The sequence below is a fragment of the Rattus norvegicus genome, chromosome 4, assembly GCF_021556685.1.
Source record: "Rattus norvegicus strain SHRSP/BbbUtx chromosome 4, alternate assembly SHRSP_T2T, whole genome shotgun sequence".
Classification (NCBI taxonomy): domain Eukaryota; kingdom Metazoa; phylum Chordata; class Mammalia; order Rodentia; family Muridae; genus Rattus; species Rattus norvegicus.
The window spans coordinates 151694498-151766586 of record NC_141537.1 but is presented as its reverse complement, the minus strand read 5'-3'; the positions used below and the strand labels follow the sequence as shown (position 1 = coordinate 151766586).

General features: G+C 42.0%; 3 protein-coding genes and 1 pseudogene across 4 annotated transcripts; all 4 read right to left on the bottom strand.

Moving 5' to 3' along the window:
* Window positions 1–3543: 3543 nt before the first annotated feature.
* On the bottom strand, window positions 3544–5880 carry Hsp90aa1-ps14 (heat shock protein 90 alpha family class A member 1, pseudogene 14; annotated as a pseudogene).
* A 17773-nt stretch (window positions 5881–23653) lies between these two features.
* Or6d12b (olfactory receptor family 6 subfamily D member 12B) lies at window positions 23654–28045 on the bottom strand. 2 transcript variants are annotated; one of them, XM_087658400.1, is made up of 2 exons: window positions 27723–28045; window positions 23654–25013 (listed from the first exon to the last, which is right to left on the bottom strand). In XM_087658400.1, exon 2 carries the CDS (start codon window positions 24942–24944, stop codon window positions 23961–23963), a length of 984 nt encoding a protein of 327 aa, XP_087514526.1. In that variant the 5' UTR covers window positions 24945–25013; window positions 27723–28045; the 3' UTR covers window positions 23654–23960.
* Window positions 28046–44633: 16588 nt separating this feature from the next.
* Or6d13 (olfactory receptor family 6 subfamily D member 13) lies at window positions 44634–45617 on the bottom strand. Its single transcript, NM_001000903.1, is given in 1 exon segment — window positions 44634–45617. A coding segment is annotated over 1 exon segment (984 nt).
* Window positions 45618–68286: 22669 nt separating this feature from the next.
* On the bottom strand, window positions 68287–69270 carry Or6d13b (olfactory receptor family 6 subfamily D member 13B). The gene is given in 1 exon segment (NM_001000904.1): window positions 68287–69270. A coding segment is annotated over 1 exon segment (984 nt).
* Window positions 69271–72089: the final 2819 nt, after the last annotated feature.

Genomic DNA, 72089 nt, shown 5'->3' with positions numbered 1-72089 from the left:
AGTTTCAGAGGATCCTTTTCTTTTTTGTCGCCTCTGAGGGCACGAGGCATGCAGGTTGTTCACATACACACAGGCAACCAAAATACTCAATACACATAAAATAAGAAATCTGTAAAAGAGTTGAAGTCCGAAGCCATTCATCCCACAAAATATATTCCATCATCATACCTTAGCATTTTTCCATGGTTCATCACATTTTTATTAGGAAAAAAGCAAAAATCCTGTACTTCTGTAGTCTTCTTTGCAGACCTACGAACTGAACAAGATTAGAAGACCCACAGAGTCAACTCTAGCTCGGTGGTTAAAGGCTCAGGTCTAGTTGTTTTCATTTAGAGCCCCAGCGCAACAGCGAAAATTCAGACTCCCTACACCATGTAAAAATCCATGAGTGGTGAATTGCAGCTGTAAGTCCAGTATTAGACAAGGCAAAGACAGGCAGGTACCAGGAGCCCACAGGATACTCTAGCCAGTCTACTTGAAACAATGAGCCCCACATTCAGTAAGAAATTGTAATTCACAAATTAGTGATGAGTAGGGTTATCCAAAAATCAACCTCTGGCTACTAAAGGAACATCTCCAGTTAAATACTCTTTCCCTGTAAATGGATAAAGTCCTTGTATGTGAGACTTTGTCATTCTGGTCCACTAGCGTCAATCTCCTGTTTAAGACCTAACTATCTGACTTGGAACAAGTTATCAGAACTGTAGTGAAACCAGGTTGAAAAAAAAGCACCATTTACAGCAAACAAATGGCAAGACGTTCTCTTAACACTGAAGGCCACAGCCTTGTAACAAGCAGCTCACAGCAACCAGAACCCTGCCCTCTCTTTTCACTCTAAGGGAAAAACTCACCACATTGGTCCTGACAGCTGAAGCGTAAGGAAATCCACACCTCCATTGTAATGCTCATAAATTCTCCAGAGGTAAATCCAACATCTGCCCGATATCCTTCTCCAATCAGCTAACAGACTAAGAACTGCATTAAACCAACTATATCTCAGTGGAAATCTTGAGTGGTAACTATAGAAAAACCACTACACAGGGTTGGGGATTTAGCTCAGTGGTAGAGCGCTTGCCTAGCAAACACAAGGCCCTGGGTTCGTCCCCAGCTTGGAAAAAAAGAAAAGAAAAAAAGAAAAGAAAGAAAAACCACTACACACATTTCCTCATTGTTCTCTGAAAAATTGGTAAGGGAATTCATCTGGAATTAAAAGAAAGGCTTAGTGAGTCTCCAGGATCCCAAACCTCATCCTGCTACCTTTCATATGCCAGCATCAAAAAGAAACCCCACTGTCAGGAACATAATACAGTCAGGGTAGAATGTAGGAGACTCTTCACTCAATATGACATACCTAAATATTTTCAACATTGATACTATTTCTTTAAAGTGCTTTCCAAGGCACTGAATTTCTCATTTTTGCCAACACCAAAACCAAAGCATGCATGATCAACTGATATTTCATTTACAACACTGTTAAATTACCAACTCTGTTAAATTATCCTTATCCAGAATGATAAGGATAATTATACCACCAGGAGCAGATATAAAAGGAACCTGAATTTGTTCCAACATATGTTTAGTAGTGGACTGTCTCTTGATACTAATCAGGGACTACCAGGTCCAGTAGGTAGCACCAAGAGACACTAAGTATCATTAATGGGTGAAGCAAAACCCTTACAGACCTGTGTCACCCTAGGATCCCTCATGATTGACAATTTAACAGTGTTGTGAATGAAATATCTCTTGATCTATGATAACAATAGTAAGCTTGTATGAAGTATTATATCTGATAACACATAATGATTAGTAATTATAATTTTTACATCATGAACATATTTTAAACTGGAATACATACAATCCCCCAAAGTTTCATAAATTTCTAAATTGCATAATTCTGGGGTTTTAAAAGCATTTTTGTTCACATTTCAAATGATATCCCCTTCCCTGTTGCCCCTCCACAACCTCCATTTTATCCTACTTCTCCCCTCTTCATGTACCTCTATGTGGGTGCCCCTCCACACACTCATCCACTCTAGCCTCACCACTCTAGCACCACCCTACAATGGGAGATCGACCCTCCACAGGACCAGGGCCTCCCCAGCCATCGCTATCCCATAAGGCCATCCTCTCCTACATATGTGTCTGGAGGCAGGAGCCCCTCCGTGTAGACTCTTTGATAATGGTTTACTCTCTGGATCTCTGGGTTGTCTGGTTAGTGGATATTGTTCTTCCCATGGGGTTGCAATCCTTTTCAGCTCCTTCAGTCCTTCCCCCAGCTCTTCCCTTGGGGTCCCTGCCACTCACTGCATGCAATGGTTGGCTGTGAGGACCTGCATCTGTATTGGTCAGGTGCTGGTAGGAACACCCAGGAGAGAACACTGTTCTCAGGGAGCAGCCATACTGGCCGCCTCTCAGGAAGTGCTTCCTGTCATCAGCAATAGTGTTGGGGTTTGCTGTGTGCAGATGGGATGACCCCTCGGTGGGGATGTCTCTGGGTGGCCTTTCCTTCAGTCTCTGTTCCATTTTTGTCTCTGTCTTTCCTTTAAACAGAAACATTTCTGGGTTTAAAATTTTGAGATGGGAGGGTGACCATATCCCTCAACTGGGGGACTTGTCTACTTGATGTGGGCTTCATAGGTTCTATCTCCCCTTTGCTGGTTATTTCAGCTAATATCATCTTTCCATTTTCATGAGGTCCCATTTATCAGTTCTTGTTCTTAGAGCTTGATCCATTGGAGTTCTGTTTAGGAAATTTCCTCCTTGACAATGAGTTCAAGGCTTCCACTTCCTCTTCTGTTAGATTCAGTCTATCTGGTTTTACATTGAGGTCCTTGATCCACTTGGACTTGAGTTTTATGCTTGGTGAGCAGGACCATTTATTGAAGATGCTGACATTTTTCCATTCTATATTTTTAACTTCTGTGTCAAAGTTCAAGTGTGCATAAATGTGTGGTTTTATTTCTGGGTCTTCAATTCTATTCCATTGATCAGTCTGACTGTCTGTGTACCAATACCATGCAGTTTTTATCCCTATTACTCTGTAGTAGAGCTTTTTTTAAAATCTCATCTGTATTTACCTTTTTAAAGCAGAATGTGATTGGGCACTGTTATTTTCACATTCACAAACCTTGCTGAGTTACAAGACCTAGGGGAACTTAGAGTTTTGTTCTCCGTACTTTGGAAAACAAGCCACTTGGGGAATTCCTCTGTCAAGTCGTTTTAGCTTGTGTTTACTTCTAAGACTAGTACATGCAGAATTAACTACAGAGAATGAAAAATTTTTAAGATGGAACTTAAATCATCTTAATTTGGTCAACTAAGGAATCCAGCTCAACAGCTAAACACTTCAGACCATATAGTTAACATTAACAGTAGGTTACATTACATCTTACAACAAGCGTTCTATCAACCTCTTGAGTCAAAGCTATAGTGTCACAGTATCACATGTGGAAATTTTTATCTTCCCCTTAGTTTTCATGCCATACAGATGTTTTAAATGTCAACAAAAATAAACAAAAATCATGGAAAATACATTATCAGAAGGAATGAAGGTAAGCATCAGACACATAGTTCTGGTGAAGCCTAGTCTACTTCTTCCATGAGTGACGTGTCGTCATCTCCTTCCAGGGGTAGCATTTCTTCAGTTACAGCAGCACTGGTATCATCCACAGTAGGATCATCCTCATCAATACCTAGACCAAGCTTGATCATCCTGTAGATCCTGTTAGCGTGGGTCTGGGGATCTTCCAGACTGAAGCCGGAAGACAGGAGTGCTGTTTCGTACAGTAAGATGACCAGATCTTTCACAGACTTGTCATTCTTGTCAGCCTCTGCCTTTTGCCTTAAGGTTTCAATAATGGAGTGATCAGGGTTTATCTCCAGGTGTTTCTTTGCTGCCATGTAGCCCATTGTTGAGTTGTCTCTGAGGGCTTGAGCTTTCATGATTCTCTCCATGTTTGCTGTCCAGTCATATGTGCTTGTGACAATACAGCATGGGGATGTCACCAATCGGTTTGACACAATCACCTTTTCAACCTTTTTCTCCAAGATATCTTTCACAATTTTGCAGAGGTTCTCGAATTTTGTCTTTTTCTCTTCCTGTTTCTTCTTTTCCTCTTCATCTTCTGGAAGTTCCAGTCCTTCTTTGGTAACTGACACCAAGGTCTTGCCCTCAAATTCCTTCAGCTGTTGCACACAATACTCATCAATGGGCTCAATCATATAGATTACTTCTAAGCCATGCTTTTGGAGACATTCCCCAAAGGCTGAGTTAGCAACCTGGTCCTTGGTCTCACCTGTGATAAAATAGATGCGCTTCTGATTTTCCTTCAGTCTGGTGCAACAGTCCTTCAGAGAAACCATCTCATCCCCAGAAGCAGATGTGTAGTATCTCAACAGCTCTGAAAGCTTCTTCCGATTTTGAGAGTCTCCATGAATTCCAAGCTTTATATTTTTTGAGAGGGTTGGGGATTTAGCTCAGCGGTAGAGCGCTTGCCTAGCAAGTGCAAGGCCCTGGGTTCAGTCCCCAGCTCCGAAAAAAAGAAAAAAAAAAGAAAAAAATATTTTTTGAGAACTACTCATAAAACTTTTTGTAGTTCTCTTTATCTTCAGCAAGTTCAGTAAATAGTTCTAGGCATTTCTTGACCAAATTCTTCCTGATAACTTTCAGAATTTTGCTTTGTTGCAGCATTTCATGGGAAATATTTAGAGGGAGATCCTCAGAATCCACCACCCCTCTCATGAAATTCAGATACTCGGCGATTAACTCCTCACAGTTATCCATGATAAAAACTCTGTGAACATACAACTTGATGTTGTTCCTTTTCTTTCTGTTTTCAAATAGATCAAAAGGAGCGCGTCTTGGGACAAAAAGAAGAGCCCGGAATTCTAACTGTCCTTCAACAGAAAAATGCTTTACTGCCAAATGTTCTTCCCAATCGTTGGTTAAGCTCTTGTAGAACTCTCCGTATTCTTTATTCGTAATGGCATCAGTATATCTGGTCCAAATCGGCTTTGTTTTGTTGAGTTCTTCTTGATCAATGTACTTTTCCTTTATCTTCTTTTTCTTCTTGTCACCATACTTCTTCTCTTCTTCTTCTTCATCAGAACCAACATCTTCTATTTCAGGCTTGTCATCAGACTCCTTTTCTTCTTTTTCTTTCTCTTCCTTTTCTTCAGCCTCATCATCACTGACTTCCTTGTCATGTTCCTTCTCCACAAAGAGAGTAATGGGATAGCCAATAAACTGAGAATGTTTCTTCACAATTTCTTTTATTCTCCTTTCCTCCAAATATTCAGTTTGGTCTTCTTTCAGATGCAAGATAACCTTTGTTCCATGACCCATTGGTTCACCTGTGTCAGTCCTCACAGTGAAGGATCCCCCAGCTCAGGACTCCCAGGCGTACTGCTCATCATCATTATGCTTCATGATGACAGTTACTTTCTCAGCAACCAAATATGCGGAGTAAAAACCAACACCAAACTGGCCAATCATAGAGATATCTGCACCAGCCTGCAGGGCCTCCATGAAGGCTTTGGTGCATGACTTGGAAATAGTGCCAAGGTTATTGATCAAGTCAGCCTTGGTCATTCCAATGCCGTATCCACAATAGTAAGGGTTCAGTCTTGCTTGTTGGGAATGAGATTAATGTGCAACTCCTTCCCCAAGTCCAGTTTATTAGGATCTGTCAAGCTTTCATATCTGATCTTATCCAGAGCATCTGAGGAGTTGGAAATGAGCTCCCTCAGAAAGATCTCTTTTTTCGAGTATAAAGTGTTGATGATCAAGGACATTAACTGGATAATTTCTGCCTGAAAGGCAAAGGTCTCGACCTCCTCCTCCTCCATTGGTCAGTCTTGGGTCTGGGTTTCCTCAGGCATCTTGGCTGAATGAGCACACATGAAACGTGACTAACCGCACCAGGACACTGAAGCAAATATAATAGAACTTGAGGTCAGGAATGGTGATTCCCCCAGCCGTTTACAATTTGCAAATTCATTTGGAATAACAAAAAACCCAGGATAGCAAGAACTATACTCAACAATAAAAGAACTTCTGTGGGAATCACCATCCTTGACTTCAAGCAGTATTACAGAGCAATAGTCATAAAAAATGTATGGTATTGGTACTGAGACAGGCAGATAGATCAGTGGAACAGAATTGAAGACTCAGAAATGAACCCGCACACCTATGGTCACTTGATCTTTGACAATGGAGCTAAAAACCATTCAATGGAAGAAAGATAGCATTTCCAACAAATGGTGTTGGTTCAACTGGAGGTCAGCATGTAGAAGAATGCAAATCAATCCATTCTTATCACCATGTACTAAGGTTAAGTCCAAGTGGATCAAGGAACTCCACATCAAACCAGATACACTCAAACTAATAGAAGAAAAGTGGGGAAGAATCTCAAACACATGGGCACTGGGGAAAATTTCCTGAACAAAACGCCAATGGCTCATGCTCTAAGATCAAGAATCAACAAATGAGATCTCATAAAACTGCAAAGCTTTTGTAAAGCAAAAGATACTGTCATTAGGACAAAAGGATTGGGAAAAGATCTTTACCAATCCTACAACTGATAGAGGGCTAATATCCAAAATATACAAAGAACTCAAGAAGTTAGAATCCATAGAGCCAAATAACCCTATTAAAAATGGAGTACAGAGCTAAACATTCATTCTTAGCTGAGGATTATTGAATGGCCAAAAAGCACCTAAAGAAATGTTCGATATCCTTAGTCATCAGGGAAATGCAAATCAAAACAACCCTGAGATTTCATCTCACACCAGTGAGAATGGCAAAGATAAAAAACTCAGGTGACAGCAGATGCTGGCAAGGATGTGGAGAAAGAGGAACACTCCTCCATTGTTGGTTGGATTGCAGACTGGTACAACCATTCTGGAAATCAGTCTGGAGGTTCCTCAGAAAATTGGACATTGAACTACCTGAGGACCCAGCTATACCTCTCTTGGGCATATACCCAAAAGATACCCCAATGTATAAAAAAGACACATGCTCCACTATGTTCATAGCAGCCTTATTTATAATAGCCAGAAGCTGGAAAGAACCCAGATGCCCTTCAACAGAGGAATGGATTAAAAAATGCAGTATATCTACACAATGGTTACTACTCAGCTATCAAGCCTTCATGAAATTCATAGGCAAATGGAATGAACTAGAAATATCATCCTGAGTGAGGTTACTCAATCACAGAAAAACACACTTGGTATGCACTCACTGATAAATGGATATTAGCCAAAAAGCTCGAATTACTCAAGATGCAATCCACAGACCACAGGCAGCTCAAGAAGAAGGATGACCAAAATGCACATGCTCCCACTCCCACATTTCCACTTGTGGAAAAATATATATCCATAAGAGGGGATATGGAAGCAAATTTTAGAGCAGTGACTCAAGGAATGGCCACTAAGTGCCTGACCCACATGTGGCCCTTATAAATACAGCCACCAAAACTAGATAAGATTGATGAATCTAGAAAATGCATGGTGAAAGGGACAGGATATTGATCTCTCCTGAGAGATACATCCAGAGCATGTCCAATACAAAGATCAATGCTAGCAGCAAACCCTTGTGGGGAATTAGAGGAAGTATTGAAAGAGCTGAAGGAGCTTGAACCCCATAAGAACAACAATGCCAACCAACCAGAGCTTCCAGGGACTAAATCACTACCCAAAGCCTGTACATGGACTGACCCAGGGCTCCAACTGCATATGTAACAGAGAATAGCCTTGTTGGGGGCACAAGGGGAAGGGGAAGCCCTTGGTCCTACCAAAGTTGGCCCCCCGGTGCAGGGGAATATGAGGGAGGCAATAAGGGCGATGGGGGCTTATGAACAGGAAACTGGGAAGGGGAATGACATTTGAAATGTAAGTAAAGAAATATATCAAATAAAAAAGTTTTTAAAAAAGAATTGTTTTTGCTATCCTAGCTTTTTTGCCTTCCCAGATGAATTTGAGAATTTCTCTTCCCATGTCTTTGAAGAATTGTGTTGGGATTTTGATGGGGATTGAATTGAATCTGTAGATTACCTTCAGTAGGATGGCCATTTTTACTATGTTAATTCTGCCAATCCATGAGCATTGGAGATCTCTCCATTTTCTGAGATCCTCTTCGATTTCTTTCTTGAATCCAACTAGTAAAACAAATGTTGGACAGTTCATTTTATTGTCAAACACTGGAATACACTTTCTACCTTGCATATGCTAAAAGTTGGTTCCCCCAGAGGTGTCAGCTCTACTTAGCTCTACACTAATATATGTCTACATCTATGGCAGCAACTGTGAGGTTGATTTCAAGTCTAAAGCAGAGTATCCTATAGGCAATAATAGATAAAATTTGTCTGTTAGGTATTTAGTAGAGAGAGGGCTTGCTAAGTTCCCAAGCTGACCTTGAACTCCTGGGTTCAAGGAATCCCACAGTTTCAGAAGTACTGGAATAATTAGTACAGGCCACAGTACCTTGAAACTTCAACTATAGCTCCCAGTACTAGAGTTAAGTGTCAATGTGGACATCCACACTCTGGGGACGGGTGGCACGAACATACAGAAATGTACCATCTATGCTGCTGACTTACCCCTCTAACTTTCCCTGAGTGTTTTCAACTTACATTAAAAAGGAGAAATTAATGGAGTATCTACACTAGCATTCTAACAACCAGCTGTCTAAGGTTTACAGACTTCCCTATCACACTGTCATCTTCTTACACTCACAGAGACCCATTCCAGGCAGGTCTGGTATTCTCTGTCCATGACGTGCTTCCTTTATGTTCCATATATATGACTTTCTTCATATTCCCTGACAGTAGTGTTATACTTTCTAGAGATCCCATAGCATACCCACCACGTATGTAACAGTTTATGTGACTACTAACCTATAGTTGAGATACACACGTTCTATTCCTTAAAAACACAAAAGCTCACTTTTGTGAAAAATATTCCAAGATTACTGTCTCCAAAAGAACATCAAGTCAAACAGTTGGCCATACTTTTATTTACTGCATATACTATAAACATTAACAATACATGCCTCAATTTTTTTAATTTATTTAATCTGAGACTTGAAGTACTTATCATGCAGATCTTTCACTTGTTTGGTTAAAGCTACCCCAAGATATTTTATATTATCTGTGACTAGAGTGGAGGGAGTTGTTTCCCTAATTTCTTTCTCATCCTCTTTATCATTTGTATAAATGAAGGCTACTGATTTACTTGAGTTAATTGTATATCTGGCCACTTTGCTGAAGTTGTTTATCAACTGAAGAAGTTCTCGGGTAGAATTTTTGGGGTCACTTATGTATACTAGCATGTCATCTGCAAATATTGAGACCTTTATTTCTTCTTTGCCAATTTGTATCCCTTGATCTCTTTTTGTTGTCTTATTGTTCTAGCTAGCACTTTGAGTACTATACTGAATAGATATGGGGAGACTGGGCATCCTTGTCTTGTCCTTGATTTTAGTGGGATTGCTTCAAGTATCTCTCTATTTAATTTTATATTGGTTTGTAGTAAATTGCTTTTATTGTGTTTAGGTGTGGGCCTTAAATTCTAGATCTCTCCAGTACTTTTAAAATGAAGGGGTGTTGTATTTTTCTCAAATGCTTTTTCTGCATCTAAATAGATGTTCATGTGATTGTTTTTTCCTTTGAGTTTGTTTTTATAGTGGATTACGTTAATGGATTTTTGTATATTGATTAAACCTTGCATCCCTGGAATTAAGCCTACTTGATCATGGTGAATGATGGTTTTAATGTGTTCTTGGATTCAGTTTGCAAGAATTTTATTGAGTATTTTTGCATCGATATTCATAAGCGAGATTGGTCTGAAGTTCTCTTTTTTGGTAGGCCGCTTGTGTGGTTTAGGTACCAGAGTAATTGTGGCCTGACTAGAATGAATTAGGTAGTGCCCCTTCTGTTTCTATTTTATGGAACAGTTTTAGGAATATTGGTATCAGGTCTTCTTTGAAGGTGTGGGAAAATTCTGAACTAAATCCATCTGGCTCTGGGCTTCTTGTTGGCTGGGAGATTTTTCATGACTTCTTCTATTTCTTTATGGGATATGGCCCTGTTTAGAAGGTTTGCCTGGTCTTGATTTAAATTTGGTATATGATATCTGTCTGGAAAACCATCCATTTCATCTAGGTTTTCCGGTTTTGTTGAGTATAGGGTGCTGTAGGATCTGAATGATTTTTTTGAATGTCTTCTTTTTCTGTTGTTATATATCCATTTTTATTTCTGATTTTGTTAATTTGGATACTGTCCCTGCGCACTTTAATTAGTTTGGCAAGGGCGTTATCTATCTTGTTGATTTTTTCAAAGATCCAGCTTTTGTTTTTGCTGATTCTGTGTTGTTCCCTTTGTTTCTTTTTCTTTTCTCTTTATTATGAAATCCAGCTTTATTGACTGCTCAGTTCTCAAAATTGGTTTTAAAAATCCCATCCCTGGCCGGGACAGGTGGGCACTCCTGAGACTGCAGAGCGGAAGAGACCACCAACACTGCCCACCCCTGCCCACATCCCTGGCCCAAGAGGAAACTGTATACGGCCTCTGGGTTCCCTTGGATAAGGGCACAGGAGCAGCAAGTCCGCTGCATCTGAGACACCGCCGGAACCTGAAGGGACCGACCAGATAAACAGTTCTCTGCACCCAAACCCCGTGGGAGGGAGAGCTAAAACTTCAGAGAGGCAGACACGCCTGGGAAACCAGAAGAGACTGCACTCTGCACACATCTCTGACGCCAGAGGAAAACACCAAATGCCATCTGGAACCCTGGTGCACGGAAGCTCCCGGAAAGGGTGGCGCAGATCTTCCTGGTTGCTGCCGCCGCGGAGAGCTCATAAGCAACACCCCATGAGCAAACTTGAGCCTCGGGACCACAGGTAAGACAAACCTTCCTGCTCCAAGCGACCTCCCTGGTGAACTCAAGACACAGGCCCACAGGAACAGCTGAACACCTATAGATAGAAAAAACTACATGCCCAAAAGCAGAACACGCTGTTCCCATAACTGGGTGAAAGAAAACAAGAAAACAGGTCTACAGCACTCCTGACACACAGGCTTATAGGACAGTCGAGCACTGTCAGAAATAGCAGAACCAAGTAACACTAGAGATAATCTGATGGCGAGAGGCAAGCGCAGGAACCCAAGCAACAGAAACCAAGACTACATGGCATCATTGGAGCCCAATTCTCCCACCAAAGCAAACACGGAATATCCAAACACACCAGAAAAGCAAGATCTAGTTTCAAAATCATATTTGATCATGATGCTGAAGGACTTCAAGAAAGACAGGAAAAAATCCCTTAGAGAAACACAGGAAAACATAACTAAACAAGGAGAAGCCTACAGAGAGGAATCACAAAAATCCCTGAAAGAATTCCAGGAAAACATAAATAAACAAGTAGAAGCCTATAGTGAGGAATCACAAAAATCCCTGAAAGAATTCCAGGAAAACACAATCAAACAGTTGAAGGAATTAAAAATGGAAATAGAAGCAATCAAGAAAGAACACATGGAAACAACCCTGGATATAGAAAAGGCAAAAGAAGAGGGAAGCAGCCGTAGATACAAACTTCACCAACAGAATACAAGAGATAGAAGAGAGAATCTCAGGAGCAGAAGATTCCATAGAAATCATCAACTCAACTGTCAAAGATAATGTAAAGCAGAAAAAGCTACTGGTCCAAAATATACAAGAAATCCAGGACCCAATGAGAAGATCAAACCTAAGGATAGGAGGTATAGAAGAGAATGAAGACTCCCAGCTCAAAGGACCAGTAAATATCTTCAACAAAATCATAGAAGAAAACTTCCCTAACCTAAAGAAAGAGATACCCATAGGCATACAAGAAGCCTACAGAACTCCAAATAGATTGGACCAGAAAAGAAACACCTCCCGACACATAATAGTCAAAACACCAAATGCACAAAATAAAGAAAGAATATTAAAAGCAGTAAGGGAAAAAGGTCAAGTAACATATAAAGGCAGACCTATCAGAATCACACCAAACTTTTCGCCAGAGATTATGAAAGCCAGAAGATCCTGGACAGATGTCATAAAGACGCTAAGAAAACACAAATGACAGCCCACGTTACTGTATCCTGCAAAACTCTCAATTAACATAGATGGAGAAACCAAGATATTCCATGACAAAACCAAATTTACACAATATCTTTCTACAAATCCAGCACTACAAAGGATAATAAAGGGTAAAGCCCAACATAAGGAGGCAAGCTACATGCTAGAAAAAGCAAGAAACTAATCATCTTGGCAACAAAACAAAGAGAAGAAAAGCACACAAACATAACCTCACATCCAAATATGAATATAAAAGGAAGCAATAATGACTATTCTTTAATATCTCTCAACATCAATGGTCTCAACTCCCCAATAAAAAGACATAGATTAACAAACTGGATACGCAATGAGGACCCTGCATTCTGCTGCCTACAGGAAACACACCTCAGAGACAAAGACAGACACTACCTCAGAGTGAAAGGCTGGAAAACAACTTTCCAAGCAAATGGTCACAAGAAGAAAGCTGGAGTAGCAATTCTAATATAAAATAAAATCAATTTTCAACTAAAAGTCATCAAAAAAGATAAGGAAGGACACTTCATATTCATCAAAGGAAAAATCCACCAAGATAAACTCTCAATCCTAAATATCTATGCCCCAAATACAAGGGCACCTAAAAGAAACCTTACTAAAGCTCAAAACACACATTGCACCTCACACAATAATAGTAGGAGATTTCAACACCCCACTCTCATCAATGGACAGATCATGGAAACAGAAATTAAACAGAGACATAGACAGACTAAGAGAAGTCATGAACCAAATGGACTTAACAGATATTTATAGAACATTCTATGCTAAAACAAAAGGATATACATTCTTCTCAGCTCCTCATGGTACTTTCTCCAAAATTGACCATATAATTGGTCAAAAAACAGGCCTCAACAGGTACAGAAAGATAGAAATAATCCCATGCGTGCTATCAGACCACCACGGCCTAAAGCTGGTATTCAATAACAATAAGGGAAGAACGCCCACATAGACGTGGAAGTTGAACAATGCTCTACTCAATGATAACCTGGTCAAGGAAGAAATAAAGAAAGAAAATAAAGACTTCTTAGAATTTAATGAAAATGAATGTACAACATACCCAAACTTATGGGACACAATGAAAGCTGTGCTAAGAGGAAAACCCATAGCCCTGAGTGCCTGCAGAAAGAAACAGGAGAGAGCATTTGTCAGCAGCTTGACAGCACACCTAAAAGCTCTAGAACAAAAAGAAGCAAATACACCCAAGAGGAGTAGAAGACAGGAAATAACCAAACTCAGAGCTTAAATCAGCCAAGTAGAAACAAAAACGACCATAGAAAGAATCAACAGAACCAAAAGTTGGTTCTTTGAGAAAATCAACAAGATAGATAAACCCTTAGCCAGGCTAACGAGAGGACAGAGAGAGTGTGTCCAAAGTAACAAAATCAGAAATGAAAAGGGAGACATAACTACAGATTCAGAGGAAATTCAAAAAATCATCAGATCTTACTATAAAAGCCTATATTCAACAAAACTTGAAAATCTGCAGGAAATGGACAATTTCCTAGACAGATACCAGGTACCGAAGTTAAATCAGGAACAGATAAACCAGCTAAACAACCCCATAACTCCTAAGGAAATAAAAGCAGTCATTAAAGGTCTCCCAACCAAAAAGAGCCCAGGTCCAGATGGGTTTAGTGCAGAATTCTATCAGATCTTCATCGAAGACCTCATACCAATACTATCCAAACTATTCCACAAAATTGAAACAGATGGAGCACTACCGAACTCCTTCTATGAAGCCACAATTACTCTTATACCTAAACCACACAAAGACCCAACAAAGAAAGAGAACTTCAGACAAATTTCCCTTATGAATATCGACGCAAAAATACTCAATAAAATTCTGGCAAACCGAATCCAAGAGCACATCAAAACAATCATCCACCATGATCAAGTAGGCTTCATCCCAGGCATGCAGGGATGGCTTAATATGCGGAAAACCATCAACATGATCCATTCTATAAACAAACTGAAAGAACAAAACCACATGATCATTTCATTAGATGCTGAGAAAGCATTTGACAAAATTCAACACCCCTTCATGATAAAAGTCTTGGAAAGAATAGGAATTCAAGGTCCATACCTAAACATAGTAAAAGCTATATACAGCAAACCAGTTGCTAACATTAAACTAAATGGAGAGAAACTTGAAGCTATCCCACTAAAATCAGGGACTAAACAAGACTGCCCACTCTCTCCCTACTTATTCAATATAGTTCTTGAAGTTCTAGCCAGAACAATCAGACAACAAAAGGAAATCAAGGGGATACAGATAGGAAAAGAAGAAGTCAAAATATCACTATTTGCAGATGATATGATAGTATATTTAAGTGATCCCAAAAGTTCCACCAGAGAACTACTATAGCTGATAAACAACTTCAGCAAAGTGGCTGGGTATAAAATTAACTCAAGGGTGTAGCTTGCCTCCTTATGTTGGGCTTTACCATTTATTATCCTTTGTAGTGCTGGATTTGTAGAAAGATATTGTGTAAATTTGGTTTTGTCATGGAATATCTTGTTTTCTCCATCTATGTTAATTGAGAGTTTTGCAGGATACAGTAACCTGGGCTGACAGTTGTGTTCTCTTAGGGTCTGTATGACATCTGTCCAGGATCTTCTGGCTTTCATAGTCTCTGGCGAAAAGTCTGGTGTGATTCTGATAGGTCTGCCTTCATATGTTACTTGACCTTTTTCCCTTACTGCTTTTAATATTCTTTCTTTATTTTGTGCATTTGGTGCTTTGACTATTATGTGTCGGGAGGTGTTTCTTTTCTAGTCCAATCTATTTGGAGTTCTGTAGGCTTCTTGTATGCCTATGGGTATCTCTTTCTTTAGGTTAGGGAACCTCACACCAGTGAGAATGGCTAAGATAAAAAACTCAGGGGAGAGCAAATGCTGGCGAGGATGTGGAGAAAGAGGAACACTCCTCCATTGTTGGTGGGATTGCAGACTGGTACAACCATTCTGGAAATCAGTCTGGAGGTTCCTCAGAAATTTGGACATTGAACTGCCTGAGGATCCAGCTATACCTCTCTTGGGCATATACCCACAAGATGCCCCAACATATAAAAAAGACACGTGCTCCACTATGTTCATCGCAGCCTTATTTATAATAGCCAGAAGCTGGAAAGAACCCAGATGCCCTTCAACAGAGGAATGGATACAGAAAATCTACACAATGGAATACATCTACACAATGGAATATTACTCAGCTATCAAAAACAATGACTTTATAAAATTCATAGACAAATGGTTGGAACTGGAAAATATCATCCTGAGTGAGCTAACCCAATCACAGAGAAACACACATGGTATGCACTCATTGATAAGTGGCTATTAGCCCAAATGCTTGAATTACCCTAGATGCCTAGAACACATGAAACTCAAGATGGATGATCAACATGTGAATGCTTCACTACTTCTTTAAAAGGGGAACAAGAATACCCTTGGCAAGGAATAGAGAGGCAAAGATTAAAACAGACAAAGAAGGAACACCCATTCAGAGTCTGCCCCACATGTGGCCCATACATATACAGCCATCCAATTAGACAAGATGGATGAAGCAAAGAAGTGCAGGCAGACAGGAACCGCATGTAGATCTCTCCTGAGAGACACAGCAGAATACAACAAATACAGAGGCGAATGCCAGCAGCAAACCACTGAAATGAGAACAGGACCCCCGTTGAAGGAATCAGAGAAAGAACTGGAAGAGCTTGAAGGGGCTCGTGACCCCATATGAACAACAATGCCAAGCAACCAGAGCTTCCAGGGACTAAGCCACTACCTAAAGACTATACATGGACTGACCCTGGACTCTGACCTCATAGGTAGCATTGAATATCCTAGTAAGATGATCAGTGTAAGGGGAGGCCCTGGGTCCTGCTAAGACTGAACGTGATTGTTGGGGTGAGGGCGGCAATGGGTGGAGGATGGGGAGGGGAACACCCATAAAGAAGGGGAGGGGGAGGTATTAGGGGGATGTTGGCCCGGAAACTGGGAAAGGGAATAACACTCGAAATGTAAATAAGAAATACTCAAGTTAAAAAAAATAAATAAATAAATAAAAGGAAAAAAATTTCCTCAAATAAATCAGTAGCCTTCCTCTACACAAAAGAGAAACAAGCCGAGAAAGAAATTAGGGAAACGACACCCTTCATAATTGATCCAAATAATATAAAGTACCGCGGTGTGACTTTAACCAAGCAAGTAAATGATCTGTACAATAAGAACTTCAAGACTCTGAAGAAAGAAATTGAAGAAGACCTCAGAAGATGGAAAGATCTCCCATGCTCATGGATTGGCAGGATTAATATAGTAAAAATGGCCATTTTACCAAAAGCAATCTACAGATTCAATGCAATCCCCATCAAAATACCAATACAGTTCTTCAAAGAGTTAGACAGAACAATTTACAAATTCATCTGGAATAACAAAAAACCCAGGATAGCTAAAACTATTCTCAACAATAAAACAACTTCTGGGGGAATCACTATCCCTGAACTCAAGCAGTATTACAGAGCAATAGTGATAAAAACTGCATGGTATTGGTACAGAGACAGACAGATAGACCAATGGAACAGAATTGAAGACCCAGAAATGAACCCACACACCTATGGGCACTTGATTTTTAACAAAGGAACTAAAACCATCCAATGGAAAAAAGATAGCATTTTCAGCAAATGGTGCTGGTTCAACTGGAGGTCAAAATGTAGAAGAATGCAGATCGATCCATGCTTATCACCCTGTACAAAGCTTAAGTCCAAGTGGATCAAGGACCTCCACATCAAACCAGATACACTCAAACTAACAGAAGAAAAACTAGGGCAGCATCTCGAACACATGGGCACTGGAAAAAATTTCCTGAAAAAAACACCAATGGCTTATGCTCTAAGATCAAGAATCGACAAATGGGATGTCATAAAACTGCAAAGCTTCTGTAAGGCAAAGGACACTGTGGTTAGGACAAAACGCCAACCAACAGATTGGGAAAAGATCTTTACCAATCCTACAACTGATAGAGGGCTTATATCCAAAATATACAAAGAACTCAAGAAGTTAGACCGCAGGGAGACAAATAACTCTATTAAAAAATGGGGTTCAGAACTAAACAAAGAATTCACAGCTGAGGAATGTCGAATGGCTGAGAAACACCTAAAGAAATGTTCAACATCTTTAGTCATAAGGGAAATGCAAATCAAAACAACCCTGAGATTTCACCTCACACCAGTGAGAATGGCTAAGATCAAAAACTCAGGTGACAACAAATGCTGGTGAGGATGTGGAGAAAGAGGAACAGTCCTCCATTGTTGGTGGGATTGCAGACTGGTACAACCATTCTGGAAATCAGTCTGGAGGTTCCTCAGAAATTTGGACATTGAACTGCCTGAGGATCCAGCTATACCTCTCTTGGGCATATACCCACAAGATGCCCCAACATATAAAAAAGACACGTGCTCCACTATGTTCATCGCAGCCTTATTTATAATAGCCAGAAGCTGGAAAGAACCCAGATGCCCTTCAACAGAGGAATGGATACAGAAAATGTGGTACATCTACACAATGGAATATTACTCAGCTATCAAAAACAATGACTTTATAAAATTCATAGACAAATGGTTGGAACTGGAAAATATCATCCTGAGTGAGCTAACCCAATCACAGAGAAACACACATGGTATGCACTCATTGATAAGTGGCTATTAGCCCAAATGCTTGAATTACCCTAGATGCCTAGAACACATGAAACTCAAGATGGATGATCAAAATGTGAATGCTTCACTACTTCTTTAAAAGGGGAACAAGAATACCCTTGGCAGGGAATAGAGAGGCAAAGATTAAAACAGACACAGAAGGAAACCCATTCAGAGCCTGCCCCACATGTGGCCCACACATATACAGCCACCCAATTAGACAAGATGGATGAAGCAAAGAAGTGCAGGCTGACAGGAGCCAGATGTAGATCTCTCCTGAGAGACACAGCCAGAATACAGCAAATACAGAGGCGAATGCCAGCAGCAAACCACTGAAATGAGAACAGGACCCCCGTTGAAGGAATCAGAGAAAGAACTGGAAGAGCTTGAACGGGCTCGAGACCCCTTATGAACAACAATGCCAAGCAACCAAGCTTCCAGGGACTAAGCCACTACCTAAAGACTATACATGGACTGACCCTGGACTCTGACCTCATAGGTAGAAATGAATATCCTAGTAAGATCACCAGTGGAAGGGGAAGCTCTTGGTCCTGCTAAGACTGAACCCCCAGTGAACGTGATTGTTGGGGGGAGGGCGGCAATGGGGGGAGGATGGGGAGGGGAACACCCATAAAGAAGGGGAGAGGGAGGGATTAGGGGGATGTTTGCCCGGAAACCGGGAAAGGGAATAACACTCGAAATGTAAATAAGAAATACTCAAGTTAATAAACAAAATAAATAAATAAAAAAATCCCATCCCTATGCTACCCTCCCTCGAAATAGGTCCTGCCTAAGCAACATGTCCAATAAACTGTCCTATTAAAATCCAGAAAACAGGGCACTCCCAAAGGGCACACTACACAGGTTATGTGGTGGGCAATCTTGGCTGTCAACTTGACCGCACCATCTAGAAATCACTGAAACCCAACCAGCAGGGCACACCTGTGAGAGAAATCTTGATTATCTGAGGTAGGAGGAGCCACCCAAAATCTGGGAAACACACACACTGGTGGCAGTGTATATAAAAGTTCACGGAAAAAGGAAGCTTCGGCTTTTTGCCTGTTTGCCCTCACTCTCACTGCCTGGTCCATCTATTCTGCTGCTGAGGCATTTCTTCCCTGCTTCTTCAGCTTTCCAGCACAGACAAACTACCCAAAGCTCTCTAGGATTCCCGGGACTCCAGCATCAGATGAGCACTGCTGAGATATCCAGTCTCAACACCTACTGATCCTTGGCCTTTCTGTCAGGAGACAGCAGTGTAGTTAGAATGACAACCCAGACCACGGTCTGTCAGCCACTCTGATGAAATCCCATGTACACACACACACACACACACACACACACACACACACAGAGAGAGAGAGAGAGAGAGAGAGAGAGAGAGAGAGAGAGAGAGAATAATCAGTTTTTTCTTAGACATTCTACCAGTTCTGTTCCTTTGGAGAACCCTAAAACAACAGATCATGACCTGTACCTGTAAAGTCCTTATTAGTTAGCTGTCTAACATGAAATATACCAAAACAAAATCCAGGAAGTGGGGCTGGGGATGGAGATAAGTGGTGGGGCACTTGCTTACCACAAGTAAGGCTAGTTCAAATCTCCTGTACCACAAAGAGGGTTAATGTATGCAGAGCCTAACCAAAGGGGATTTTTTTTGCTTTGTTTTATTTTTGTTTTTGTTATTTTTTTTCTTGAAATTTATACCATTTACAAACATTTAGGGTGCCCACAAAGTCCAAAAGACAACATTGAACTATGCAAAAGGAAGGTTTGTGCCCAGCCAGCTCTCCCCTTCATGTCCTCTCAGGAGTGATTAGGAAGCCCAGGCCTCCTCTCCCTGTGAGGTCCAGTCATTGGGAAGCACAAATAGTCCGCCCGGCCTCTTCTTTCCTCTTGTGTTGTGCCCTCTCAAGAGTCACTGGGAAGCCCAAATAGCTTCACAGTTCCAGTCTCCTGACTGCTGTCATACTTGCCATTTTTGTCATCACAGGCAAAAGCCAGCAGAGGCCTCTTGGGGTGCCAAGCCACAGAGAAAGTCAGGGACTCACACTGCACCTCCCGCAGCTTGTCTCCAGTCTCTACTTCAGCTATGTCAATGATGTGATCCTCCGAAGCCAATGCTTATGTCTTTTTATAGGTGAGTTCAGTCCATTAATATTGAAAGATATTAAAAATGTTGGTTTCTGTTGTATTTGCTTGTGTAAGTAGCTTCATGTGCTCGTGGTTTTCCCCTTTTGCTTTGTTGTGAGGTGCTTAATATCTTGTCTTTGCTATAGGTATTCTCCTTGTATTGGAGTTTTCCTTCTAGGATCCTCTGTAGGGCTGGATTTGTAGATAGCTACTGTTTGAATTTGTGTTTGTCCTGAATATATCGGGTTCCCTATCTATTTTGATTGGGAGTTTTGCTGAGTATATTAGCCTGGAATGGCATTTGTGTTCTCTTAGGTTCTGTATGACCTCTGACCCGGTCCTTCTGGCTTTCATAGTTTCTGTTGAGAAGTCTGGTGTAATTCTGATAGGTCTCCCTTTGTATGTTACTTGGTCCTTTTCCCTTGCAGCTTTAAACATTCTGTCTTTGTTCTGCGCATTTAGTGTTTTGACTATTATGTGATGAGAGGATTTTCTGTTCTGGTGCCATTTGTTTGGTGTTCTGTAATCTTCTTTTATGTTTATGGGCATCTCTTTCTTTAGGTTGGGGAAGTTTTCTTCTATGATTTTGTTGAAGACATTTTCAGGTCCTTTGAGCTGGGAATCTTCATTCTCCTCTTCTCCAATTATTCTTAGATTTGGTCTTTTCATTTTGTCCTGAATTTTCTGGATGTTTTAGGTTAGTTTTTTTTATGTTTTGAATTTTCTTTGACTATTGTGTCAACCTCTTCTACTGTATCTTCTACACCTAGATTCTCTCTTTTATCCCTTGCATTATGTTGGTGATTCCTACATCTGTAATTCCTATCCTCTTTCCCAGGTTTTCCATTTCCTCATTTGCTTCCATTTTTTTTCTTTATTGTTTCTACTTCCACTTTTAGGTCTTGGACTGCTTTACACAATTTCTACAGCTGTTTGATTGTGTTTTTCTGTATTACTTTCAGAGGTTTATTTATTTCCTTTTTAAGGGCTTCTACCTGTTTACCTTTGTTTTCCTGTATTTCTTTCAGTGAGTCCTTAAAGGACTCTACTATCTTCATGAGATAAGAGTTTAAGTCGGCTATGTGATTTTCAGGTGTGTTGATGTATTCAGGGCTCACTCTGGTGGGAGAACTGGGTTCTGATGATGCCCACATATGATGGCTTCTGTTGCTTATGGTCTTGTGCTTGTCTCTTGTGGTTATCCCTAGTGTTTGCTGGTATGAGTTGACTCTGTCTAGAGTCTGCCTCTTTCGTCCCAGGGTGGCAACATGTCTCCTGGCTGTAGCAGACCTCCTGTGATGCCTTCCAACTGGAGGGTATTCAGAGGGGCAGGGAAGCTGCTAATTTGTTGCCCTGGATGCATTACATCTCCTGGGAGGCCTTCAGACTGTTGGGTCCTCAGAGCAGCAGTCGCACTGTTGTCTGGTGTGAGGTTGTCTTTTTTTTTGTGTGTGTGTGTGGTGGTGGTGGGGTTAATGAACTGTGGTTTCTGTTTCCTTGAGTGTAGCTACACTCCAGGGAGGCTTTGAGTCTTTTGAATCAGTTGCCCTGCATACCACACAGCCCCTGGGAGGTCTTCAGACTGTGGTATGAATTTCTCAGTTGCCCTATGTACAGAAGAATTCCTGGATTGCCATCAAGCTGTGGTGTTCTGAGTGCAGCAGATCCCCTGGGATGCCTCAGGATGTGGTATCAAAGGTTTTGAGGGTAGTGGTTCTTCTGATAGGCTTCAATATGTGACTTCAAATGTTCTGAGTGCAACAGATCCTCTGGTATGCCTCAGGATATAGCTTCTTTGAGAAAGCAGTCTAGCTACCAGTCTGCCCCAGCAGAAAGGATCAGGCAGAAAGGGATTGGTATTAGAGGATGGGGTTTGGGGACATGATGGGTCTCTGAGTCCACTGGCTCCCAGAGTGTTGAGTGCAGTGGATCCTCTGGTATATCTCAGGATATAACCTCTTCCAGTGAGCAGACTAGGTACCAGTCTGCTGAGCAGAAAGGACCAGGCAGAAGGACAACATGTACACATTTTATTATTATACGGGAACTCTAAATAGCGCCTAAGACCAAGTCATTTTTATTGGATATTTAATATATTCCTATTTCAAATGTCATCCCCTTTCCTGGTTTCCCCTCCAGAAATCTTCTATCCCATCCTTCATGCCCTGCTCTGTGAGGGTGCTCTTCCACCTAACACACCCACTCCAGCCTCACCACTCTCACATCCCCCTACAATGGGGCATCAAGTCTCCAAAGGATCAAGGGCATCTCCTATCACCCACAGTTGTGTGTTCTTAATTCTTGTTTCAGTGATTTCAGTTTTCCTGCACTTAAAATCTATCATTTTGTACACACACACACACACGGAGAGAGAGAGAGAGAGAGAGAGAGAGAGAGAGAGAGAGAGAGAGAGAGAGAGAGAGAGAGAGAGATATTTCATTATGAAACTGCATTGTTCGGATTGGGTCATTTTTTATTAGTCTACTTGGAGTGCTAGTATTTCATACCATTAGCTTTTTTGAAATTTGGCAATTATGGATTTAAAACTGTGTCTATGTTCTTAAAATTTAAGACATAATCATCTCATATAATAAAAGCCTCTTTTTCTAAAGTAAGTCTTAATGTACTTACATTTTGTCATTATGGTAAAGCTGGAATTACCCCTGTGGCCTCAATGACTGTTTCAGTTTGTCCTTTCTATAATATAAGGGTGTGATGCTTAGTTTTTGTTGCTATGATAAACACTAAGACCAAAACCAACTTCAGGAGTAAAAGGTTTAGTTGACTTCCAGTTCATTAAGGGAAGTCAGGGAAGGATCCCAAGGCAAGAGCTTGAAGTAGAAATGGCAGAAGACTGTGGCTTGCTGACAGACTCCTATGCTCACAGTCAGCTGCCTTTCCCATACAGTCAAAGTTCACCAGCCCGAGCAAAAGGATAGCACTACTCTTGTCTGCTGGGCCCTCCCATGTCTGTCAACACTGAAGAAAATGCCCCACAGACATATGCACAGGCATCTGATGGAGACCATTCTCCTACTGAAGTTCAATAAAAAAAAATTCACCAGGACACGGGTGTTTCCTGTGTTGCTGTCTAGTCAGCTTGTCTCATGACACATGACTGATTAATAGATTGATTTTGCCTCAGTGCTAAGATGCAGACCTGACCTCGTCCATGAATTCATCTTAAGAAGTGTTATTATTACAGTTAGATGATTTCTTTCACCTCTGAGGTAATTTCTTCCATTATTTGCATTTTACCTGCACGGTAACCAACCTACAACTTTAGTCAGCTTAACAATCCATCGTTCCTAGGGCCTTTTGTTGGTCCTTCAGTTTTAGGGTTCAGACTGAATTCAGCCTGGTAAATGAAAGATAGCAATAGGGACATTTTGTTTCAAGGCTTTACATCTTAGTGAAAACTAGAGGTGTGATGGTGTCTGTTTGAATGCAAATAGGCTTCATGGGGAACTTGTATAGTAAGTGGTAAAAAGTAATTTATATTAATATGACAGTTATTATTTATGGGCCATTCATATTTTAGTATGATGATCACATAAATCTGGCATCAAATAATACTTCTTAGTATTCATTAGTTCAATTATCCATTCCAAACACTACCCTCAAGATTCTCTTTGATCCTCCAGAGGATACGTGAAGTCAGACCAAAAACACACATCAAATCAGGCATAGATAATTTGAGACAATTTGTTCAAACTGTAACTTCTGTGTAATATATTTGAGGCTGTGGTCTTAATTGCCACCAAAGCAGATATAGGAAGAATTTTCATCACAAGATTATTAACGCCTCACAATAGAATTACAGGATATGTCATTCGGTTTTATAATGACAAAAGAGTAGAATTTGATGTGATAAAATACCTGGTGACTTATATACAAAATTTAAATGAAATATGTCAGCCATTTTTGTAATAACAAAAAAGCAGAATTTGATGAGATAAAATACCTGGTGATTTATCCAGAAAATTTAAATGAAATTGGTTTTAGACTAAGTCAAAGGGAAGGTACATTGCTCCTCTGATACCTGTGTATTTGAACCCTGGACAGAGCATCCCTCAGAGCCTGGTGGACTTGTTTGTTGTGCAGGGTGTAGATGACAGGGTTCAGAAGGGGTGTCACTACTGTGTTCACAAGAGCAGCCTCTCTGTTGCTGTCCACTCTGCTTCTCTGCTTTGGCTTCAGGTATATAAATGCACAGCTGCCATACATTAGAGAGAGGACAATGAGATGAGAGGAACAGGTGGAAAAAGCTCTCTGTCGCTCCCTGGCTGAAGGGAGTCTCACTATGGTGACTACTATATTGCTGTATGCAAAGATAGCAATCAGAAAGGAAGTAAAAACCACGATTAAAGCTAGGTTAAAAAACAGCATCTCAATAGACCTGGTTTCTGAACAGGAGAGATTTGCCAGTGGTCCAAAATCACAGAAAAAGTGAGGAATAATGTTTGGACCACAGTAAAATGTCTTGGAAAGCATCACAACTGGACTGGACATGAATAGGAATCCCAAAACTAAAGAGACAGTAACGAGAAGGAAGCACATCCTTGGGCTCATGATGGTTGGATAATGTAGAGGTTTGCAGATGGCCAGATAGCGGTCCAGGGATAACACAGCCATAAGGAAAAAAACTGTTGCACCAAGGAAAAAAAAGACAAATGCCTGTGAGAAGCAGGCCCCAAAGGGAATCTTTTGCCTCCCTAACAGAAGAATGGTGAGGAGCTGGGGGATAGCAGTAGTTATAAAACAACACTCCACAAAGGAGAACGAGCTGAGGAAGAAGTACATGGGCGTCTGCAGTCGGTGGTCCACACAGGTGATGGTAATTATGAGCATGTTGCCCATGAGGGAAGCCAAGTAGGCCAGCAAGTGCAGTAGGAAGAAGAGGATCCTCAGGTGCTCGGCCACAGGGAACCCCTCAAGGATGAACTCCTGGACCAAAGTCCCATTCCTTGTCTCCTCAGCCATCAGCCATTCCATTTCTTCACTCTGGCACTGAGGGTCTTTGCAGAACCAGAACTGAGGGTGGAGAACTGTGTGTTCCTTAAACTGTAAATGACATGGGAAGTCAGTCACACTTGATGAACAAGGCATCCAATGTATCACTTTGCTCATTGTGAAGGAAAAATAACTGATTATTACTATGACTGCCTTTATATTACCTGTACCCTAAGATGCTGTCTACAGAAGAAATGCTTGTGCCACGCACCTGGGTTATTGATAAAGTCACTCACCAGTGCTGGTCACTTTCCCATGTGGTTGGGTGGGTTATCTACTTAGTCATGGGACATGTTTCTAGTAAAAGCATATTCCTGTCACACAGGTCCAGATAAATACTTCAAAGGAAAACTACAACTTAAAAATCAACCTGAATCTGGGAGTGTAGGTGAGGGGTAGTGCACCTATCTAACAAGTGTGATATTATGGTTTTAATTCCCATGACACACAATGAAAGATAACAAAACAAGCCAAACAAACCAAGATTTCACTCACAGGAACAAGACAGGTGGATCAGCAGTTATGGGCATCAGTTATTCATGCAGAGGATCTGAGGTCATTTCTCAGATTATACACGGCAGCTCATCATGTAACTCCAGTGTCAGAGAATCCTTTTTTTTTTTTTTGTCATTTCTAAGGGCATGTAAGTTGTACACATGCACACAGGCAACGAAAATACTCAATACACATAAAATAAGAAATCTCCAAAAGACTTTAAGTCAGAAGTCATTCACCCCACAAAATATATTCCTTCATCATCCCTTAGCATTTTTGCAAGTTTCATAACACCTTTATTAGCAATAAATAAATAAATAAATCCTGTACTGTTGTAGTGTTGTTTGCAGTACTGTGAAGTGAAGAAGATTAGAAGACCCACACAGTTAACTCTAGCAAGGTGGTTAAAGGCTCAGGTCTAGTTGCTTTCATCTAGAGCCCCAGACAAACAGCAAAAATTCAGACTCCCAGCCCCATGTACAAAGCCAGGAGTGGTGAAGTGCAGCTGTAAACCCAGCATTGGACAAGGCAAAGCCAGGCAGTTTCCGGGAGCCCACAGGACACACTAGCCAGTCTACTTGAAACAGTGAGCCCCACATTCAGGAGGAGACTAACTCACAAAATAGTGATGACTGAGGGTATCCAAAATCAACCTCTGGCTACTACAGAAACATCTGCAGTTAAATACTCTTTCCCTGTAAACGGATAAAGTCCTTGTATGTGAGACTTTGTCTTTCTGGTCTACCAGCATTTGTCTCCTGTCGAAGACCTAGATATCTGACTTAGAACAACCAAATGCTCTCAATCTTCTTATCAGAACTGTAGTGAAACCAGGTTGAAGAAAAACATCACTGCCATAAACAAATAACAAGATGCTCTCTCCACACTGAGGCCACACCCTTGCCACAAGCAGATCACAGCAACCAGAGCTCTGCCCACTGCTCTTTTCACTCTAAGGAAAAAATGTCAACACATTGGTCCTGACACCTCAAGTGTAAATAAATCCACACCTCCATTCTAATGCTCATAATTTTTCCAGAAATAAATCCAACATCTGCCAGATATTCTTTTCCAATCAGCTAACAGACTAAGAACTGCATTAAACCAAGCATATCTCGGTGCAAATCTTGAGTGCTAATTATGGAAAAACCACTACACATTTCCTCATTGTTCTCTGAAAAATTGGAAAGGGAATTCATCTGGAATTAAAAGAAAGGCTTAAATGAATATCCTAGTAAGAGCACCAGTGGAAGGGGAAGCCCTGGGTCCTGCTAAGACTGAACCCCCAGTGAACTAGACTGTTGGGGGGAGGGTGGTAATGGGGGGAGGGTTGGGAGGGGAACACCCATAAGGAAGGGGAGGGGGGAGGGGGATGTTTGCCCGGAAACCGGGAAAGGGAATAACACTCGAAATGTATATAAGAAATACTCAAGTTAATAAAAAAAAAATTCAAGATCAAAAAAAAAAAAAGATAAATTCTGGAAAAAAAAAAAAGAAAGGCTTAGTGAATCTCCAGGATCCCAAACCCCATCCTGCTACCTTTCATATGCCAGCATCAAAAAGAAACTCCACTGTCAGGAATATAATACAGCCAAGGTAGAATGTAGGAGACTCTTCACTCAATATGACATAGCTAGATATTTTCGACATTGATACTATTTCTTTAAAGAGCTTTCCAAGGCACTGAATTTCTCATTCGTGCCACCACCTAAACAAGAGCATGCACACTTCCACACTAATAAGGATACTGACACCACCGGGAGCAGAAATAAAAGGGAACTGAATTTGTTCCAACATATGTTTAGTAGTGGACTGTCTCTTGATACTAATCAGGGACTACCAAGTCCAGTAGGAATCACCAAGAGACACTAAGTATAATTAGTGGCTGGAACAAAGCCCTCACAGACCTGTGTCATCCTAGGATCCCTCATGATTGGTAATTTAACTGTGTTGTGAATGAAATATCACTTGATCAATGATAACAATAGTAAGCTTGTATGAAGTATTATTATATCAGATAACACATAATGATTAGTAATTATAATTGTTGCCTTATTTCATTGTACACAAAAATATGAGCTTCCAAGTGTCATCATGAGAATATTTTAAACTGGAGTATGTATAATCCCCAAAGTTTCATAAATTTCTAAATTGCATAGTATTGGGGTTTTAAAAGCATTTTTTGTTTACATTTCAAATTATATCCCCTTCCATGTTACCCCTCCACAACCCCCACTTCATGCTACTTCTCCCCTCTTCACTTACCCCTATGTGGGTGCTCTACCATGCACCCTCTCAGTCCAGCCTCACCACTCTAGCATCACCCTACAATGGGGCATCAGCCCTCTACAGGACCAGGACCTCCCCACCCATTGATATCCCATAAGCCCATCCTCTCCTACATATGTTTCTGGAGGCAGGAGCCCCTCCATGTAGACTCTTTGATTAATGGTTTACTCTCTGGGATCTTTGGGTTGTCTGGTTAGTTGATAATGTTCTTCCCATGGGGTCGCAATCCTTTTCAGCTCCTTCAGTCCCTCCCCTAGCTCTTCCATTGGGGTCCCTGCCACTCAGTGCAATGGTTGGCTGTGAGGACCTGCATCTGTTTTTGTCAGTTGCTGGTAGAACCTCTCAGGGAACAGCCATGTGGAGTTCCTCTCAGGAAGTGCGTCTTGTCATCAGCAATAGTGAAGTGGTTTGCTGTCTGCAGACAGGATAATCCCTAGGTGGGAATGTCTCTGGATGGCGTTTCCTTCAGACTCTGTTCCATATTTTGTCTCTGTCTTTCCTTTATACAGGAACATTTCTGGGTTGAAATTTTTGAGATGGAAGGGTGACCACATTCCTCAACTGGGGGACTTGTCTATCTACTGTAAGTGGTCTCTATAGGTTCTATCTTCCCTTTGTTGGGTATTTCAGCTAATGTCATCCCCTCTAGGTTCTGAGACCCTCTTTCTTTTCTTGGATTCTTGACTGGCTACCCCCAGTTCTGGATCCCCCACTGCTACATCCATTCAATTTCCTGAGCCTCTGAACTTCTATCCTGTCTCTTCCAACATCTGATCCTGCCCCTTTCGTTTCACTCCTACTTTTCCTCTCATGTTGCTCCCTCCATCTATCTCTTGTGATTATTTTGATCCCTGTTCTATGTAGGATTGAAGCATCCACACTTTGATCTTCCTTCTTCTTATGCTCCATGTATTTTATGGTTGTATTATGAATATGCTGAGATTTTGGGTTTATATCCACTCATCAGTTACTACATATCATGTGAATTATTTTGAGTCTGGGTTCCCTCACTCAGGATGATAATTTCTAGTTCCATCCATTTCACTGTGAATTTCATGAAGTCATTGTTTTTAATTGCTGCGTAGTACTCCCATGTGTATATCTACCACACTTGCTGTAGCCATTCTTCTGTTCAGGGACATCTGGGTTATTTTCAGTTTCTATTATAAATAGTGGAAAATGAGTCCTTGTTGTATGTTGAAGTATCTTTTGTGTATATGCCCAGGAGTGGTATAGCTGGGTCTTCAAGTAGAACTATTTCTAATTTTCTCAGTAATCACCACACTGATTTCCAGAGTAGTTGTACCAGCTTGCAGTCCCACCAGTAATGGAGGAGTGTTCCCTTTTTCTAGATTTTCGCAGCATGTGCTGGCACCTGAGGTTTTAATCTTAGCCATTCTGATTGGGGTAAGGTAAAATCACAGGGTCATTTTGATGGGAATTTCACTAGTGACTAAGGATGTTGAACATTTCTAGAAGTGCTTCTCATCCATCTGCAATTCCTCAGTTGAGAACTCTTTGTTTAGCTCTGTTCCCATTTTTTAATAGAGTTATTTGATTCTCTGGCGTCTACCTTCTTAAGTTCTTCAAATATTTTGGATATTAGCCCTGTATTGGATGTAGGGTTGGTAAATAATCTTTTCCCAATTTGTGGTTTGTCGGTTTGTGGCCAGCCTTGCCTTGTCCCTGAATTTAGCAGAATTGCTTCAAGTTTCTCTCCATTCAGTTTGATGTTAACTACTATTCTGCCGTATACAGCTTTTATTATGTTTGCATATGGACTTGACTTCCTGATCTTTCCAATACTTTTAACATGAATGGGTGTTGTATTTTGTTAGAGCCCTTTTCAGTGTCTAATGAGATGATCCTGTGGTGTTTTTCATTGAGTTTGTTTATACAGACGATTATGCTGATGAATTTCTGCATATTGATCCACTCCTGCATGCCTGGGATGAAGCATACTTGACCATGCAGAACGATCACTTTGATGTGGTCTTGGATTCAATTTGCAAGAATTTTATTGAGTATTTTGCATCAATATTCATAAGAGAAATTGGTCTGAAGTTCTTTGTCTTTGTTCTTTCTTTATGTGGTTTAAGAATCAGTATAACTGTGGCTTCATAGAACACATTGGGTAGTGTTCCTACTATTCTATTTTGTAGAACAGTTTAAGAAGAATTGGCCTTCTCTGAAGGTCTGATAGAATTCTTCACTAAAATATCATCTAGACATGGACTTTTTTTTTAAGTTGAGAGAAATCAATGATTGTTTCTAGTTCCTTGGGAGTTATGGGACTGTTTAGATGGTTTATCTGATCTTGATTTAACTTTGGTACCAGGTATCTGTCTAGAATATCATCCTTTCCATCTAAATTTTCCAGTTTTGTTGAGTATAGGGTTTTATAGTGGGATCTGATGATGTTTTGAATTTCTGTAGTTTCTGTAGTTAAGTCTCCCTTTTCATTATTGATTTTCCTAATTTGCATACTCTCTCTGTGTCCTCTGGTTAATCTGGAAGGGTTTTTCCCTTCCAGACTTGTTGTTTTTTGTCCCGCGCTGTCTCTCGCCAGCAAGAATACGCGGGGACACATGAATCCTTGTTGCAGCTAAACGTTTATTGAATCTTAAGGAGAGGCCCCCCGCGCCGGCATGGCGTGGCTTATATACACCCTAGCGCGGCGCATCCACACCTGATTGGTCACTTACCCATGATCTCATAAGGCACGCCCCGGAGTGGGCAGAGACCTGGCATGAAGGCACTCTTGCACATGTGCACACAGTTAACTTCCTGAAAGGAAGTCGGCTGGTGCGGCGGAGACCAGCGCCATCTTGTAATGGCAAAGCTACCTCGGCCTTCCACGTGGGGCACAGTGGAAGCCAGCGCCATCTTGTGGTGGCGAATGTTATTGCGGCCCTCTACATCTCCCCCTTATTATTTTATTAATTAATAACAATAAATTATTGTCTAGGCTGGTCTAGATCCCTGCAGTTACGTCCATCTGCTGTGGCTCCTGTCTTAGGTCGTTCCTCTATGTCACAGCCTTATCCGTCGAAGGGTAACCCTATCGCCACCGGGCCCCGTGTCTTAGATTGGTCTGTGCATGAGGAAAGTTGTCAGTCTCTGGATACCGCAGTGCTGTGTGACAGTAACTGTTAATGACCTAGGGCGAACTCTAAAAAGAGGCCAGCCAGAAGATGCGTTAGTGGGGGAATCATGATCACCCTATTGCGTGCAGTGAGGAAACCTCAGCGATGTAGAAGGGCTGATCAAAGAATCATTGAGTCTCTCTCATCCCAGTGCAATGGATCCCACAGATCCATGGGGTGCAAGAGCAGAGAACTCAGATACCGACTAATTTTTGAAGATAGATAACCAAATTTTAGGGGAGGCCCCTTGTTCAATGGCCACAAGTGCTTGAGTGATAACGGCCTTGTCACGTTTCTGTTGAGATCTGAGTTTGCAAACCAACCATAGCATGAACGCTAATCCACAGCATAGGGCTGCACCAAACAGAGCCACCCCCACCCATTCTTTGAAGTACTAGGAATCCAAATCCAAAGAGGCAGTGTGAGGGCTAGAGGTAGTTTCCGAGGGATCTATCCGGGAGTCATTTCTAGGCGTCAGAATTCTCCGTGTCAGTCGTTCCGGTAGCCAGAATGGGTTGTCTTCTTCCTGCAGGAAAACACAAACACAAATCTTATTAAAATAGGATCCAGGCCTTTCCATAGACCAATCAAAACATCTTTCCATTTTACCATCTCTTTTGGTCTATCAGGTTCTGAATAGTGACGTTCGGCCGCAGTATGGCCTTGGGCATCAAGATTTAAAAAATTAAGGGTGAAGAGTGCCATGGAAACAACTACTCTTGGTACTGAGGGTAGAGCCTCCTCGACTCCCCCTTTTTGTTTAATTAAATAGGATTTGAGTGTGCGATGGGCACGTTCTACAATGTCCTGTCCCTTAACCTGTCCTGTCAACCACATAAGCACCTATACCAGTTTTTGACCCATCTGTATACACTACAACCCCATCAACAAGTGGTTTCTGAGACATTATGTGTGGGAACACAATGGCTTGACTTAAAGCAAATTGTAGGATCGGATGTTTTGGATAATGATTATCAATCTGTCCAGCAAAGGAAGTAACTAACACTGCCCAAGCATTTGAGGTAGCAGCTAATGTTTGAACCTGAATGGCTGTATATGGTACTATCAAGGTTTTGGGTTCTTTCCCAAAATGAGTAATAGCTGCCTTCAACCTGCGGAGTGCAAGCTGAGCAACCGCATCGGGATACCAGTCAATAATCTTAGCAGGAGACACATCGGGATGGATCCATAATAAAGGCCCATCCTGCCACAAGATAGCTGTTGGTAATTGCATAGTTTTGAAAACACACAAATCAAAAGGCTTGGTTTCATCAATGTGCTGCAATTGAGCATCCTGTAAGGCTTTTTCTACAACTTGTAAGGCCTGGTTTGTGGCTGGCGTCAATGCTCTCGGAGAGGAGATATGAGAGTCCCCTTTCAGAATATCAAATAAAGGTTTCAACTCAGCAGAAGAAATCTTTAAAACTGGTCTCAGTCAATTTATATCTCCCAATAATTTTTGGAAATCATTTAAGGTATGTAAATGATCTCTGCAAATCTCTAATTTCTGGGGAACTATTTTTTCAGGATAAATGACCGATCCCAGAAATGAGCCAATTTCTGCAATTTGAACCTTTTCTGTAGCGACTTGTAGTCCCCATTGTCCCAATGTTTTGATTAAGATGGGATATGAGGTCTGTAAGGTTGTTAAATCTCTATCACACATTAAAATATCATCCATGTAATGAGCCAGAAGCAAAGATGGAAATTGCTTCCTTATAGGCTCAAGGGCTCGTTGCACATACAGTTGGCAAATAGTGGGGCTATTGGCCATGCCTTGAGGCAGGACCTTCCACTGAAATCTCTTATCAGGTTCAAGGTGATTAATAGCTGGTATAGTAAATGTAAACCTCTGTCTGTCTTGTAGACACAAGGGGATAGAAAAGAAACAATCCTTAATGTCTATAATTATTATCTTCCATTGCTTAGGTAAGGTGGAGAGTAAGGGTAGGCTTCATTGGATCGAGCCAAATAAACGCATCTGTGCATTAATGGCTCTCAAATCATGGAGAAGTCTCCATTTTCCTGATTTTTTCTTTATCACAAAAATAGGAGTATTCCATGGTGAAATGGACGGTTCTAAATGACCAAGCTATAATTGTTCATTAACCAATTTAGTGGCAGCTTCTAATTTTTCAGAGGATAGATGCCATTGAGGAGCCCATATTGCCTCCTCCGTGAGCCAGGGTATGGGCATAGAACCCTCAATGGCACCTAGGAAAAACCCAGGCCCTGCCTTCCTATATTACCTTCTTGTGGGACCAGTTCTAATTTTCCTTGTTCCTTTTTTCCTAATCCCTTCCCTTCCTTGTAGCCCATTCTCTTCATAATCTCGACAGCTTGTCGAGAGTACTCGTTGGTCAATGTCAGACCTAGACCCTGTAAGACATCCCTCCCCCAAAGGCTAACAGGAAGAGGGAGGACATAAGGAATAAACCTTCCTGATTGGCCTTCTGGAGCATGCCAGATCAAGGAGCGTGAGCTGATAGTGGGCCTGGCCTCATATCCTAGTCCTTGTAAGGAATGGGATGATTGAGTGACAGGCCATGCCTTAGGCCACCAACTAGAGGAGATAATGCTCTTATCAGCCCCTGTATCTAGAATTCCCGTAAAAGTTTTCCCTTCTATATTCAACTCTAAAGAGGGTCTGGAATTAAGGTCCATCATTAAATAAGCAGAATCAGTCCCAGAAGAGCCAAACTTCGCGGTGCCTCTAGGGACCCCGGAAGAAGGAAAATGATCATGTAAGCTTGGAAGAATAATCAACTGAGCAATCCTGTCACCTGAGGAGATGGAAAAAACGCCTTGAGGACAAGAGCAGAGAACTTGAAGTTCTCCCGTGTAATCTTGATCTATTATTCCAGGGTGAACAATAAGTCCCTTTAAAGTTAAGGAGGATCGACCCATAATAAGGCTGACACTTCCCACGGGTAGGGGGCCTTTGTAGTCAGTGGGGACAGGTTGCACACCCATCAGTGGCATTAATATGAATTGGGTGGTGGAACAGCGGTCCACTCCTGCTGAGCCTTTTGTGGCTCTGTGAACCATGGTGTCTGTCTGTTGTAAGCTGGAGTCCCATATGTTTTGGGGCCCTGAGACTTGGGGCCCAGATACCCGGTTTTTGGAGTGTTTTCACCCCCTTCTGCCTGGGGAGGCTCGGGCTGAATAAGCCTGTCTCTGATATCTTTAACTGAGCGACACTCACTAGCCCAATGATAGCCTTTCTCACACTTAGTACACAGTCCTGGTGTTCTCTTCTTTTTGAGGGCCTGACACTCCTTTTTCAAATGTCCTGGTTTGCCACAGTTATAGCAGACCCTGTGATCACCTGTACCTGAGCACTTTTGGCCCTGTAGGATAGCAGCCTCGAGGCCGGCATTAGTAAGCAGGCCTCCAAGTTCTCGGCAAACTTTTAGCCAGTCCTGTAATCCTTTGCTCTTCCTAGGTGTAATAGCCGTTCTGCATTCTTGTGTGGCTTGCTCATAGACCAACTGTTCCACTAAAGGCATTGCCTGTTCAGGGTCTCTAAAGATCCTGCCTGCTGCCTCTGTCATCCTAGCCATGAAGTCTGAGAATGGCTCCTGGGGGCTTTGTATAATTCTCGTTAAGTGTCCCCCGGACTCTCCCTTCTTGGAAAGTGCCTTCCATGCTTCACTTTTTGAGTGTATGCTCCCCAGTCATAGTTTGTTTGATTATTGGCATACTGCCCTTGTCCTGTTAGCAGATCAAGCGTCCAGTCTCTCTGATTGCCTTCAGCAATGGCATTGACTTTGGCCTGTGCCTGAGAGGCGTCATACCACAAGGCTTTCCATTCCACGTATTGTCCCATATTAGGGAGCGCAGCCTTCACTGTTGTCTGCCAGTCTCCTGGAGTCATGGCCAGAGTGGCAAGCCTCTCGACCTGAGCAATAGTAAAATTGGCACTAACTCCATAGTTACGGACCGACTCAGCAAGTTCCTTAATTTGAACATATTCTACTGGTGCTTGAACACGGCCTCCATCGGCGGCCTCAAACACCGGGAATGCCTGCTGTATCTTTTTCTGTTCCTCTTTAGTGAGGAAGGAATCTGAGTGAAATCTCTCCATATAAGATGGAGGGGCGCTGGGGCTTATAGGCCGGGAAACTGCATGGTTTCCATCTCCCACTTCCTTTTGTTTACCCAAGCTGTTAGCTCATTGTTCATCTGGGTAGTATCCTTCTTCTTCATAGCGAGCTGCCTCATCTTCTAAATCCTCTTCCTCAGAGGAGCTAAGCTCGTCTGTCTCTGAGCTATCAAGCTCTGAAGTCTTTAAATCCTTTACCAGATAAAGACTTCTCCTTTTCAAGACTTTTTTCTCCCTTCTCTGTTTTATCTCTCCCGGGGCGTTTTTTCCCCAATCTCTTGCCTCCTCAGAGGGGACTGTCTGCTTGTTATCTTTCCTTGAGCTCTTTAATTTTTTATCCCATCCTGTTTCTGACATGCCGCCTTGCCCCTCCCCCAGCGCTCTCTGCTTTGCTGTTACAGCTGGGCGGCTCCCATGCGACCTCTGACGCCGTCTGGCAGTAGCTAGAAACTCAAAGGCCAATAGAGAAAGCCCGAGGGCTGCCAGAATGATAATGAAAACTTCCGCCGCATCTAGCAGGGGAGTGAAGTGGAACAGGTCAAGACTAAGCATTGTCTCTCAGGATCTTACCCGCGTCCTGCAGCTTTGGATTCTCTCCGCCTACGGAGGGACCTCTCGGCACCTGGTGATGGTGTAGCGTCCCGGGTTTCCGGCACCAAATGTCCCGCGCTGTCTCTCGCCAGCAAGATAACACTCGGGGACACAGGAATCCTTGTTGCAGCTAAACGTTTATTGAATCTTAAGGAGAGGCCCCGCGCGCCGGCATGGCGCGGCTTATATACACCCTAGCGCGGCGCATCCACACCTGATTGGTCGCTTACCCATGATCTCATAAGGCACGCCCCGGAGTGGGCAAAGACCTGGCACGAAGGCACTCTTGCACATGCGCACACAGTTAACTTCCTGAAAGGAAGTCGGCTGGCGCGGCGGAGGCCAGCGTCATCTTGTAATGGCAAAGCTACCTCAGCCTTCCACGTGGGGCACAGTGGAAGCCAGCACCATCTTGTGGTGGCGAATGTTATTGCGGCCCTCTACAGTTTTTCCCAAAGAACAAACTCCTGGTTTTGTAGATTTTTAGTATATTTGCTTTTGTTTATCCCTGGTTGATTTCAGTCCTGAGTGTGATTATTTTCTGACAGCTACTCCTCTTGGGTGTATTTGTTTCTTACTGTTCTAGACTTTTCAGATGTGCTGTTAAGCTACTAGAGTATCATCTCCCCAATTTTTTTATGGAGACATGCAGAGCTATGAATTTTCCCCTTAGCACTGCGTTCGTTTTGTTTCATAAGTTTGACAATGTTGTGCCTTCATTTTCATTAAATTCTAAAAAGGTTTTAATTCATTCTTTATTTCTTCTTTGACCATGGTTTCACTGAGTAGAGAGCTGTTCTGCTTCCATGTGTATGTGGGCTTTCAGTTGCTCTTGAAGACCAGCCTTAGTCCCTGGTGATCTGATAGGACACATGGGATCATTTCAATCTTCCTGTTTGTGTTGAGGCTTTGTTTTGTTATGGACAATTTTAGAGAAAATACCATGAGATGATGAGAGGATATATTCTCTTGTTTGAGAGTGAAATGTTCTATAGATATCTGTTAAAATTGTTTGGTCCATAACTTCTGTTACTTTCACTGTGTCTCTATTTTCTGTTTCCATGATCTGTCCATTGGAGAGAGTGGGTATTTCAACTCTCCCACTATTGTGTGTATGTTCCATGTGTGATTTCAGCCTTCAGAATTGAAGGTTTATCTTCATGGATTTTTCATTTGTTGAGTATGTGATATCTTCTCGCATCTTTTTGATAACTTTTGGTTGATCACCTATTTTATTGGTTATTATAATGGCTTGTTTCTTGGGACCATGTGCTTAGAAAAAATTTCCAACCTTTTACTTTGAGGTAGTATCTGACTTTGACCCTGAAGTGTGTTTCATGTATGTAGCAAAATGCAGGGTGCTGTTTATGTATTCAGTCTATTAAACTGTATTTTTTTGGATAATTGAGTCCATTGATATTGAGAAATATTAAACACCAATAATTGTTGTTTAGTGTTATTTTTGTTTTAAAAAGTGGTATTACGTTTGTGTGATTCTCTTCTTTTGGGTTTGTTGTGAGATTAATTTCTTGTTTGGGGGGTGTAGTTTCACTCTTTGTGTTAAAGTTTTCCTTCTATAATCCTCTGTAGGGCACGACTAGTGGAAAGATACTTGTAAATTTGGTTTGTTATGGAATATATTGGTTTCTTCATCCATGGGAATTGAGAGTTTTACTGGGTATAGTAGCCTCAGCTGGCATTTTTGCTCTCTTAGGGTCTATAGCACATTTGCCCACTATCTGGCATTTAGAGTCTCTGTTGAGAAGTCTAGTGTAATTCTGATAGATGTGCATTTATGTGTCACTTGATATTGTTCCTTTACAACCTGTAATATTGTATCTTTGTTCTATGCATTTGGTGTTTTGATTGTCATGTAATGAGAGGAATTTCTTTTCTGGTCCAATCTATTTGGTGTCCTATAGGTTTCTTGTATCTTTATGGGCATCACTTTCTTTAGGTTAGAGAAGTTTTCTTCTATAATTATGTTGAAGATGTTTACTAATGCTTTGAGGTGGGAATCTTCTCTATCTTCTATACCTATTAGTCTTAGGTTTGGTTTTTTAATTGTGTCTTGGATTTCTTTAATTTTGGAGTTAGTTTTTTGTTTTTAATATTTTCTTTGACTGCTTTGTCAATGTATTCTATGGTATTTTCTGTGCCTGAGATTCTCTCTTTTAAAGCTTCTATTCTGTTGGTAATGCTTACATCTGTGACTCCTGCTCTCTTTCCTAAGTTTTCCATATCCAGGATTGTCTCTGTGTTTTCTTTCATGTTTATATTTCCATTTTTATCGTGGATGGTTGTGTTCAATTCCTTCACCTGTTTGACTGTGCTTTCTTGTATTTCTTTAAGAGAGTTATGTGTTTCCACTTTCAGGGCTCCTATTGTTTACCTGTCTTCTCCTGTATTACTTCAAGGGAGTTATTTAAGTCCCTCTTAAAGTTCTCTATCATCTTCATGTGATGGGATTTTAGATCTGAATCTTACTTTTCACGTCGGTTGGGATATCCAGGATTTGCTGTGATAGAAGAACTGGGTTCTCCTGTTGCTTAGTAACACTGGTTTCTGTTGCTGCTTCTTTCTGTTCTGGTGTTAACTGGCCTTGCTGTCTCTGAATGGAGCCTGTCCCTTCTGTGAATCTGTGACCCCTGGGGCCCAGAAGTTTCAGCTAGGCCAGGTACTGGGGCTTGATTGGGGCCTCAACTGTGATCCTGGATGTTTCAGAACTCCTGGGGGACAAGCTGCCTCTCCATGTGAGCAGAGTGGATAGGGATCTCCATAATATGATAAATGTAGAACTGAAAGGTTCAATGAAGGTAGCTAACATCATATATGCCTGTCCTCATGCATTCAGTAGACTAAGGCATGAGAATTATAGTGAGTTTGAGGCCAGCCTGGAATTCACAATGAACAGCATGCCAGCCTGAACTGAATAGCTAAATAGCACAACTTGATTTATTTTTTAAAGTCACATAGAGAATTGGGTTCATGAACTATATAACTCAACCTTCTCTATAGAAATGCAGGTAATACAATGAATACATGTTGCAAAGAGAATTCTCTGGTTTGGCTTATACAATATGCATGTATGGTCCTGCAATAGATGGTTGCACACTGTACAGGCTGAGAGCCCAGTGCTCAGGTCATCAGGAATGCTGCCTTTAAAGTTCTAATCTGGTGCTGGAACCCTGGATAATTCCTGGAGACATGTTGGCCTTCAGTCCACAGTGAAACTTGATGAAGCTGAGTTCTGATGTCTACTCTCTTGTTTAACAACATGAAGACCAAGCTTGGGCATATATGCAAAAGATGCCACAATAAACCACAATGGCAGGTGTTCCACTATGTTCATACTGGTCTTATCTGTGATAGCCAGAAGCTGGAAAGAACCCAGGTGTCCAACAAAGAAAGGATACAGAAAATATTGTTCATTTACACAATGGAATACTACACAGCCATGAAGAACAAGGACATTTTGAGTTTTGCTGGCAAAATGGATAGAACTAGAAAATATCATCCTGAGTGAGATACTTCAGGCTTAAAAGGACATGTATGATATATACTCACTAATTAGTTTATATTAGTTGATGAAGTACAGAATACCAAAGATACAATCCACAGAACTCAAAATGGTTATCAAGTCATTGGGCTAAAGCTAAGATGACGCAATCTTGGTTGGGAGAGAGGAGAATGGAACCATGTGTGGAGTAGCTAGACAATGGGTTCTGGGTGGGAGAGGGGACAGGGAAGGAAAGGGGCAAACATGATCAAGTACTGAATTGGTGGGGAGGAACAAGATATAAGCCCTGAGGGCTGACTGAAAGAATGCAAACCAGCAACCTCAGGATACCTGCTGAGGGGACCATTTAGAATGTATTGGAGACCTGGGAGGTAAGACACTCTCAGGACTCAAATGGAGGGATTTTGAATGAAGTACTACTGTACAGTGGGGAAGGAGAACTTGTAGAGTCCAGCTCCTGTGGAGGGACAGGAAATCAAATGGAAGAATATCCACTGTGAAAGATCTGACTCAGAATTGTCCCTCTTTAAAGGACAAATGTAGAGAAGAGCCCGAGACAAAGGAGGTCCAATGACAGGCCCCAGCTCAAGGGGAGGTCTCAGGGCCTGACACTGTGCTTGCAGACAGGAGCCTAGCACAGCTGCCCTTGGAGAGGCCCAACAAGCAGCTGAAAGAGTCAGAGGCAGATTCAAACACCCAGTCAATGGAGGGAAGCCAGGGACCACTGGCTGAATTCAAGATAATTTTGAAGAAGCTGGGGAAAAGGAAGGACCCATGGGAAGACCAGTAGTCTCAAGTGACTTGGACCCCCAAGATCTCTCAGACACTGAGCCACCAACCAAGCAGCATACAGCAGTTTATTTGAGGCCTCAGACAAGTATACAACAGAGGACTGACTGGTCTGGTCTCAGGGAAAGAAGATGTGCCTAACCCTCAAGAGACTTAAGGTGCCAGGCTCTGAGGAGGTCAACTGTGGGGTAAGGAAATACTCTTGGAGATGGGGACGAGGTGAAATGGGATGAGGAGTAGTCGAGGATATTCCAGGAGGTAGATAAATGAACTGTAAAAAAGAATTAAAGAATAAAAATTATTAAAAAGAAAATAAGGGGGGTTGGGGATTTAGCTCAGTGGTAGAGCACTTGCCTAGCAAGCGCAAGGCCCTGGGTTCGGTCCTCAGCTCCGAAAAAAAAGAAAAAAAGAAAAAGAAAAGAAGGAAAAGGTCTTATGGAAACCTGCAACTAAAAATAATTCCATATATATATAATACACACACACACACACACACACACACACACACACACACATATATATATATATAGTGTCTAAATGATGGTACCTTATAATGAGGGAATTGCAAATAACAACCCCGCTAGATACCATGGTAGCAAATAGAACTCATGGTACCAACAAAGAATTGACCCTATTTGAGTTTTTTGCCAGTAGAGTCCCATAAACTACTAACCTTACTGGCTATTTCCCTTACGCTTTGGTCGCCCTCCATAAGATCATTTTAAGAACATGTTACTGGAAATTCTCCTTACCTGCATCACGGAACGTGGAAAAATCAAGTCATTATTCACCTGGAAGCTTCATCCCTACAGGCTGACTTTCCTAGTGGTGAAGTGGGTATGAACAGGACCAGAGAGGAAAGTGATCACGAGTCTTACCCAGCTGTGAACCGTGAGAACTACAATGGGGACTGGCTTGGCAAAATTAGCCCAATGAGCTATAGTGGTCAAGAGTGTCAGGGCAGTGCCTGACCACTTTCTGGTTTGATTTAGAATCTTCTACACAGAGCAGCAGCCAAGAGAGATAGAACAAGATAGAGTCTGGCATTACTATCCTCTGTGGAGCAGAACCTGCTATTATTGGATGTATGAATATTTAAAATAATTCCTAATGGTTTATTGTTATACCAATTGCATTTCTTGGTGATCTATTGTTGTGCAGAGGCAACTTTTATAAAGACATTTAATTGAGGCTTACGTATAGTTTCAGAGGTTTAATCCATTGATGTCATAGTGGGGAGCATGACAGCATCCAGGCAGATGTGGTGATGGAGAAGGAGCTAAAAGTTCTACATCCAAACCAGAATCAGCAGAGAGAGAGACTGAGCTTGGATTGGGCTTCTGAGACCTCAAAGCACACCCTCAGTGAAACAGTTTCTCCAACTAGGCCACACCTACTCCTATAAGCCCACACCTTTTAATAGTGTCACTCCCTGGTAGGAAAGCATTAAAATTGATATGCTTACAACTTTATGGGCTCTGAAGGGCATTCTTATTCAAACCAACACCTCCATAGTTTAGTACATCTTTCAACCCTCAACAAAGAATATTCTATGAATAGATGGCAATTAACTCACAGAAACACACTGTGCAGACCACCGTATGGTCATATGCAGAGATTATAAACTACAGGGTGCTCAATGATGAACAGGATATCTATGTCAAACCCCTCCTCTTCTGGTTCATGGATCTTCGTGGAAGAGGGTTTGGAAACATTGTTCAAGTCAGAGACAGTCAATGGGAACGTGGAAAGTGTTTTCAGGATACAACACAGCAATTGTACATAGGAACTCAGAGTGGCAGTGATGTGCACAAGTTCAAATGAGACAAAATCCCAGCATAAGTGGGGAGGTGTGTAGGACGTGCCATCCCTAGCTGAGGAGAGATTGGAATCTGTAGCTGCAGGAGGGAGAATCAGGTTTACTTAAGGATGTGCTAGGTCATGGTAGGTCAGCTGTGCTCCATTGCAGGCCCCACATCAAGAGTATTGGAACAGCGCAAATAAAAATTAGTAAACTAAAGAAAGAGGGTATTGAATCTTCAAACAGTACAATCCAAATAGCACAAATCAAACACAAAACAATCCCTTTTTAATACTTTCCCTTGTTTTTTGAAAACTGAAGGAAATCAGCGGGTTGATTAGGTGGTTTTCACTCAAAGTTTAGAGCTTCTCTCTCTCTCTCTCTCTCTCTCTCTCTCTCTCTCACCAAGATGAGCTTGAACTCTCAGAGATCCTCCTGCCTATCTTCCTCATGCGTGCTGGGATTAGAGGTGTGCACTGCTACTCCTGGAATCTACCCTAGGATTCTCCTAAGACTGATCAACAATGGCTGGAGCTTGAGATAGAACTGTTAAAAATTGTCCTCATTCCTATGTCTGCTGCGTGGTCAAGACAGAATCAGAGGACTGTGGTAGCTCCTTCAGCCTTTCTTAACTGCCATGCTCCTCCCTGAATTATGTCTCAGATGGTACCTTCCAATTACCTGAATGTCCTATGTGTTAATAGTTGACTCTGAAGAGAATTTGCTAGAGGAGGAAACCATCCAATAAATGTCTTGCTTTCTAAGACTTTTCTGGAAGTGTCTAGCACATCACAGCAATTCCATCACATTTCCCACACCCTCTGATCTCTGTCCTTACCTTTCATTCTATTGTCATGGCCTTTATCACTCTCTCTAGCTAACCAAGTTCCTAATATTTCAATACACAAGCAAATGCCCTTCAAAATCCATTCCTTGTATGTTTTGTTCCTGCATATCTTTCAAGAAATAGCATTTTCTAGATTCTATTTGTAATATTTTCTGTCAAGGAGTCATCATTTACACTGAGTCCTTTCAGCCAAATAGTTAGTTCTCTCATATGAATTGTTGCTATTTTTGTTGTTTCTTTCTCATTTATACTGTGGCCAAATTACATCCTATATTTCCATACCTGTGAACAGTTAAGAGACTGGGTTTACATCCCAGTAAAAGTTCTATTATGATAAAGTGCTCATGTTCCAATTGGCATCCTACAAATGCAAAATAAAAGAATATGATAATTATACAGGCCCTGTTTGTTCATTGACAGGCTTGCACAATTCTGAACACTTACTATTATTCGTCCCTGATAATAAGTGAAGCAATGACATTGAACTTCCTCCGACAGTTGTGTGTTCTTTGTTCTTGTTCTAATGATTGCAGGTTTTCTACAATTTTGTACAGACACACACACACACACACACACACACACGTACACACACACACGTATCACTACTACATCATTCTGATTGTGTCAGTTTTTACCAGTCTACTTGGAATGCTATTATTTCATACCATTAGCTTTTTTGAAATTTTGCACTTATAAATTTAAAACTGTGTCTATGTTCTTAAATTTTATGCCAAAATGATCTCATCTGGTAAAAGCCTCTTTCTCTAAAATGAAAGTCTTAATGTACTTACACTTTGTCATTATGGTAAAGTTGGGATTACCTCTGTGGTCTCAATGTCTGTTTCAATTTGTCCTTTCTATAATAGAAGGGTGCCCTGCTTAGCTTTTTGTTGCTGTGATAAACACCAAGACCAAAAGCAACATGGGGACGAAAAAGGTTTATTTGGCTTCCAGGTTTCAGTTCATTAATGGAAGCCAGGGAAGGATCCCAAGGCAGGAGCTTGACGTAGAAATGGTAGAAGGCTGTGGCTGGCTGGCAGACTCCTATGGTCACAGTCAGCTGCCTTTCCCACACAGCCTGAGCTCACCAGCCTGAGGAAGAGGATAGCACTGCTCATGTGTGCTGGGCCTTCCCGCATCAGTTAACAAACAATGAAAAACTGCCCCCAGACATACACACAGGTGATGGTGACCATTCCTCAACTGAGTGTCAACTTAACAGCAAAACTCACCAGGACAAAGGTGTTTTCCTGTCTTGCTCTCTATTCAGCTTGTCTTATGACACATGATTGACTGATCAATACATTCGTTTTGTCTTGGTGCTAAGATGCAGGCCTGTCCTCGTCCATGAATTCACCTCAAGAAGCATTATTATTACAGTTAGATTTCTTTCACCTCTAAGATAATTTTTCCTCAACTATTTTCATTTTACCTGCACGGTAACCAACCTATAACTCTAGTCAGCTTGACCATCCATCATTCCTATGGGCTTTTGTTGGTCCTTCAGTTTTAGGGTTCAGACTGAATTCAGCCTGGTAAATGAATGAAAGCAATGGGGACTTTTTTATCTCAAGGCTTTATACCTTAGTGAAAACTAGAGGTGTGATGATGTCTGTTTATATGCTAACCTGCTTCATGGGGAGCAAGTGCAGTAAGTGGTGAAAACTCACTATTAATATGACAATTACTGTTGATGTTAGTATGATGATCACACAAATCTGTCATTGAATAAATATTTATTTCTTATTACTCATTAATTCAATTATCCATTCCAAACACTACCCTCAAGACTCTCTTTACTCCTCCAGAGGATATGTGAAATCAAACCAAAACCAAACATCAAATCAATGCATAGATAATTTAAGACACTTTGTTGAAACTATAACATGTATGTAATATATATGAGGTTATGATCTTAGCTGCCACCAAAGGAGGCACATGATAATTTTTTTCATCACACGATTATTAATGCCGTCAGATGGAGTTACCTGATGTGTCAATCATTGTTGTAATAACAAGCAGAATTAGATGAGATGAAATACATGATGATTTCTATAGGACATTTAAAGAAAATGGTGTTAGGTGAGGTCAAGACAAAGGAGCCTTCCTGCTCTGATATCTGTGTAATTGAACCCTGGACAGAGCATCCCTGAGAGCCTGGTGGACCTGCTTGTTGCGCAGGGTGTAGATGACAGGGTTCAGAAGGGGTGTCACAACCATGTTCACAAGAGCAGCCTCTCTGTTGGTGTCCACTCTGCTCCTCTGCTTTGGCTTCAGGTATATAAATACACAGCTGCCATACATTAGAGAGAGGACAATGAGATGAGAGGAACAGGTGGAAAAAGCTCTCTGTCGCTCCCTGGCTGAAGGAAGACGCACTATGGTGACTACTATATTGCTGTATGCAAAGATGGCGATCAGAAGGGAAGCAAAAAGCACAATTATAGCAAGGGTAAAAAACAGCATCTCAATAGACCTGGTTTCTGAACAGGAGAGATTTGCCAATGGTCCAAAATCACAGAAAAAGTGAGGAATAATGTTTGGGCCACAGTAAAATGACTGGGAAAGCATCACAACTGGACTGGCCATGAAGAGGAACCCCAAAACTAAAGAGACAGTAACGAGAAGGAAGCACATCCTTGGGCTCATGATGGTTGGATAATGTAGAGGTTTGCAGATGGCCAGAAAGCGGTCCAGGGATAACACAGCCATAAGGAAAAAAACCGTCGCCCCCAGGAAAAGAACAACAAAGGCCTGTGAGAAGCAGGCCATAAAGGGAATCTTTTGCCTCCCTGACAGAATGATGGTGAGGAGCTGGGGGATAACAGTAGTTATAAAACAACACTCCACAAAGGAGAAGGTGCTGAGAAAGAAGTACATGGGCGTCTGCAGTCGGTGGTCCACACAGGTGATGGTAATTATGAGCATGTTGCCCATGAGGGAGGCCAAGTAGGCCAGCAAGTGCAGTAGGAAGAAGAGGATCCTCAGGTGCTCGGCCACAGGGAACCCCTCAAGGATGAACTCCTGGACCAAAGTCCCATTCCTTGTCTCCTCAGCCATCAGCCATTCCATTTCTTCACTCTGGCACTGAGTGTCTTTGCAGAACCAGGACTGAAGGTGGAGAACTGTGTGTTCCTAAAACAGTAAAGGACATGGGAAGTTAGTCACACTTGATGAACAAGGCATCCAATGTATCACTTTGAGCATTGTGTAGGAACAATAACTGATATTACTATGACTGACTTTATAATCCCTGCACCCTAAGATGCTAGCTACAGAGGAAATGCTTGTGCCACGCACCTGCATTATTGATAAAGTCACTCACCAGTGCTGGTCACTTTCCCATGTGGTTGGCTGCTACAGAAATCAAGGTTACATACTTTTATCTATGTAGTCATGGTGCATGTTTCTAGTAAAAGCATATTCATGTCACACAGGCCCAGATAAATTTGCAAAGGAAAACTGCAACTTAAAAATCAGCCTGATTCTGAGAGTTTAGATCAGGGGTAATGAACCTATATAACAAGTGTGATATTGTGGTTTTAATTCCCATGACACACAATGAAAGTAACAAAACAAGCCAAACAAACCAAGATTTCCTTCATAGGAATAAGACAGGTGGATCAGCAGTTACGGGCATCAGTTATTCATGCAGAGGATCTGAGGTCAGTTTCCAGATCATACACGGCAGCCCATCTGGAACTCCAGTTTCAGAGAATCCTTTTTTTCATTTCTCACCTCTGAGGGCACTAGGCAGGTTATTTGGATACATACAGTAAACCAAAATATTCAATACATGTAAAGTAAGGAATCTTCAAAATATTATAAGCCAGAAGCCATTCATCCCACAAAATATATTCCTTCATTATACCTTAGCATTTTTCCATGTTTCACTACATTTTAATTAGGAAAAACAAAAATCCTATACTTCTGTAGTCTTGTTGCAGTCCTGTGAAGTGGACTAGATTAGAAGACCCACACAGTTAACTCGAGCTGGGTAGTGAAAGGTCAGGTCGAGCTGCTTTCATCTAGAGCCCCAGACAAACAGCAAAAATTCAGACTCCCAGCACCATGTAAAAAGCTAGGAGTCACCGCAGCTGTTAGTCCAGCATTGGACAAGACAAAGACAGGCAGGTTCCCGGAGCCCACAGGATACACTAGCCAGTCTACTTGAAGCAATAAGCCCCACATTCAGGAACTCACAAAATAGTGATGACTGGGGGTATCCAAAATCAACCTCTGGCTACCAAAGGAACATCTGCAGTTAAATACTCTTTCCCTGTAAATGGATAGAGTCCTTGTATGTGAGACTTTGTCATTCTGGTCCACGAGCATCAATCTCCTGTGTAAGACCTAGATATCTGACTTAGAACAACGAATGCTCTCAGTCTTATCAGACCTGTAGTGAAACCAGGTTGAAGAAAAACATCACAGCCATTTACAGCCAACAAATGGCAAGATGCTCTCTTCACACTGAAGGCCACAGCATTGTCACAAGCAGCTCACAGCAATCAGAACTCTGCCCTCTGCTCTTTTCACTGTAAGGAAAAATAAGTCAACACATTGTTCCTGACAGGAGAAGTGTATGTAAATCAATGCCTCCATTATAATGTTCATAATTTTAACAGAAGTAAATCCAACATCTGCCAGATATCCTTCTCCAATCAGCTAACTAAGAACTGCATCAAACCAAGCACATCTCGGTGCAAATCTCGAGTGCTAACTATGGAAAAACCAGTACACACATTTCCTCATTGTTCTCTGAGAACTGGCAAGTGGATTCATCTGGAATTCCGAAAAAAAAAGGCTTAGTGAGTCTCCAGGTCCCCACACTTCATCCTGCTACCTTTCATATGCCAGCATCAAAAAGATACCCCACTGTCAGGAACTTAACACAGTCAGGGTAGGAGGTAGGAGACTCTTCACTCAATATGACATAGCTAGATATGTTCTACATTGACAGTTTTTCTTTAAAATGCTTTCCAAGGCTCTAAAATTCTCAGTCTTCAACCATCAACACCAAAGCATGCATGCTTCCAGACAGATAAGAATACTTAAACCACCAGGAGCAGAAATGAAGGGGATGTGAATCTGTTCCAGCATATGTTTAGTAGTGGACTGTCTCTTGACACTAATCAGGACTACCAGGTCCAGAAGGCAGCACCAAGAGACACTAAGTATCATTAGTGTCTGGAGCAAAGCCCTCACAGACCTGTGTCACTCTAGGATCCCTCATGATTGGTAATTTAACTGTGTTGTGAGTGGACTATCACTTGATTAATGATGACAATAGTAAGCTTGTGTGAAGTAATATGATATCTGATAACACATAATGATTAGTAATTATAATTGTTGCCCTTTTTATTGTGTACAAAAATATAATATGAGCTCCCATGAGTCTTCATGGAAACATTTTAAACTAGCGTACATATAATTCCCAAAGTTTCATAAATTTCTAAATTGTATAATATTGGAGTTTTAAAAGCATTTTTGTTCACATTTCAAATGGTATTCCCTTCCCTGTTGCCCCTCCACAACCTCCATTTTATCCTACTTCCCCCCTGTTCTCTTACTTCTCTGTGGGTGCCCCTCCACACACTCATCCACTCTAGCCTCACCACTCTAGCACCACCCTACAATGGGAGATCGACCCTCCACAGGACCAGGGCCTCCCCAGCCATCGCTATCCCATAAGGCCATCCTCTCCTACATATGTGTCTGGAGGCAGGAGCCCCTCCGTGTAGACTCTTTGATTAATGGTTTACTCTCTGGATCTCTGGGTTGTCTGGTTAGTGGATATTGTTCTTCCCATGGGGTCGCAATCCTTTTCAGCTCCTTCAGTCCTTCCCCCAGCTCTTCCCTTGGGGTCCCTGCCACTCACTGCATGCAATGGTTGGCTGTGAGGACCTGCATCTGTATTGGTCAGGTGCTGGTAGGAACACCCAGGAGAGAACACTGTTCTCAGGGAGCAGCCATACTGGCCGCCTCTCAGGAAGTGCTTCCTGTCATCAGCAATAGTGTTGGGGTTTGCTGTGTGCAGATGGGATGACCCCTCGGTGGGGATGTCTCTGGGTGGCCTTTCCTTCAGTCTCTGTTCCATTTTTGTCTCTGTCTTTCCTTTAAACAGAAACATTTCTGGATTAAAAATTTTGAGATGGGAGGGCGACCACATTCCTCAACTGGGGGATGTGTCTATCTACTGAAGTTGGTTTCTATAGGTTCTATCTCCCCTTTGCTGGTTATTTCAGCTAATGTCATCCCCTCTAGGTCCTGGGACCCTCTTTCTTTTCTGGCATCTGGGACTCTTGACTGGCTACCCCCAGTTCTAGATTCCCCACTGCTACATATTTCTATTCAATTTCCTGAGCCTCTGAACTTCTATCCTGTCCCTTCCAACATTTGATCCTGCCCATCCCCTTTTCCCTTCTTCTCTCCTCCTCCCATCTCCCTCCCTCCCCTCTACCTCCTGTGACTATTTTGATCCCTGTTCTATGTAGGATTGAATAATCCACACTTTGATCTTCCTTCTTCTTAAACTCCATGTATTTTGTGGGTTGTGTCATGGATATTCTAAGATTTTGGCCTTATATCCACTTATCAGTTAATATATATCATGTAAATAATTTTGAGTCTGGGTTACCTCACTCAGGATATTTTCTAGTTCCATTCATTTCATTGCAAATTTCAAGAAGTCATTGTTTTTAATAGCTGCATAGTACTCCATTGTGTAAATGTACCACATTTTCTGTATCCATTCTTCTGCTCAGGGAAATCTGGGTTCTTTCCAGCTTCTGGCTATCATAAATACAGTTGCTTTGAGCATAGTGGAGAATGTGTCCTTCTTATATGTTGAAGCAACTTTTGGGTATATGCCCAGGAGTGGTATAGCTGGGTCTTCCAGTAGAAATATTTCTAATTTTCTCAGGAACCACCAGACTGATTTCGAAATTGGTTTTAACAGCTTTCACTCCCACCACCTATTGAGGAGTGTTCCTCTTTCTTCACATGCTTTCCAGCATCTGTTGTCACCTGAGTTTTTGATCTTATCCATTCTGATTGGTGTGAGGTGAAATCACAGGGTCATTTTAATGTGAATTTCCCAAATGAGTAGAGATGTTGAACATTTCTTTAAGTGCTTCTCAGCCAGGTGAGATTCCTCAGTTGAGAATTCTTTGTTTAGCTCTGTTCCACATTTTTAAATAGAGTTATTTGGTTCTCCGGAGTCTACATTTTTGAGTTCTTTAAATATTTTGGATATTAGCCCTGTATTGAATGTAGGGTTGGTAAATATCTTTTTCCAATCTGTGGTTTGCCGTTTGTCCCATTAACAGTTTCCTTTGCTTCTTTATGTTCTAGAGCTTTCAGATGTGCTGTTAAGCTGCTAGAGTATCATCTCCCCAATTTCTTTATGGAGGCACCCAGAGCTATGAGTTTTCCTCTTAGCACTGTTTTCAGTTTGTCCCATAAGTTTGGGTATGCTGTGCCTTCATTTTCATTGAATTCTAAAAAGGCTTTAATTTCTCTCTTTATTTCTTCTGTGACCAACTTTTCACTGAGTTCACCTTCCATGTGATGTGGGCTCTCTGTTGTTCTTGGAGTCTAGACTTAGTCCCTGGTGATCTGATAGGATGCATGGGATAATTTCAATCTTCTTGTATTTGTTGAGACTTGTTTTGTGTCCAATTACATGTAAATTTTGGGTACCATGAGGTGGTGAGAAGATATATGCCTTTGTTTTAGGATGAAATGTTCTGTAGATATCTGTTAAATACATTTGGTTTATAACTTCTGTTAAGTTTCATTGTGTCTCTATTTAGTTTCTGTTTCCATGTTCTGTCCATTGGAGAGAGTGGGTGTTTGAAGTTCCCCACTACTGTGTGAGTTCACTGTGTGGTTTCAGCATTCAGAATTGAAGGTTCATCTTGCTGGGTTTTTTTTTTCTCCATCTTTATTAAATTGGTTATTTCTTATTTACATTTCAATTGTTATTCCCTTTCCCGGTTTCCAGGCCAACATCCCCCTAACCCCTTCCCGTCCCCTTCTACCTAGGTGTTCCCCTCCCCATCCTCCCCCCATTACCGCCCTCCCCCTAACAATCCCGTTTACTGGGGGCTCAATCTTGGCAGGACCAAGGGATTCCCCTCCCACTGGTGCCCTTACTAAGCTATTCATTGCTACCTATGAGGTTGGAGCCCAGGGTCAATCCATGTATAGTCTTTGGGTAGTGGCTTAGTCCCTGGAAGCTCTGGTTGCTTGGCATTGTTGTTCATATGGGGTCTCAAACCCCTTCAAACTCTTCCAGTCCTTTCTCTGATTCCTTCAACAGGGATCCCATTCTCGGGTCAGTGGTTTGCTGCTGGCATTTGCCTCTGTATTTGCCATATTCTGGCTGTGTCTCTCAGGAGAGATCTACATCCGGTTCCTGTCAGCCTGCACTTCTTTGCTTCATCCATCTTATCTAGTTTGGTGGCTGTATATGTATGGGCCACATGTGGGGCAGGCTCTGAATGGGTGTTCCTTCAGCTTCTGTTCTAAACTTTGCCTCCCTATCCCCTCCCAAGGGTATTCTTGTTCCCCTTTTAAAGAAGGAGTAAAGCATTCGCATTTTGATCATCCTTCTTGAGTTTCATGTGTTCTGTGCATCTAGGGTAATTTGAGCATTTGGGCTAATATCCACTTATCAATGAGGGCACCAGTTTCTTTAGGTTAGGGAAGTTTTCTTCAATAATTTTGTTGAAGGTGTTTATTAGCGCTTTGAGTTGGGAATTTTCTCTATCTTATATACCTGTTATTCTTAGGTTTGGTCTTTTCATTTTGTCCTGGATTTCCTTAATATTTGGAATAAGGAACATTTTGTTTTTAATATTTTCTTTGACTTTTTGTCAATGTACTCTATGGTATCTTCTATGCCTGAGACTCTCTCTTCTATCTCTTATATTATGTTGGTAATGCTTACATTAGTGAATCCTACTCTCCTCCCTACATTTTCCTTCTCCAGAATTGTTTACCTTTGTGTTTTCCTTAATGTTTATATTTTCATTTTTTATCCTAGATGATAGTGTTAAATTCCTTCACCTGTTTGACTGCCTTTCCTTTATTTTTTAAGGGAGTTATGTGTTTCTTTTTTAAGGGATCCTACTTGTTTACCTGTTTTCTCCTGTATTTCTTTAAAGGAATTACTTATGTCCTTCCTAAAGTCCTCTATCATCTTCATGTGATGGGATTTTAGATCTGAATCTTCCTTTTCAGGTATGTCGGGATATCCAGTGTTTGCTGTATTGGGAGAACTGGATTCTCCTATTGCCTAGAAGCACTGGTTTCCTTTGCTTGTTGTTTCTGTTCTGGTGTTAACTGGCCTTGCTATCTTTGATTGAAGCCTGTCCCTCCTGTGATTCTGTGACCCTTGGTGTGTCAGAACTCCTGAGGAGTCAAGCTATTTCTAGGTGTAGGTTGACTGTGAGGAGGCTGCATCACAGGCTCTTCTCCAGGAACTCCTACAAAGCAGAAGGAACATGTCCCTTTGGATGGGCAGGGGTTCATGTGTCCCGTGGGTCCCAGGGGTCTCACTTAGGCCAGGTATTGGGGCTGGATTGGAGCCTCAACTGTGATCCTGGATGTGTCAGAACTCCTGGGAGTCAAGATGCCTCTCGCTGTAGGCAGAATGGGTAGGGATCCCCATACTATTGTTAATGTAGGATTGAAAGCTCAAATCAAGGAAGATAACACCACACATGCCTGTCCCCATGCATTCAATAGATTAAGGCAGGAGGATAGCAGTGATTTTGAGGCCAGCCTGGAATTTAGAATGCCAGCCAGAACTGAAGAGCTAAATAGCACAACTTGATTTTTTTTTTTAAAAGTCACATAGAGAATTGGATCCCTGAACTATGCAAGTCACGTTTCTCTAGAGCAATACAAGTAGTAAAATGGATACATGTTACAAAGAGAATTCACTGGTTTGGCTTACGCAATATGAATGTGTTGTCCAGTAATAGCTGTCTGCACACTATACAGGCTGAGAACCCAGTTCTCAGTTCACCATGCATGTTGCCTTTCAAGTTCTGATCTGACGATAGAACCCTGGACAGTTCCTGGAGTCCTGTTGGCCTTCAGTCCACACTGGAAAGCTCATAGGGCTAAGTTGTGCTGTCTCCTCTCTTGTTTAACCACAGACTTGATGCACTTACCAACAATAAGTGATAGAATTCAGGCTAAGAGACTGATTTCCTTCATTCTTCTTTATATATTGGATCCAGCCAGAAGATACTACAGGACTTCAGAAAGGATCTTGTTCTCACAGTTAAACCAGAAAATAACTCACAGAGTTACCCAGGGATTCCTGATCCATCAAGTTGAGAACAAGAATTAAGGACTACTAGTCCACCTTTTGCTAACATAATATCCAATATAATACTACTTCATGATTATCTTCTAAAGGAATGCAATAACATCATATCAATTACACCTAACATAACATGAATATTGCATTTTTTTAATAGTCGTTAATTGCCTTTTCTTTATTATATTAATTAAAATTTTCATATGTTTTTGATTATGTTTTGTTTTTTTTTTATTAACTTGAGTATTTCTTATATATATTTCAAGTGTTATTCCCTTTCGCGGTTTCCAGACAAACATCACCCTCCCCCCTCCCCTTCCTTATGGGTGTTCCCCTCCCAAACCTCCCCCCATTGCCACCCTCCCCGCATAGTCTAGTTCACTGGGGGTTCAGTCTTAGCAGGACCCAGGTCTTCCCCTTCCACTGGTGCTCTTACTAGGATATTCATTGCTACCTATGGGGACAGAGTCCAGGGTCAGTCCATGTATAGTCTTTAGGTAGTGGCTTAGTCCCTGGAAGCTCTGGTTGCTTGACATTTTTGTACTTTTGGGGTCTCGAGCCCCTTCAAGCTCTTCCAGTTCTTTCTCTGATTCCTTCAACGGGGGACCTATTCTCAGTTCAGTGGTTTGCTGCTGGCATTCGCCTCTGTATTTGCTGTATTCTGGCTGTGTCTCTCAGGAGCGATCTACATCCGGCTCCTGTCGGTCTGCACTTCTTTGCTTCATCCATCTTGTCTAATTGGGTGGCTGTATATGTATGGGCCACCTGTGGGGCAGGCTCTGAATGGGTGTTCCTTCAGTCTCTGTTTTAATCTTTGCCTCTCCCTTCCCTGCCAAGGGTATTCTTTTTCCTCATTTAAAGAAGGAGTAAAGCATTCACATTTTGATCATCCGTCTTGAGTTTCCTTTGTTCTAGGGATCTAGGGTAATTCAAGCATTTGGGCTAATAGCCACTTATCAATGAGTGCATACCATGTATGTCTTTCTGTGAGTGGGTTAGCTCACTCAGGATGATATTTTCCAGTTCCAACCATTTGCCTACGAATTTCATAAACTCGTTGTTTTTGATAGCTGAGTAATATTCCATTGTGTAGATGTACCACATTTTCTGTATCCATTCCTCTGTTGAAGGGCATCTGGGTTCTTTCCAGTTTCTGGCTATTATAAATAAGGCTGCGATGAACATAGTGGAGCACGTGTCTCTTTTATATGTGGAGGCATCTTTTGGGTATATGCCCAAGAGAGGTATGGCTGGATCCTCAGGCAGTTCAATGTCCAATTTTCTGAGGAACCTCCAGACTGATTTCCAGAATGGTTTTACCAGTCTGCAATCCCACCAACAATGGAGGAGTGTTCCTCTTTCTCCACATCCTCGCCAGCATCTGCTGTCACCTGAGTTTTTGATCTTAGCCATTCTCACTGGTGTGAGGTGAAATCTCAGGGTTGTTTTGATTTGCATTTCCCTTATGACTAAAGATGTTGAACATTTCTTTAGGTGTTTCTCAGCCATTCGGCATTCCTCAGCTGTGAATTCTTTGTTTAGCTCTGAACCCCATTTTTTAATAGGGTTATTTGTTTCCCTGCGGTCTAACTTCTTGAGTTCTTTGTATATTTTGGATATAAGGCCTCTATCTGTTATAGGATTGGTAAAGATCTTTTCCCAATCTGTTGGTTGCCGTTTTGTCCTAACCACAGTGTCCTTTGCCTTACAGAAGCTTTGCAGTTTTATGAGATCCCATTTGTTGATTCTTGATCTTAGAGCATAAGCCATTGGTGTTTTGTTCAGGAAATTTTTTCCAGTGCCCATGTGTTCCAGATGCTTCCCTAGTTTTTCTTCTATTAGTTTGAGTGTGTCTGGTTTGATGTGGAGGTCCTTGATCCACTTGGACTTAAGCTTTGTACAGGGTGATAAGCATGGATCGCTCTGCATTCTTCTACATGTTGCCCTCCAGTTGAACCAGCACCATTTGCTGAAAATGCTATCTTTTTTCCATTGGATGGTTTTGGCTCCTTTGTCAAAAATCAAGTGACCATAGGTGTGTGGGTTCATTTCTGGGTCTTCAATTCTATTCCATTGGTCTATCTGTCTGTCTCTGTACCAATACCATGCAGTTTTTATCACTATTGCTCTGTAATACTGCTTGAGTTCAGGGATAGTGATTCCCCCTGAAGTCCTCTTATTGTTGAGGATAGCTTTAGCTATCCTGGGTTTTTTGTTATTCCAGATGAATTTGCAAATTGTTCTGTCTAACTCTTTGAAGAATTGGATTGGTATTTTGATGGGGATTGCATTGAATCTGTAGATTGCTTTTGGTAAAATGGCCATTTTTACTATATTAATCCTGCCAATCCATGAGCATGGGAGATCTTTCCATCTTCTGAGGTCTTCTTCAATTTCTTTCCTCAGTGTCATGAAGTTCTTATTGTACAGATCTTTTATTTGCTTGGTTAAAGTCACACCGAGGTACTTTATATTATTTGGGTCTATTATGAAGGGTGTCGTTTCCCTAATTTCTTTCTCGGCTTGTTTCTCTTTTGTATAGAGGAAGGCAACTGATTTATTTGAGTTAATTTTATACCCAGCCACTTTGCTGAAGTTGTTTATCAGCTTTAGTAGTTCTCTGGTGGAACTTTTGGGATCACTTAAATATACTATCATGTCGTCTGCAAATAGTGATATTTTGACCTCTTCTTTTCCGATCTGTATCCCCTTGATCTCCTTTTGTTGTCTGATTGCTCTGGCTAGAACTTCAAGAACTATATTGAATAAGTAGGGAGAGAGTGGGCAGCCTTGTCTAGTCCCTGATTTTAGTGGGATTGCTTCAAGTTTCTCTCCATTTAGTTTAATGTTAGCAACTGGTTTGCTGTATATGGCTTTTACTATGTTTAGGTATGGGCCTTGAATACCTATTCTTTCCAGGACTTTTATCATGAAGGGGTGTTGAATTTTGTCAAATGCTTTCTCAGCATCTAATGAAATGATCATGTGGTTCTGTTCTTTCAGTTTCTTTATATGATGGATCACGTTGATGGTTTTCCTTATATTAAACCATCCCTGCATGCCTGGGATGAAGCCTACTTGATCATGGTGGATGATTGTTTTGATGTGCTCTTGAATTCGGTTTGCCAGAATTTTATTGAGTATTTTTGCGTCGATATTCATAAGGGAAATTGGTCTGAAGTTCTCTTTCTTTGTTGGGTCTTTGTGTGGTTTAGGTATAAGAGTAATTGTGGCTTCATAGAAGGAATTCGGTAGGGCTCCATCTGTTTCAATTTTGTGGAATAGTTTGGATAATATTGGTATAAGGTCTTCTATGAAGGTTTGATAGAATTCTGCACTAAACCCGTGTGGACCTGGGCTCTTTTTGGTTGGGAGACCTTTAATGACTGCTTCTATTTCCTTAGGAGTTATGGGGTTGTTTAACTGGTTTATCTGTCCCTGATTTAACTTCGATACCTGGTATCTGTCTAGGAAATTGTCCATTTCCTGAAGATTTTCAAGTTTTGTTGAATATAGGTTTTTATAGTAAGATCTGATGATTTTTTGAATTTCCTCTGAATCTGTAGTTATGTCTCCCTTTTCATTTCTGATTTTGTTAATTTGGATGCACTCTCTGTGTCCTCTCGTTAGTCTGGCTAAGGGTTTATCTATCTTGTTGATTTTCTCAAAGAACCAACTTTTGGTTCTGTTGATTCTTTCTATGGTCCTTTTTGTTTCTACTTGGTTGATTTCAGCTCTGAGTTTGATTATTTCCTGCCTTCTACTCCTCCTGGGTGTATTTGCTTCTTTTTGTTCTAGAGCTTTTAGGTGTGCTGTCAAGCTGCTGACATATGCTCTTTCCTGTTTCTTTCTGCAGGCACTCAGCGCTATGAGTTTTCCTCTTAGCACAGCTTTCATTGTGTCCCATAAGTTTGGGTATGTTGTACCTTCATTTTCATTAAATTCTAAAAAGTTTTTAATTTCTTTCTTTATTTCTTCCTTGACCAGGTTATCATTGAGTAGAGCATTGTTCAATATCCACGTATATGTGGTCATTCTTCCCTTATTGTTATTGAAGACCAGTTTTAGGCCGTGGTGGTCCGATAGCACGCATGGGATTATTTCTATCTTTCTGTACCTGTTGAGGCCCGTTTTTTGACCAATTATATGGTCAATTTTGGAGAAAGTACCATGAGGAGCTGAGAAGAAGGTATATCCTTTTGCTTTAGGATAGAATGTTCTATAAATATCCGTTAAGTCCATTTGTCTCATGACTTCTCTTAGTCTGTCTACATCTCTGTTTAATTTCTGTTTCCATGATCTGTCCATTGATGAGAGTGGGGTGTTGAAATCTCCCACTATTATTGTGTGAGGTGCAATGTGTGTTTTGAGCTTTAGTAAGGTTTCTTTTACATATGTAGGTGCCCTTGTATTTGGGGCATAGATATTTAGGATTGAGACTTCATCTTGGTGGATTTTTCCTTTGATGAATATGAAGTGTCCTTCCTTATCTTTTTTGATGACTTTTAGTTGAAAATTGATTTTATTTGATATTAGAATGGCTACTCCAGCTTTCTTTTTCTGACCATTTGCTTGGAAAATTGTTTTCCAGCCTTTCACTCTGAGGTAATGTCTGTCTTTGTCTCTGAGGTGTGTTTCCTGTAGGCAGCAGAATGCAGGGTTCTCGTTGCGTATCCAGTTTGTTAATCTATGTCTTTTTATTGGGGAGTTGAGGCCATTGATATTGAGAGATATTAAGGAATAGTGATTATTGCTTCCCGTTATATTCATATTTGGAAGTGAGGTTATGATTGTGTGCTTTCATTCTCTTTGTTTTGTTGCCAAGATGATTAGTTTCTTGCTTCTAGGGTATAGTTTGCCTCCTTATGTTGGGCTTTACCCTTTATTATCCTTTGTAGTGCTGGATTTGTAGAAAGATATTGTGTAAATTTGGTTTTGTCATGGAATATCTTGGTTTCTCCATCTATGTTAATTGAGAGTTTTGCAGGATACAGTAACCTGGGCTGGCATTTGTGTTCTCTTAGGGTCTGTATGACATCTGTCCAGGATCTTCTGGCCTTCATAGTTTCTGGCGAAAAGTCTGGTGTGATTCTGATAGGTCTCCCTTTATATGTTACTTGACCTTTTTCCCTTACTGCTTTTAATATTCTTTCTTTATTTTGTGCGTTTGGTGTTTTGACAATTATGTGACGGGAGGTGTTTCTTTTCTGGTCCAATCTATTTGGAGTTCTGTAGGCTTCTTGTATGCCTATGGGTATCTCTTTTTTTAGGTTAGGGAAGTTTTCTTCTATGATTTTGTTGAAGATATTTACTGGTCCTTTGAGCTGGGAGTCTTCACTCTCTTCTATACCTATTATCCTTAGGTTTGATCTTCTCATTGAGTCCTGGATTTCCTGTATGTTTTGGACCAGTAGCTTTTTCCGCTTTACATTATCTTTGACAGTTGAGTCAATGATTTCTATGGAATCTTCTGCTCCCGAGATTCTCTCTTCCATCTCTTGAATTCTGTTGGTGAAGCTTGTATCTACAGCTCCTTGTCTTTTCTTTTGATTTTCTATGTCCAGGGTTGTTTCCATGTGTTCTTTCTTGATTGCTTCTATTTCCATTTTTAATTCCTTCAACTGTTTGATTGTGTTTTCCTGGAATTCTTTCAGGGATTTTTGCGATTCCTCTCTGTAGGCTTCTACTTGTTCTCTAAGGGAGTTCTTTATGTCTTTCTTGAAGTCCTCCAGCATCATGATCAAATATGATTTTGAAACTAGGTCTTGCTTTTCTGGTGTGTTTGGATATTCCGTGTTTGCTTTGGTGGGAGAATTGGGCTCCGATGATGCCATGTAGTCTTGGTTTCTGTTGCTTGGGTTCCTGTGCTTGCCTCTTGCCATCAGATTATCTCTAGTGTTACTTTGTTCTGCTATTTCTGACTGTGGCTAGACTGTCCTATAACCTGTGTGTCAGGAGTGCTGTAGACCTGTTTTCCTGTTTTCTTTCAGCCAGTTATGGGGACAGAGTGTTCTGCTTTCGGGCGTGTAGTTTTTCCTCTCTACAGGTCTTCAGCTGTTCCTGTGGGCCTGTGTCTTGAGTTCACCAGGCAGGTTTCTTGCAGGGGAAAAGTTGGTCCTACCTGTGGTTCCAAGGCTCAAGTTTGCTCGTGGGGTACTGCCTAAGTCCTCTCTGCTGTGGCAGCAACCGGGAAGATCTGTGCCGCTCCTTCCGGGAGCCTCCGTGCACCAGGGTTTCAGATGGCGTTTGGTGTTTTCCTCTGGCGCCTGGATGTGCACAGAGTGCAGTCTCTTCTGGTTTCCCAGGCGTGTCCGCCTCTCTGAAGGTTCAGCTCTCCCTCCCACGGGATTTGGGTGCAGAGAACTGTTTATCCGGTCTGTTTCCTTCAGGTTCCGGCAGTGTCTCAGGCGCAGGGGTCCTGCCGCTCCCGGGCCCTCCCCTACGGGAACCCAGAGGCCTTATACAGTTGCCTCTTGGGCCAGGGATGTGGGCAGGGGTGGGCAGTGTTGGTGGTCTCCTCTGCTCTGCAGCCTCAGGAGTGCCCACCTGATCAGGCGGTGGGGTCTCTCTCCCACGGGGTTTGGGAGCAGAGAGCTGCTGCGGTCCGGGATCCGCCGGTGTGGGACTTCCGATAAACACAGGAAGTGCCCGGCCTTAGAGGAATTTTGCCTCTGTGTGTCCTGAGTTCACCAGGCAGGTTTCTTGCAAGGGAAAAGTTGGTCCTACCTGCAGTTCCAAGGCTCAAGTTTGCTCGTGGGGTACTGCCTAAGTCCTCTCCGCTGTGGCAGCAACCGGGAAGATCTGCGCCGCTCCTTCCGGGAGCCTCCGTGCACCAGGGTTTCAGATGGCGTTTGGTGTTTTCCTCTGGCGCCTGGATGTGCACAGAGTGCAGTCTCTTCTGGTTTCCCAGGCGTGTCCGCCTCTCTGAAGGTTCAGCTCTCCCTCCCTCGGGGTTTGGGTGCAGAGAACTGTTTATCCGGTCTGTTTCCTTCAGGTTCCGGCAGTGTCTCAGGCGCAGGGGTCCTGCCGCTCCCGGGCCCTCCCCTACGGGAACCCAGAGGCCTTATACAGTTGCCTCTTGGGCCAGGGATGTGGGCAGGGGTGGGCAGTGTTGGTGGTCTCCTCTGCTCTGCAGCCTCAGGAGTGCCCACCTGATCAGGCGGTGGGGTCTCTCTCCCACGGGGTTTGGGAGCAGAGAGCTGCTGCGGTCCGGGATCCGCCGGTGTGGGACTTCCGATAAACACAGGAAGTGCCCGGCCTTAGAGGAATTTTGCCTCTGTGTGTCCTGAGTTCACCAGGCAGGTTTCTTGCAAGGGAAAAGTTGGTCCTACCTGCAGTTCCAAGGCTCAAGTTTGCTCGTGGGGTACTGCCTAAGTCCTCTCCGCTGTGGCAGCAACCGGGAAGATCTGCGCCGCTCTTTCCGGGAGCCTCCATGCACCAGGGTTCCAGATGGCGTTTGGTGTTTTCCTCTGGCGCCTGGATGTGCACAGAGTGCAGTCTCTTCTGGTTTCCCAGGCGTGTCCGCCTCTCTGAAGGTTCAGCTCTCCCTCCCTCGGGGTTTGGGTGCAGAGAACTGTTTATCCGGTCTGTTTCCTTCAGGTTCCGGCAGTGTCTCAGGCGCAGGGGTCCTGCCGCTCCCGGGCCCTCCCCTACGGGAACCCAGAGGCCTTATACAGTTGCCTCTTGGGCCAGGGATGTGGGCAGGGGTGGGCAGTGTTGGTGGTCTCCTCCGCTCTGCAGCCTCAGGAGTGCCCACCTGATCAGGCGGTGAGGTCTCTCTCCCACGGGGTTTGGGAGCAGAGAGCTGCTGCGGTCCGGGATCCGCCGGTGTGGGACTTCCGATAAACACAGGAAGTGCCCGGCCTTAGAGGAATTTTGCCTCTGTGTGTCCTGAGTTCACCAGGCAGGTTTCTTGCAGGGTAAAAGTTGGTCCTACCTGCAGTTCCAAGGCTCAAGTTTGCTCGTGGGGTACTGCCTAAGTCCTCTCCGCTGTGGCAGCAACCAGGAAGATCTGCGCCGCTCTTTCCGGGAGCCTCCGTGCACCAGGGTTCCAGATGGCGTTTGGTGTTTTCCTCTGGTGCCTGGATGTGCACAGAGTGCAGTCTCTTCTGGTTTCCCAGGCGTGTCCGCCTCTCTGAAGGTTCAGCTCTCCCTCCCACAGGATTTGGGTGCAGAGAACTGTTTATCCGGTCGAATATTGCATTCTGATGATCAGTTTTATCTGAATTTAACACAAGATAGAGTCATTTTGGAAGAGTGAAGCGCAACTGAGAAAATGTCCCCATCAGATGGGATTTTTGGAATATCTGTTGGACATTTTCTTGATTGATGATTGATAGCAGAGGGCCCAGCTCACTGTGGTAGCTGACCTCACTAAGCTAGTGGCCCTAAGGACTATAAAAATGCAGACTGAGCAAGCTAGCATGCAGTAATCCTCGGCTGCAGCTGCTTCAGTTCCTGCACACAGCTTCCTGCCCTGCCCTTCCTCCATGATGAACTGTTGCCTGGAGGTGTAAAACAAACTTCACAAATTGCTGCAGGCCATGGTATTTTATCTGAAGACAATAGAAACCATAACTAATGCAGGAATTAGCACCAGGAATAGAGTAATGACTGTGACAGTCCTGACCGTGTATTTTGGGGAGGATGGTGGAAGGATTGGAACTTCGTAACTTTAATTTTTTTCAGAACCTATTCTTCATGATAGTTTTTAAATGCTTCAACCTCTCTTGTAGCCTAGAAACCACCAAGTAATGGGAAAGGAAGGATATGAGTGAAGTAGACCTGATTAGAAAGGTTCTTTAGAGCAACTTTCATCTGTGTTGTCTTTAAATGTGTAGTTGGTTCACAGGTTAGCAGTGACAGCTCAATCGGCTCACAAACACTTCCCAGATACACCAGCAATCCAGATCTCTACAGTGGGCTAGCAACAGTGGTGACCTAGCAGAGACAGCCAGTCTTCCACCTTGACTTGACTCAGTAGGAAAGACCAAGAGAAACACCAGGAGAAGTTCTCACTTAAGATCCAAAACTTAGGTTATAGCACATGTGGGCAAGGATACATAAAATGAGGAAAACTCCTCCATTACTGGAAGGGGATGAAGATTGCATAATGGTACAAACACTCTGGAAATCAATCTGGATGTTCCTCAGAAAATTGGATATAGATCTACCTGAAGACCAGCTATACTATGTTTAGGAATACACCCAAAAGATACCAAAACACACCACAAGGGGCTGGGGCTCCACTATGTTCATACAGGCTTTATCTGTGATAGCCAGAAGCTGGAAAGAACCCACATGTTCCACAATGGAAAAATGGATTCAGAAAATGGGGTGATTTATACAATGGACTTCTAGTCAGCTGTTAAGAACAAGGACATCGTGAGTTTTGCAGGTAAATGCATGGAACTAGAAAATATCATCCTGAGTGATAAAATTTCAACCCAAAGGATATGCACAGAATGCTTCACTCCTTCTTTAAAAGGGAACATGGAATAGGGAGGCAAAGATTAAAACAGACACAGAAGGAACACCCATTCAGAGCCTGCCCCACATGTGGCCCATCCATGTACAGCCACCCAATTAGACAAGATGGATGAAGCAAAGAAGTGCAGGCTGACAGGAACCGGATGTAGATCTCTCCTGAGAGACACACCCAGAATACAGCAAATACATAGGCGAATGCCAGCAGCAAACCACTGAACTGAGAACGGGACCCCCATTGAAGGAATCAGAGAAAGGACTGGAAGAGCTTGAAGGGGCTTGAGACCCCATATGAACAACAATGCCAAGCAACCAGAGCTTCCAGGGACTAAGCCACTACCTAAAGACTATACATGGACTGACCCTGGACTCTGACCTCATAGGTAGCAATGAATAGCCTAGTAAGAGCACCAGTGGAAGGGGAAGCCCTTGGTCCTGCTAAGACTGAACCCCCAGTGAATGTGATTGTTGGGGAAGGGTGGTAATGGGGGAAGGATGGGGAGGGGAACACCCATATAGAGGGAGAGGGGGAGGGGTTAGGGGGATGTTGGCCCAGAAACCAGAAAAGGGAATAACAATCGAAATGTAAATAAGAAATACTCAAGTTAATTAAGAAAAAAAAGGATATGCATAGTATGTACTCACTAATAAGTGGATATTTGCCAAAAAAAAGTACAGAATACCTAGGATAAAATCCACAGGACTCAAGAAGGTTAACAAACTATAGGGCTCAAGTGAGGAAGCCTCAAACTCAACTTGGTAGGGAGAAAAAAGCAATCACAAGAGAGGGTAGCAGAGGGTGGAAGGAACCTATGTGAAAGGGAGACAAAAAGGGGAAGGCAGGAACATGATCAAGTATTTGAGGGAACAGGACTGAAGTCCTGATGTCCAGCACAAAGAATGGAAACAGACAAGCTCAGAAGGTAGGAGGTCAGGGGACCCTTTATAATATACCACAGCTCTGGGAGGTGAGAGACTCCAGGATGCCGTGCTCTACAGTGGGGAGGGGGAACTTGTAGAGCCCACCTCCAATGGAGGGACGGGATATCAACTGGAGTCAAAAGGTCTAACTCAATATTGTCCCTGTCTAAAGGAACTGAAGGGACAAAAGTAGAGAAGAGCATGAGAGAAAGGAGGTTCAGTGACAGGCCCAAATTGGGCTCCAGCTCAAGGGGAGACCCCAGGCCCTGACACTGTTACTGACGCTGTGGTATGATTGCAGATAGGAGCCTAGCAGGGCTGCCATGTGAGAGGTGCAACAAGCAGCTGAAAAAGTCAGGCGCAGATACTAGCACCCAATCAATAAAGGGAAGGTGGAGACCACTGCAGTTGAATTGGGGATGAACTGGAAGAAGCTGGAGAGGAGAGCATCCCCATAGAAAGACCAGTAGGACAACTGACCTGGACAACTGAGGTCTCTCAGTAAGCCACCAACCAGGCAGCAAACCCGAGTTGATTTGAGGCTACTGATATATATAGAGAGAGAGCAGAGGATTTCCTGGTACAGCCTCAGAGACAGAAGATTCACCTAACCCGCAAGAAACTAGAGGTCCCAGGGAGTAGGAAGGTCTAGTAGGGTGGGACATCCTCTGGGAGATGGGGAGCAGTCGGGGGGCTGATGAGGAAGGGGATGAAGATTGGACTGTAAAAAAAGGATTAAAGAATAAAAATAAAAAGATCCCTACCAAAGAAACGAAGAAAGAACAGTTCATATGGAAACTTGCTGTTAAAAACCTTTCTAAAATATGTACATAAACAGATCCATATAAATACACATGCATATATAAAAAGTCTAAATGGAGATACCTTATAAGGAGGGAATTGCAGATAACACCCCAGCTAGATGAAATGGTAACAAATAAAATTCATGGTACCAACAATGAACTGTCCTTATTTGAGTTATTTGCCAATAGAATCCCATAAAATACCAACATTACTGACTATTACCCTTGCTCTTGGTTACCCTCCACAAATTCACTGTAAGACCCTACTTCTACAAATACTCCATACCTGAGTCACAGAACATGGGGATATAAAGTTGGTACTAAAATGAAAGCTTCATCCCTATAAGCTGGCTTTCCTAGTGGTGAAAGGTGCCATTGCCATTACCAGAGGAGGAAAGTGATCATGAGTCTTACCCAGCTGTGAACCCTGAGAACTTTAGTGAGGACGGGCTTGGCAAGAAGAGCCCAATGGAGCAATAGTGGCCAGAGTGTCATGGGAGTACCTGGTCATGTCCTGGTTTGATTTAGAGCCTTCTCCACAAAATAGAAGCCAAGAAAGATAGAACAAGACAGAGTCTGGCATTACCATCCTCTGTAGAATAGAACCTGTTACTATTATTTTGATATAGGGACACTTAAAATAATTCCTAATGGTTTATTATTATACCCATTGCCTTGCTCAGTGTTCTACTGCTGTGGAGAGGCAACTCTTATAAAGGACAGCATTTATTTGGGGCTTGCTTATAGTTTCAGAGGTTTAGTCCATTGATGTCATAGTGGGGGAGCATGATATCCACACAGATGTGGTGCTGAAGACGCAGCTGACAGTTCTACATCCAGATCCAGAAGCAGCAGAGAGATAGTGATCCTAGGTAGGGCTTCTGAGACCTCAAAGGCCACCCTCAGTGATGTAGTTTCTCCAACAAGACCACACCACATATTAGTACCACTTCCATGTGGCTGAGCATTCAAATCAATAAGCCTAAAATTATATGGACTTATGAAAGCCATTCTTATTCAAACCAACACACCCATAGGTTATTGCATCTCTCTTGCCTCACTGGAGAATATTTTTCTCTTAATAGATGGCAATTAGCACACAGAACCACACTATGCTGACCACAGTATGGTCATTATACAGAGAATAGGAACTACAGGGTGCTCAACAATGAAAGGGAGAGCTATATCAAACCCCTACTCTTCTAATTCATGGATCACCAGGGACGAGGGTTTGGAAAAATTGTTCAAGCCTGAGATATTGGGTGACTACAAGAAAAGTGTTATCTGGACACAACAGGGCAATTGTATATATGAACTCACAATGGATTTGACTTGCAAAAAGGGAGTAGGAAGTGCCATCCATAGCTGAAGAGAGATTGGCAATCTGTAGCTGCAGGAGAAAAGAGAATCGGGTTTGCTTAAGGATGTGATTGATAGGTCATGGTAGGTCAGCTGTGCTCCACTGCAGGCTCCACATCAAGAGTATTTCTACAGCAAATATAAAATTCAGTGAAAAAGAGAAAGAAGGAGTTTTATCTGCACACAGTGCAATCCAAATAGCACAAATCAAAACACAAAACGAACCCATTTTACTACTTTTCCTTTGAGTTCTGAAAACTGAAGGGGCTCAGTGGGTTGATTGGGTGGTTTCCACTCAAAGTTTAGTGCTCTCTCTCTCTCTCTCTCAGACCAAGTTGATATGGAACTCACAGAGATCCACCTGCCTCTGCCTCCAGTGCTAGGTTTGAAGGTGTGCACCACAACTCCTGTCCCCTGCTCTTTAGTTCTTGTAAGGCTGATCAGCAATGTCTGGAACTTGGGCTAGAACTACTAAACACCTTGACCATCCCCATGTCTGGCACATGAGCAAGACAGAATCAGATGACTGGGGTAGCACCTTAGCCTTTCTCCTTTTCCACGCTGCCTCTCTGAATGATGTATCCGATGGTATCATCCAAATTCCTGAATGTTCTATGTGTTGATTGTTGACTCTGAAGAGAATTCACTGGAAGAAGAAACCAGGCAATGAATGTCTTGCTTTTATTTTTATTAGACTTTTCTAAACTTTTCAAGCACAACACAGCATTACCACCACTCTCCCCATACCCACTGTCTCAATCCTTACCTCTCATTCTTTTGTTCTGGTCTTTACCACTCCCACATCTGTCTCTAGCTATCTAAGTTCCTAATGTTTCTTTATATAAGTAAACACCTTTTAAAATTTCTTATTTGGAAGTTTTGTTCCTGCATCCGTTTTAAGTAATGGCATTTTCTAGACTATATTTGCAATATTTTCTGTCAGGAAGTCATCATTTACACTGAGTCCTTTACAGCCAATGCTAAGTTCTCTCAGATAAATTGTTGCTATTTTTGTTGTTTCTTCATCATTTTCTCTGTGGCCTAATAACATCCTATCTTTCCATTCCTGTGAAGAGCTTTGTGACAGTGTTTACAGCACAATAAAAGTTCTATTATGATAAAGTGCCCATGTGCCAATGGGCATCCTACAAATGCAAAATAAAGAATGTGCTAATTATTCAGGCCCCATTTGTTCATTGATGGGTTTACACAATTCTAAACACTTATTATTATTCTTCCCTGTTAATAACTGAAGCAATGACATTGAACTTCCTCCCACAGTTGTGTGTTCTTTATTCTTGTTCTGGCAAGTGCAGTTTTTCCTGTGCTTTGAATCCATCATTTTGTATACACACACACACACACACACACACACACACACACACACACACACACACCAGTCTACTTGGAGTGCTATTATTTCATACCATTAACTTTTTTGAAAATTTGCAGTTATGAATTTAAGACTGTGTCTATGTTCTTAAATTTTATGCCAAAAGCCTCTTTCTCTAAAATAAAAGTCTTAAACTACTTTCACTTTGTCATTATGATAAAGTTGGAATTACCTCTGTGGTCTCAATGTCTGTTTCAGTTTGTCCTTTCTATAATAGCCCTGCTTAGTTTTTTGTTGCTATGATAAACATCAAAGACAAAAGCAACCTGGGGAGGAAAAAGGTTTATTTGGCTTCCAGGTTTCAGTTCATTAAGTGAAGCCAGGGTAGAAGTTTGAAGTAAAAATGGCAGAAGGCTGTGGCTTGCTGGCTGACTTCTATGGTCAGAGTCAGCTGCCTTTCCCACACAGCCTGAGCTCACCAGCCTGAGCAAGAAGATAACACTGCTCACGTGTGCTGGGCCCTCCCATGTCAGTTATCAATGAAGAAACTGCCCCACAGACATACACACAGGCCATTTGATGGTGACCATTCCTCAACTGAGTGTCTACTTAACAGCAAAACCAGGACAAAGGTGTTTTCCTGTCTTGCTCTCTGTTCACCTCATCTCAGGACGCACGACTGATCAATACATTCGTTTTGCCTTAGATTTAAGATGGAGTTCTGACCTCGTCGATGAATTAATCTTAAGAAGCATTATTATTACAGAAGCATTACTATTACAGGGAGATTCCTTTCCACTATGAAGTAATTTCTCCCAAAGTATTTGCATTTGACCATCATGGTAACCAATATACAACTCTATTCTGCTTAACAATCCATAATTCCTTTGACTTTAGGTTAGCCCTTCATTTTTAGGATTCAGATCTAATTCAGCTTGGTAAATGAATAAAAACAGTGGGGACTTTTTATTTCAATGTTTCACATCTTAGTGAAAACTAGAGGTATGATGACGTCTGTTTATATGCAAATATTCTTTGTGGGGAACAATTGTAGTAAGTGATGTAATCAGTAGCATGGCAATTATTGTATTTGGGTCACTCATATTTTGGTATGATGATCACATAACTCTGTCTTCATATAAATTTTAAGTTCTTGATACTCATTAATCTAATTATCCGTTCCCAATACTACCCTCAAGTCTCGCTTTGTACCTCCACCACAACAAGAGGATACATGGAATCAGATCCAAAACACACATCGAATCAGTGCATGGATAATTTAATGCATTGCTGCACCATATAGGTAATACATTGGAGGCTTTGGTCTTAACTGCCACCAAAGAAGATATAGAATAATTTTCATCACAAGATTATTAATGCCGTCAGATGGAATTACCGGATGTGTCAGCCATTGTTCTAATTCTGGACAAGCAGAATTAGATGAGAAGAATTACCTGATGATTCATATAGGACAATTAAAGAAAATGGTGTTAGACAAAGTCAAAGGAAAGGAGCCTTCCTCCTCTGATATCTGTGTAATTGAAGCCTGGACAGAGCATCCCTGAGAGCCTGGTGGACCTGCTTGTTGCGCAGGGTGTAGATGACAGGGTTCAGAAGGGGTGTCACAACCATGTTCACAAGAGCAGCCTCTCTGTTGGTGTCCACTCTGCTTCTCTGCTTTGGCTTCAGGTATATAAATGCACAGCTGCCATACATTAGAGAGAGGACAATGAGATGAGAGGAGCAGGTGGAAAAAGCTCTCTGTCGCTCCCTGGCTGAAGGGAGTCTCACTATGGTGACTACTATATTGCTGTATGCAAAGATGGCTATAAGAAAGGAAGCAAAAAGCACAATTACAGCAAGGGTAAAAAACAGCATCTCAATAGACCTGGTTTCTGAACAGGAGAGATTTGCCAGTGGTCCAAAATCACAGAAAAAGTGAGGAATAATGTTTGGACCACAGTAAAATGTCTTGGAAAGCATCACAACTGGACTGGCCATGAAGAGGAAGCCCAAAAATAAACAGACAGTAACGAGAAGGAAGCACATCCTTGGGCTCATGATGGTTGGATAATGTAGAGGTTTGCAGATGGCCAGAAAGCGGTCCAGGGATAACGCAGCCAAAAGGAAAAAACCTGTTGCCCCCACGACAAGATAGACGAAGGCCTGTGAGAAGCAGACCCCAAAGGGAATCTTTTGCCTCCCTGACAGAATGATGGTGAGGAGCTGGGGGATAGCAGTAGTTATAAAACAACACTCCACAAAAGAGAAGGTGCTGAGAAAGAAGTACATGGGCGTCTGCAGTCGGTGGTCCACACAGGTGATGGTAATTATGAGCATGTTGCCCATGAGGGAGGCCAAGTAGGCCAGCAAGTGCAGTAGGAAGAAGAGGATCTTCAGGTGCTCGGCCACAGGGTACCCCTCAAGGATGAACTCCAGGACCAAAGTCCCATTCCTTGTCTCCTCTGTCATTAGCCATTCCATTTCTTCAGTCTGTCTGTCACTGAAGGACTTTGCAGAACTGTGACTGAATGTGGAGAACTGTGTGTTCCTAAAACTGTAAATGACATGGGAAGGCAATCAGACTTGGTAAACAGGGCATCCAATGTGTCACTTTGCCCATTGTGAAGGAAAAATAACTGATTACTATGACTGACTTATATTACCTGTACCCTAAAATGCTATCTACAGAAGAAATGCTTGTGCCATGCACCTGGGTTAGGGATAAAGTCACTCACCAGTGTTGGTCACTTACCCATGTGCTTGGCTGCTTACTGAAATCAAGGTTACACCCTTTTATCTACTTAGTCATGGTGCATGTTTCTAGTAGAAGCATATTCATGTCACACAGGCCCAGATGAATATTGCAAAGGAAAACTACAACTTCAAAATCAACTGAACTCTTGTTCTTCCTCTTCCTCTTCTCTGCTCTCTTGTCCTCTTTGTCCCTGTCCCTTCTCTCCCCATGCGCCCCTTCCCTTCACATGCTCATGGCTGGCCTTTGTTTCTCTCCACTTGTACTCTTCTTCTCTCATTAAACCTTCCCATATGGAACCATGTTGGCTTGGTGCACTTTGTCCAGACAGAGGCCGAGATTTAAACCCCAACAGCCGAAAGAAGCTGAGGAGGAGGGCGACTCCATAGGAAGACCGGAGCCCAGAACCCCAGATAGAGCAGTCTCCACTACTCTTGAGGGAAGCTCTCTTTGGAGAAGATGAAGACCATTATTGAAAGCTGCAATCAATCAAAATACAGAGCAATGGAGCCTAGTCTCTGTGGATTTGTCTAAACAAAATTCCTGCAAAAAGACTCAGGGAAATTTTACAGAGAATGTGGGTGAGTCATAGCAAGAATCAGAAATTTAGGGTGTTTCCTGTCATATCTATAGAAATGTGAGAAGCTACACCCATTGTCTCAACAACATGACTGCTCTGATGTTAGCTGAATAAGAACAATCCCAACAAACGTGCCAGACCGGACAAAGCGAAACCAACAAGTCTTCAACGTATAAGCAACTGAGAGTAAACCTAAAAACTGAGGAGCTGGCCTTTGAATGGAAAAAGAAAATGAAATAAATGGAAGAAGAATATTGTCTTCTTTTAGAATGTGGAGAAGTCTTTCTTTTTCATTAACTCATTTATTTCTTTACATCCTGATCACTGTACTACCTTTGTCCTGCACCCACCCCAGGCACAGTCCATCCCTCCATCCCCCCATGCCTTCTCCTTTTAGAGAGTGGCGTCCCCCACCATGGATATTCACTTACTCTAGCACTAATGACTTGAAGTTAAGAGAATTATTGTGGTGATAAAAAGCTGGGTCTAGGCGTCTTTTTGCCTCTCTATATTTTAGAAAGAATCTCAGGATCTTCAACCATCGTTTCTGCAGTGTTGTGATACATAGCTAGGAAGCTTCATTTAGAAAAAGACTCTGGAACTCATAAAAAGCAATGAAACATAATTGTAAATTTTTAGAAGAAAGAAGTGCAGATGAGCCATAAGGATATGAATTAACTGAGGATGTGATGCCATGTGAGAGTGAAAAAGGCAAAAACACAGTAAGTGGAAGACACAGACAAGTCAAACTCTGCCAGTGTCATTGCCAACTTCTAGTGAAACAGCAAGTTGTGTGGATAAGCATAGTCTGCAGGGCATGTTGGAATTTTCTTTCCCAGTTTTTCTCACTGAATTCAGCATTGACATTAAATTCTACACAGATACATTTGTTTGCAATAATAATAATATGCATTGCTCTACTTTTAGCAGTATTGATTTGGACAAGTGATACAAGTTTAGCTTTGCCATTATTTAAAGGATGGTATTAATAATGGTAATTACCTCGCAGTGTGAAGACAGAGTGACATTAAATTCTGAATTAAAGGGGCTGGAGGAGTGGTTCAGCAGTTAAGAATACTGGCTGCTTTTGCAGAGGACCCAGGTCGAATTCACAGCATCCATATAGCTCACATCTACTTGTAATGCCTGTGCAGGGGATTCATCTTATGCCCTCTCTTTACCACAAAAAGACCAGGCATACATGTGGTGAATAGGCATATATGCCCGAAAGTAATCTCTGTAAATTGAGTATTGGTTCCAATTTTCAGTTTGAAATGGAAGGAGAATAATAAATTTGTTATCCAAATATCATGATCTTTTAATATCTAAGAATTCATGCTTTTGGTTTGCAGTTGAGCATTTCATACATAGTTATCATGTATTTTTATAAAACCCAATCCCATACAACCTCCCTTTAAATTCTTTCCCCATCACCTATAGTTTTGCCTTTCAACTTCATGTATTCTTTTTAAAAATAAATTTTTTGGAGACTATAATTACAAAAAACCTGACCCTGGGAGCGTAGATCAGGGGTAGTGCACCTATCTAACAAGTGTGATATTATGGCTTTAATTCCCAGTACACAAAATGGACGATAACAAAATGAGGCAGACGAATCAAAATATCAGTCACAGGAACAAGAGAGATGGTTCAGCAGTTATGGGCATCAGTTACTCATGCAGAGGACGTGGGGGCAGCTCCAAGAATACACATGACAGCTCCTCATGTGTAAATTCAGTCCCAGGGTATCTAGATCTCTATTCTGACCTCTGAGAACACCAGATATGCATGTTGTATGCATGCACACAGGTAACCAAAATACATAATATGCATAAAATAAGAAATTCTGGAAAGATTTTAAATCAGAAGCCACTCTTTCCACAAGTATACTCCTTTGTCATACAATTGTTTTAATGTTTGGTCACATTATTATTAGGAAAAGAATCTTGTACTTCTGTAGTCTCGTCT

Excerpts from the sequence above, each read along its gene's own strand:
- Or6d12b (XM_087658400.1), bottom strand. The coding sequence starts at position 24,944 with ATGGAATGGCTGATGGCTGAGGAGACAAGGAATGGGACTTTGGTCCAG.